Here is a 72,089-nt window from a genome sequence, read left to right as displayed (position 1 = left end):
CAAAACTACAATGAGATGTCACATCACCCTGGTTAGAATGAGCATCATCAGAAAATCTAGAAACAACAAATGCTAGAGAGGGTGTGGAGAAAAGGGAACCCTCTTGCACTATTGGTGGGAATGTAAATTGATAAAGCCACTATGGAGAAAGTAAGGAGTTTTCTTAAAAAACTAAAACTAGAACTACCATATGACCCAGTAATCCCAGTAATGGACATATACCTTGAGAAAACCATAATTCAAAAAGAATCATGTACCTCAATGTTCATTGCAGCACTATTTACAATAACCAGGTCATGGACGCAATCTAAATGCTCATCAACAGATGAATGGATTAAAAAATGTGGTACATAGGGTTTCCCTGGTGGCGCAGTGGTTGAGAGTCCATCTGCCGATGCAGGAGACGTGGGATTGTGTCTCAGTCCAGGAGGATCCCACATGCCATGGAGTGGCTAGGCCTGTGAGCCATGGCCACTGAGCCTGCACATTCAGAGCCTGTGCTTCACAACGGGAGAGGCCACAGCAATGAGAGGCCCGTGTACTGCAAAAAAAAAAAAAAAGAAAGAAAATGTGGTACATATATATAATGGAATATTGATCAGTCATAAAAAGGAACAAAATTTTCTCATATGTAGAGATGTGGATGGACCTAGAGACTGTCATACAGAGTGAAGTAAGTCAGAAAGAGAAAAACAAATATCGTATATTAACACACATATGTGAAATCTAGAAAAATGTTACAGATGAACTGGTTTGCAAGACAGAAATAGAGACACAGATGTAGAAAACAAAAGTTGGACACCAAGGGGGGAAAGCAGGGGTGCAGGGGTGATGGTTGTGGGATGAATTGGGAGATTGGGATTGATGTATATACACTAATATGTATAAAATTGATAACTAATAAGAACCTGCTGTATAAAATAAATAAAATTAAAAAAAAAACAAAGCAAAACAAAGAAAAATTTAGTAGTCTTGGACAATACAATCAATCAAATTGAATTAATTGACATTTATAGGATATCCTTCCCAATAATAGTATGAGGCACACTGTTGTGAAATATACATTGAATAGTCTAAATGGTCTACCCTATTCTGGGCCACAAAAGAAGTTTTAATAAATTTAAGGGCTTCCCTGGTGGCGCAGTGGTTGAGAGTCCGCCTGCCGATGCAGGGGACACGGGTTTGTGCCCTGGCCCGGGAAGATCCCACATGCCGCGGAGTGGCTGGGCCCGTGAGCCATGGCCGCTGAGCCTGCACGTCCGGAGCCTGTGCTCCGCAACGGGAGAGGCCACAGCAGTGAGAAGCCCACGTACCGCAAAAAAAACAAAAACAAAACAAAAAAATAAATTTAAAAAGATTGAAGTTCTACAAAGTGTGTTCTCTGATCATAATTAAACTTAGTGATCCATAATTTAAAGAAATATTGGAATGTTGCAGATATGTGAAAATTAAATATTAATTCTAAATAATCCATGGGTTAAATCAAAAATAATGAAAGAAGTTTAAAAAGTACTTTTAAATGAACAAAAAAACTCCACAATATATCAAAATATAGGAGAAGCAGGTAAAATAATGCTTAGATGAAAATTTATCTTTTTTGTATTCAATCTTAAGGAAGTTCAAAAGAAAAAGCAAACTGAACCCAAAATAAGCAGAAGGGAGTATATAATAAAGAAAAAACAAAAATCAATAAAATGCAAAAGGTACAATAATAAAGAAAACCAATTAAACCAAAAGTTGATATTTTGGAATAATCGAAAAAGTTGAAAGACCTTTAGTTAAGAAAAAGTAGGAGAAACAAATGACTAAAATCAGGAATTAAAATAATAATAATGAGATATTGTCAAAAACTTTATATCAACAAATGAGACAACTTAGATAAAATGGATAGATTTCTACAAATTACTAAAAGTCACTCAAGGAGAATTTAATTTTATGAATATATAATTAACACAGAAAAAAATAAAATAGTAATTAAAAATCCCTCCCCTTCCAAAAAGCTGAGGCCTGAATGGTTTCACTGGCATATCATATCAAATATTTAAAGAAGAAATAACGCCAATCCTTCACAAACTTTTACAGATTATAGAAAATGTAAATAACATTTCCAAATTCATTCTTTGATGCCAGCATTACCCTCATACAAAGAGATCATGAGAAAAAATATTACAGACCAATATCCTTCATAATCATACACACAAAATTCTCTAACAAGATATTAACAAAGAAAAATCAGCAGCATAAGAAAGGTTATATACCATGATCAAATGGAATTTACCTTTGGAATGCAAGGTTAGTTTAACATCTAGAAATCAATCAATATAATATACCACATAAATGGAGTCTGATATAAAACAAAACACATGACTATCTCAATAAGAAAGTCCTTTTGCAGCAACATAATGAAGAAGAAAATATTAAGGGATAAATCTTGCAAAGAGAGAGAGCAAGCTTCCTACATTAAAAATTACAAAACATCATGGAAGAGAAATTTCAAACTGAACAAAATAAAAGGAGAAAACATCTGTGATTATGAATCAGAGGACACAATGTTAATAGAATGGTAGTTCTTCCCAAAAAGAGCTACAGAGTCAATATCTTTAAAAATCCTACTATTTTTTTAAAAAAAATAAATTAAAAGGCTGTTCCTAAAATCTGTATGAACATGCAAAGGACTTAGATATCCAAAACAATTATTAAAAAGAAAAACACAGTTGTAGAACATGTCCTACCCAGTTTCAAATATGTTATAAACCTACAGTAACCAAGACAGTGTTGTCCTGTCGTGAAGATCAGCATATGGATCAATGGAAGAGAATTGAACGTCCAGAAATAAACCCTTGCATTTAAAGTCAATTGATTTTTGACAAAGGTGCCAAAAGAGTCCAAAGAAATAAAGCATAGTTTTTTGGAAAATGGTGTTGGGAAAATTGGATATCTATATCTTTTAAGAAAAGAAATAAACTTATTTTTTGGTAATTTTTATTGGAGTATAGTTGATTTACAATGTTGTATTAGTTTCAGGTGTACAGCAAAGTGAATCAATTGTACATATAAATATATCCACTCTTTTTTAGATTATTTTCCCACATAAACCATTACAGAGTATTTATTAGAGTTCCCTGTGCTATACAGTAGGTCTTTATTAGTTATTTATTTTATATATAGTAGTATGTTTATGTCAATCTCAATCTTTCAATTTATACCTCCCCACTCCTTATCCCCTGGTAACCATAAGTTTAGTTTCTACATTTGTAATTCTATTTCTGTTTTGTAGATAAGTTAATTTGTACCCTTATTTTCTTAGATTCCACATATAAGTGATATCATATGATATTTGCCTTTCTCTGTCTGACTTAGGTACAGGGTCAAGATGGTGGAATAGGAGAACCTGGAGTTCACCTTTCCCCACAGATACATCAAGAATACATCTACAAATGATAGACTTAGTTTTTATCTCACTTCATTAACATAAGTAACTCAAAAAGTATCATAGATCTAAACATATGAACTCAAAATATAAACTTCTAGAAGAAAATATAACCTTGAGTTAGGCAGAAATCTTCTTAGACCAGATATCGAAAGCAAGAAGCATAGAAATGGTTAATTGGGCTTTATTAAAATTAAAAATAAAACTTTTGCAGTTTAAAAGATTCCATTAAAATAATGAAAAATAGGCCATATACTTTATCTTAATCCATTTGGGCTGCTATAACAAAATTCCAGAGACTGGGTGGCTTAAACAACAGATATTTATTTCTCACAGTCCTGCAGGCTGGGAAGTCTAAGATCAAGAGCCCATCAGGTTCTGTATCTGGTGAGAACCCACTGCCCTTGTCACTGTAACTTCACATGGTGGAAGGGGTGAAGGAGCTCTCTGGAGTCTCTTTTATAAAGGAAATAATTCCTTTGAGGACTCCACCCTTGTGAAATACTCACCACCAAAATGTCCCACTTCCTAATACCATCACATTAGGGGTTAGATTTAACATATAAATTTTGAGGGGAAACAAATATTCAGACCATAGAAAACTGGGAGAAAACACTTGAATATTGTGATGGATTGAATTATGTTACCCCAAATTCCTAGGCAATGTATTACTTACTCCAGTGCTTCAGAATGTGACCTTATTTGGAGATAGGATCCTTAGAGGGCTAATCTAGTTAAAGTGAGGTCATTAGAGCAGTCTCTAATCCATTATGACTGATGTTCATATAAAAAGGGGCAATCTGGACATGGACACACAGAGAGAAGACAATGTGAAGAGAAACAGGGAGAAGATGGTCATTTGCAAGCCAAGGAGAGAAGTTGGGAAATGATTCTCCCTTGCAGCCCTCAGATGGAGCCAACCTGGTAGACACTTTGATTTTAGACTTCCAGTCTACAGAACTGGGAGACAATAAATTTGTTGTTTAAGCCACTTGTTTTGTGGTACTGTGTTACAGCAGCCCTGGGAGACTTAATGGGCATATAATATATCAGATAAAAGCCTCATCTTAAGAATATGTAAACAATGCTAACAATTCATGTGAAAGAAGACAAACAACAAAAATAAAAATTGGACCAAAGAATTGGTACGAAAATGTGCTCAACATCAACAGTCATTAGGGAAATTTAAAACCACATAAGTTGCCTCCACACCTATTGGAATGGCTATAAGAAAAAAGTAAAACAATATCAAGTGTTGTTGAAAAGATTGGAAGCCTCAAACATTTCTGGTGGAATGTGAAATGCTTTAGCCACTTTGGAAACAGTTTCCTGAAAATTTGACATGTCACAGCAAGTCTACTTCAAGAATCTACTGAGTGAAGATACATGTCCATAAAAGACTCGTACACAAATACTTACTGCATCATTATTCATAATAACTAAAAAGTGGAAACCATCCAAATTTCCATCAACTGGTGAAAGGATAAACAAAATATGATATAGCCATACAATGGAATACTATTTGGCATTAATGAAATGAAATACTGATACATAGGTATGTCTTGAAACCATGTTAATAGCTCTTATGACATTGCCTTTACTGCTGGTGTGAGGGTCCTGTCAGCCCTCCTGGTTCTGAGTTCTCAACCTGTCTGTGGGACATACTGATGCCCAAGGCTCATTTTGTTGTAGGGAATGGAGGAAAGTCTTTGTTCTGGCAAATAGGGATAATAACATCCTTAATGGGTGATAAGACATTGCTTCAACTTTCCACCTCAGTATCAAATGTCTATCTAATAAATGGGTAACTAGCTTTTTAAATTCACTTCTGACAGTTTTAGTCTTAGTAGAATGTGCCCAGATTTTAATTAAATGTCATAGCGGCTTTACATTACTGTATATCTCAGAGCAGCTGATATTTAAGAGAGATGTTTTCTTCATGAGATTTTACTATAACAATCCCTTTACCATTAAATATGGGAAAGGACAATGTACAATTATTATGAGGTTCTTTCCAAACAACACTATGTCATTAGTAAGATGAAAGTATACTTAAATCAATGGTCCAATAAAATATGCAACTAAAGTTTATATGTTATATCTTTTGCTACCTATTACATCACAATATGATTATACCCTGATTGTAATGTGACTGCAATCTAATTTAGTAATGAGGTTTTCCATTTCATGGTTTTATTTAGAGAAAAAAATATTTGGTCAAATTGATGCCTATATTTATCAAATAAATTAAACAAAGTTTGGAAAAATACTCATTGATATTATTTTCTCTTATTCTATTTACATAATGATCACAAATTTTTCATTACATATTATTTTGATATAAAAATCATTTCCTCTTTATATTAAAAGTAAAATAATTGTAGAAGAGAATGCATTGAAATGCCAACATTCAGTAATAAACCTGTAGGCATCTTTCAGTGCTGTTACTCCTCTGAAAAATAGACCAGGCTGGTTTTCTGCTTAATCTCAATGTGCTATTTGAATTTTCCAAACTTAAATGTTAAAAGAGTCTCCAAGGGGTACTTTCAGTCTGAGCCAAAGCAAACAATGAAAAGTGAAGAAAGTGTTTCCTCTGTAGAAAAATCACCAGCCTTCTCCAGTCAGAGTTTCTCAATGAATATGGCACATCTTCCATGAGGGAGATGAGAGATGTACAATCTCCACCAGGTGATAAGGACCAACATCATCAGTGGTGAGTCATGTTGATAACATGTACCCTGGATGGGATGTGATGAGAAGGGCAGACACTTTACCTCTGTGGTCTTCCTCCCCCAAAATCATAATCTCAGTCTAAGCATAACAAAAATATCAGACAAATCCCAATTCAGGGACATTCTGCAAAATACTTGGCTGGTACACCTCAAAACTGTTAAAGTCATCAAAAACAGGAATATCTGAGAACTTTACACAGTCTAAAGAGCCTAAGGAGACATAACAGCTACCTGTAGTGTGGAATTCTGAAACAGAAAAAGGAGCGTTAGGTAAAAGGAGGGAAACATGTATAAACTCTGGACTTTAGTAAATAACAATATATCAACATTGGCTTACTATTAATTGTGACAAATGCACCATTACTAATGTAAGGCATTAATAATAGGAAAAAATGGGTCTCGGGCATGGGCAAAATCTCTATACTATTTTCATTATTTTCCTAGAAACTTAAAACTTCTATTTTTTTTAAGTTTATTAAAACAAAACAATCCTAGAGTAGGAACAGTTTCTATTATATCACTAGCAGGAGTTTCACTGTGGCTGAGGAGTCTACGATCATTACGTGAACAAAAAAAGTGAGGCTTACTTTGCCTGCAGGGTAAAGACCCTTGGGTCTGGGAGTATGACAAAGAAAGATCTTTTGGAGGTTGAGGAGCTAGTGCTAAGGTCCCATTTATTCTGTAATTTGTGCAGCAGGACAGGGCATTTCAGAAATTCCTTGGCAAAGATAGCATGATATGTTGCTCATCCTCCCTCACTATTGTTTCCTCAGTGTCTGGCAGAAGAACCAGAAAACACAGGTGATTAAAAAAGAAAACAGTGAAGGAATGAATGAACCAAGTCAATATCAATTCAATTCAATGATTAAAACAAAACAAAGAAAAAAACCACTAAGCAAAAAATAATCAACTCAGTGAAAAGATATCAAAGATGTTATTTAACATAAGGTTGAGAAGAACACCCAGTGGATTGATTTTTTCTCTCTTCAATCCCATGTTTGGGAATTTTACAGGAATGGATTGTGTTTCCCTAATGTTCTAACCAGTGTTTCCTTAATGATCTCCAATTCAATGATGCATTTAAACCTATACCACCCATATCCTCATCTTTGCACCACCAGCACAAAGTAAATTTCCTTTCAAAATAGACTGAAGTGAGTCTTTTTCTTTAGAAGAATGTGAAATAAAAATGTAAAAAATGCTGTTTTGAAAGAAAGAGGATGTATGGGGAAGATTAAGTGGCTAGGGATGTTAGCACTATTTTCTGGCAAGTGGACAAAAAGCATTTTTGTTGTGCAATTCTCTCTCTCTATGACATTTTTCTTCTACTTGAAATTGGCTGTCTATTACATGTAAGTAAACGGAAGTGTCTACAATGTGCCAGAGTTATTTCCTGTTGAACACAACAGTTCTCGTTTTTTATAAAAATGTTGGACTTCATTTTATTGCTCCTTAAATTATAGTCTGCTGCAAAATTGCACACCAGGACATTTTTTGTGAAGAAGACCCATCATACATACAAGGCAATGAATACTGATTCTTCAATAACTCCGAAGCTTGCACTGATTTAGAATAAAGATGGGGGACAATAACAGAGAAGCACAACCTCATGCTGGACTGTGTTTAATGCGGCTAATGGTGCATAATCTACTTTTCTGATATGTCATTACATGAACAATCTGCCTTTGTTTATTTGTTTGTTTTAGTTAAAAATGCAGACATTTCTAAGAATGTAGTTAGTAGAATTTTCTTACTGCAAGCCCTGAACCAGGTTCTTTTGACCCATATTCCTGAAGATCTGAGAAGAGTTGCCCTGAAAATATCACACATAGGAAAGAAGGGGAAACCCCAGCGCAGCCCCGGAGGGACGGCCGATGCCACATGAGCGCAAGCAACAGCTTCCCAGCTGGAAGAGCCACTGCCCCACGCACCAGCGGCCCACGCACTGAGAAATGCAGAGCAAAATTGGCTTTCTGCTGTGCCTATAAAATCCTGTCTTCAAAGATCTAAAGAATCTTAGATTCTTTAGAATCTAAGGGCCGCCTTCAAGATGGCAGAGGAGTGAGACATGGAGCTCACCTTCCTCCCCAAAAATACATCTACACGTGGAACTACTCCTACAGAACACCTACTGAATGCTCACAGAAGACCTCAGACCTCCCAAAATGCAAGAAACTCCCCAAGTACCTGGGTAGGGCAAAAGAAAAAAGGAAAAACAGAGACAAAAGAAAAGGGATGGGACCTGTACCTCTGGGAGGGAGCTGTGAAGGAGGAAAAGTTTCCACACACTAGGAAGGCCCTTCACTGGCAGAGACTGGGGGTGGGCGGGGGGGAAGCTTTGGAGCCACGGAGGAGAGCACAGCCACAGGTGTCCGGAGGGCAAAGCGGAGAGATTTCCTCATAGAGGATCAGTGCCTACCAGCACTCACCAGTCTGGGGGCTGGGAGCTGAGGCTTGGGCTTCAAAGGTCAGACCCCAGGGACAGGACAGGGGTTGGCTGTGTGAACACAGCCTGAAGGGGCTAGTGCACCACAGCTAGCCTGGAGGGACTCCGGGAAAAGGTCTAGAACTGCCTAAGAGGCAAGAGACCCTTGTTTCAGGGTGCACGAGGAGAGGTGATTCAGAGCAGCACCTAAACAAGCTCCAGAGAACAGCGCAAGACACAGCTATCAGCGCGGACCCCAGAGATGGGCATGAGATGCTAAGGATACTGTTGCAGCCACCAAGAAGCCTGTGTGCAAGCACAGGTCACTGTCCACACCTCCCCTCCCAGGAGCCTGTGCCACCCGCCACTGCCAGGGTCCCAGGATCCACGGACAACTTCCCCGGGAGAACGCACGGCAGTGCATCAGGCTGGTGCCACAACAAGCTGGCCTTTGCCACCACAGGCTTGCCCCCGATCAGCACCCCTCCCTCCCTCTGGCCTGAGAGAGCCAGAACCCCCTAATCAGCTGTTCCTTTAACCCCGTCCTGTCTGAGCGAAGAACAGATCCCCTCCGGTGACCTACACACAGAAGCAGGGCCAGATCCAAAGCTGAACCCCTAGAGCTGTGCGAACAAAGAAGAGAAAGGGAAATCTCTCCCAGCAGCCTCAGGAGCAGTGGATTGAATCTCCACAATCAAACTGATGTGCCCTACATCTGTGGAATACCTGAATAGACAATGAATCATCCCAAATTGAGGCGGTGGACTTGGGAGCAACTGTAGACTTGGGGTTGGCTTTTTGCATCTAATATGTTTCTGGTTTTATGTTTATCTTAGTTTAGTATTTAGAGCTAATTATCATTGGTAGATTTGTTTATTGATTTGGTTGCTCTCTTCTTTTTAAATTTTATATATATAAATCCATATATATTTTTTTATTCCTTTTTCTCTTTTTGTGAGTGTGTATGTGTAGGCTTCTTTTGTGATTATTGTCTGTATAGCTTTGCTTTCTCCATTTGTCCTAGGGCTGTGACTGTCATTTTGGATTTTTTTTTTACTATAGTTTTCAGTGCTTGTTATCATTTGTGGATTTGTGTTTTTTTTTTTTTTTTTTTTTTTGGTTTGGTTGTTCTTTTCTTCCTTTCTCTCTTTTTTTTTTTTTTTTTTTTTTTTTTTAGCAGTACTTGGGCCTCTCACTGTTGTGGCCTCTCCCATTGTGGAGCACAGGCTCCAGACGCGCAGGCTCAGCGGCCATGGGTCACGGGCCCAGTCACTCCACGGCACGCGGGATCTTCCCGGACCGGGACACGAACCCGTGTCCCCTGCATCGGCAGGCAGACTCTCAACCACTGCGCCACCAGGGAAGCCCTCTCTTTTTTTTTTAATTACTTTTTTATTTTTAATATGTTTTTCTTTTTTAATAACTTTATTTTATTTTTTTTATTTCTTTCTCTCTTTCTTTTTCTCCCTTTTCTTCTGAGCCATGTGGCTAACATGGTCTTTGTGCTCTGGCTGGGTGTCAGGCCTGAATTTCTTAGGCAGGAGAGCTGAGTTCAGGACATTGGTCCAGCAGAGACCTCCCAGCCCCACATAATATCAAACAGAGAAACGTCTCCCAGAGATCTCCATCTCAATGCTAAGACCCAGCTCCACTCAACTACCAGCAAGCTCCAGTGCTGGACACCACATGCCAAACAACTAGCAAGACAGGAACACAAAACCACCCATTAGTAGAGAGGCTACTTAAAATCATAATAAGTTCACAGACACCCCAAAATACACGACTAGACATGGTCCTGCCCACCAGAAAGACAAGATCCAGCCTCATCCACCAGAACACAGGCACCAGTACCCTCCACCAGGAATCCTACACAGTACACTGGACCAACCTCATCCACTGGGAGCAAACAACAAAAACAATGGGAACTACAAATCTGCAGCCTGTCAAATGGAGACCCGAAACACAGTAAATTAAGCAAAATGAGAATACCGAGAAACACAATGTAGATGAAGGAGCAAGGTAAAAACTCACCAGACCAAACAAATTAAGAGGAAATAAGCAGTCTACCTGAAAAGAATTCAGATTAATGATAATAAAGATGATCCAAAATCTTGGAAATAGAATGGCAAAAATACAAAACATGTTTAATAAGGACCTAGAAGAATTAAGAGCAAACAAACAATGATGAACAACACAATAAATGAAATTTAAAATTCTCTAGAAGGAATCAATAGCAGAATAACTGAGGCAGAAGAATCGATAAGTGACCTGGAAGATAAAATAGTGGAAATAACTACCGCAGAGCAGAATAAAGACAAAAGAGTGAAAAGAACTGTGGACAGTCTCAGAGAACTCTGGGACATTAAATGCACCAACATTCAAATTAAGGGGTCCCAAAGGAAGAAGAGAAACAAAAAAGGTCTGAGAAAGTATTTGAAGAGATTATAGTTGAAAATTTCCCTAAGTGGGAAAGGAAATAGTCAATCATGTCCAGGAAGCACAGAGAGCCCTATACAGGATAAATTCAAGGAGAAACATGCCAAGACACATATTAATCAAAGTATCAAAAATTAAATTCAAAGAAAAAATATTAAAAGCAGCAAGGCAAAAGCAACAAATAACATACAAGGGAATCCCCATCCCCATAAGGTTAATAGCTGATCTTTCATCAGAAACTCTGAAAGCCAGAAGGGAGTAGCAGGACATATTAAAAGTGATGAAAGGGAAAAACCTACAACAAAGATTACTCTACCCAGCAAGAATCTCATTCAGATTTGACAGAGAAATTAAAACCTTTACAGACAAGCAAAAGCTAAAAGATTTCAGCACCATCAAAGCAGCTTTACAACAAATGCTAAAGGAACTTCTCTAGGCAGGAAACACAAGAGAAGGAAAAGACCTACAATAACAAACCAAAAACAATTAAGAAAATGGGAATAAGAACATACATATCGATAATTACATTAAATGTAAATGGCTTAAATGCTCCAATTAAAAGACATAGACTGGCTGAATGGATACAAAAACAAGACCTGTATATATGCTGTCTACAAGAGACCCACTTCAGACCTGGGGACACATACAGACTGAAGGTGAGGGGATGGAAAAACATATTCCATGCAAATGGAAATCAAAAGAAAGCTGGAGTAGCAAGTCTCATATCAGACGAAACAGAGTTTAAAATAAAGACTATTACAAGAGACAAAGAAGAACACTACATAATGATCAAGGGAACAATCCAAGAAGAAGATATAAAAATTATAAATATGTATGCACCCAACATAGGAGTACCTCAAAACATAAGGCAAACACTAACAGCCATAAAAGGGGAAATTGACAGTAACACAATCATAGTAGGGGACTTTAACACCCCACTTTCACCAATGGACTGATCATCCAAAAGGAAAATGAATAAGGAAACACAAGCCTTAAGTGATACATTAAGCAAGATGGACTTAATTGATATTTATAGGACATTCCATCCAAAAACAACAGAATACACATTCTTCTCAAGTGCTCATGAAACATTCTCCAGGATAAATCATATCTTGGGTTACAAATCAAGCCTTGGTAAATTTAAGAAAATTGAAATCGTATCAAGTATCTTTTCTGATCACGTCACTAAGAGACTAAATATCAATTACAGGAAAAAATCTGTAAAAATACAAACACATGGAGGCTAAATAATACACTACTAAATAACCAAGAAATCACTGAAGAAATCAAAGAGGAAATCAAAAAAATACCTAGAAACAAATGACAATGAAAACACAATGACCCAATACCTATGGGATGCAGCAAAAGCATCTAAAACATCTAAGAGGGAAGTTTATAGCAATACAATCCTACCTCAAGAAACAAGGAACATCCCAAATAAACAACCTAACCTTACATTTAAAGCAATTAGGGAAAGAAGAACAAAAAACAACCCAAAGTTAGATGAAGGAAAGAAATCCTACAGATCAGATCAGAAATAAGTGAAAAAGAAATGAAGGAAATGATAGCAAAGATCAATAAAAGTAAAAGATGGTTCTTTGAGAAGATAAACAAAATTGATAAACCATTAGCCAGACTCATCAAGAAAAAAAGAGAGAGGACTCAAATCAATGGAATTAGAAATGAAAAAGGAGAAGTAACAACTGACACTGCAGAAATACAAAGGATCATGAGAGATTACTACAAGCAGCTATATGCCAATAAAATGGACAACCTGGAAAAAATGGACAAATTCTTGGAAAGGCACAACCTTCTGAGACTGAACCAGGAAAAAATAGAAAATATAAACAGACCAATCATAAGCGCTGAAATTGAAATTATGGTTAAAAATCTTCCAGCAAACAAAAGCCTAGGACCAGATGGCTTCACAGGTGAATTCTATCAAACATTTAGAGAATAGATAACACCTATCCTTCTCAAATTCTTCCAAAATATAGCAGAGGGAGGAACACTCTCAAACTCATTCTATGAGGCCACCATCACTCTGATACCAAAACCAGACAAATATGTCACAAAAAAAGAAAACTACAGGCCAATATCACTGATGAACATAGATGCAAAAATCCTCAACAAAATACTAGCAAACGGAATTCAACCACACATTAAAAGGATCATACACCATGCTCAAGTGGGTTTTATCCCAGGAATGCAAGGATTCTTTAATATATGCAAATCAATCAATGTGATACACCATATTAACAAAGTGGAGGAGAAAAACCATATGACCATCTCAATAGATGGAGAAAAAGCTTTCTACAATATTCAACACCCATTTATCATAAAACCCTCCAGAAAATAGGCATAGAGGGAACTTGCCTCAACATAATAAAGGCCATGTATGACAAACCCACAGCCAACATCGTTCTCCATGATGAAAAACTGAAACCATTTCCACTAAGATCAGGAACAAGACAAGGTTGCCCACTCTCACTGTTATTATTCCACATAGTTTTGGAAGTTTTAACCACAGCAATCAGAGCAGAAAAAGAAATAAAAGGAATCCAAACTGGAAAAGAGGAAACAAAATTGTCACTGTTTCCAGATGTCATGATACTATACATAGAGAATCCTAAAGATGCTACCAGAATACTACTAGAGCTAATCAATGAATTTGGTAAAATAGCAGGATACAAAATTAATGCACAGAAATCTCTTGCATTCCTATACACTAATGGTGAAAAATTGGAAAGAAAACACTCCCATTTACCACTGCAAGGAAAATCCCTAAGAATAAACTTACCTAAGGAGACAAAAGACCTGTATGCAGAAAACTCTTAAGACACTGATGAAAGAAATTAAAGATGATACAAACAGATGGAGAGATATAACATACTCTTGGATTGGAAGAAACAAAATTTTTAAAATGACTATACTACCCAAAGTAATCTACAGATTCAATGCTATCCCTATCAGACTACCAATGGAATTTTTCACAGAATTAGAACAAAAGAAAAATGGAGCTAGAGGAATCAGCCTCCCAGGCTTCAGACTCAACTACAAAGCTACAGGTACTGGCACAAAATCAGAAATATAGATCAATGGAACAGGATAGAAAGCCCAGAGATAAACCCATGCACATATGGCTACCTTATATTTGATAAAGGATGGAAGAATATACAATGGAGAAAAGACAGCCTCTTCAATAACTGGTGCTGGGAAAACTGGACAGCTACATGTAAAAGAATAAAATTAGAACACTCCCTAACACCATACACAAAAGTAAACTCAAAATGGATTAAAGACCTAAATGTAAGGCCAGACCTATAAAACTCTTAGAGGAAAACATAGGCAGAACACTACATGACATAAATCACAGCAAGATCCTTTTTGACCCACCTCCTAGAGAAATGGAAATAAAAACAAAAGTAAACAAATGGGACCTAATGAAACTTCAAAACTTATGCACAGCAAAGGAAACCATAACCATACAACAAGACAACCCTCAGAATGGGAGAAAATATTTGCAAATGAAACAACTGGCAAAGGATTAATCTCCAAAATATACAAGCAGCTTTTGCAGCTCAATGTCAAAAAAAAAAAAACAACCCAATCCAAAAATGGGTAGAGGACCTAAATAGACATTTCTCCACAGAAGATATACAGATTGCTAACAAACACATGAAAGGATGGTCAACATCACTAATTATTAGAGAAATGCAAATCAAAACTCTAATGAGGTATCACCTCACACCGGTCAGAATGGCCATCATCAAAAATATCTACAAACAATAAATGCTGGAGAGGGTGTGAAGAAAAGGGAACCCTCTTGCACTGTTGTTGAGAATGTAAATTGATACAGCCACTATGGAGAACAGTATGGAGGTTCCTCAAAAAACTAAAAATAAAACTACCATATGACCCAGCAATCCCACTACTGGGCATATACCCTGAGAAAACCATAATTCAAAAAGAGTCATGTACCACAATGTTCATTGCAGCTCTATTTACAATAGCCCAGACATGGAAGCAACCTAAGTGTCCATTGACAGATGAATGGATAAAGAAGATATGGCATGTATATACAATGGAATGTTACTCAGCCATAAAAGGAAACAAAATTGAGTTATTTGTACTGAGGTGGATGGACCTAGAGTCTTTCATACAGAGTGAAGTAAGTCAGAAAGAGAAAAACAAATACTGTATGCTAACACACACACACGCACACATACACATATATGGAATCTAAAAAACAAATGGTTCTGAAGAACATAGGGACAGGGCAGGAATAAAGACGCAGAAGTAGAGAATGGACTTGAGGACATGGGGAGGGATAAGTGTAAGATGGGATGAAGTGAGAGAGTGGCATGGACATATATACACTACCAAATGTAAAATAGATAGCTAGTGGGAAGCAGCCAGTAGTACAGGGAGATCAGCTCGGTGCTTTGTGTTCCCCTAGAGGGGTGGGATAGGGAGAGTGGGAGGGAGACACATAAAAAAGGAAATATGGAGATATACATAAATGTATAGCTGATTCACTTTGTTATACAGAAGAAACTAACACATCATTGTAACGCATTTATACTCCAATAAAGATGTTTTAAAAAAAAGAAAGAAAGGAAAGAAGAAAGTCATGCATTTTCTATTCTGTGCTCACATCCCATTCACACTGTGTGCAGGAAAGGGGATTCTCAGTGCCTTGAGAAGACTAATTCATTCTACTGAGCATTGTAACTGTCATCCAACAAACACTTTTCCCAGGGGAGTTTAGGCCTAATTATCTTTTTTTAGTGTATTTTTATAAATTGTCAAAGTAAACACATTCTAAGCATGCACATATACACACAATGAAGAATAGACAGCTTCCAGTCTCAGAGGAAAACTATATAGCAAGTGTTATGTTTCTAGAAATTTTCTATGTTTATATTAAAAATACATAAATGTTGACAAATCTAGGTATGTATTCATTTTCTATAGCTTCCATACATTAATTACCACAGCAGAATGACTTAAAATAAGATATATTTATTCTCTCCCAGCTCTGGAGGCCAGAAGTCTGTAATCAAGATTTCAGCAGGGCCGCGTTCTCTCTGGAGGCTGGAGAGGAGGCTGCTTCCTCGCCTCTTCCAGGTTCCGGTGGTTCCAGGTGTGTCTTGGCTTATGGCCACACCCTAGTCTCTGTTCTTTACGTGGCCATCTCCCCGTCTCTGTGTGGCTCAGATCTCTCTCTGCTTTTCTGTTATAAGGGCACCAGTCATTGGATTTAGGGTGCATCCTAAACTTGGAGGAGCTGATCTCCTGATACTTAATTTAATAACATCTGCAAAGACTGCTTTCCAAATAAGATCACATTCACAGGTTCTGAGGTTTAGGACATGAACAATATCTTTTGGGGGGACACAATGCACCGCACTATAAAGGATAGGTGTGTGTACATAAACCCATATAGAGAGTTAAATACATAGTTGCAGTCAGATTCTCAGCAGGAAACAAATGGAACCCTTAAACTAGGGTCCTCCAAGGAGGATTTAATACAGGGTCTGTCTGCAAAGGTCTGGGTGGGATATAAGAAAACCAGACAGGCTGGGACAGTCCCCAAGGCTCAAGGGGCAGAGGGCAGGAACACAGAGAGGAACAGCATTGTTTGTCAGGGAAGCTGGAGAAGCAAACACCCTGACCTCCCCGTTCCCACCCTGTCATCCTTCCCATCTCTTGCAGGACATCCCCTTTGGCCAAATACAACTGGCAGCCAGAGGGCAGGGTCCCCATCCACCCAGGTCATCCTCCCAGGCCAAAGCTCAGAGTGGAGGAGGGGCCAGAGAGAATCTGGAAATATGAGCAGAGCATTTTCACTCATATGAAGCTACTGGGCATGAAACAATATACAGAGAGATTCATGGATTATATATTTTTTGCACAAATGAGATTATTCTACAAATCTTGTTGCCTAAATATTTTTTCATGTAGGACTATGTGCTGGGTATAGTTCTTCAAAAACACATAGGTCCACCTAGTTCATTTTCACTAAATCTCCTGAATAGATACAGTATAATTTATTGCAGTTGTATTTTGCTAAAGGATATTTAGTTTTTTTCCCATTCTTTTTCAATTACAATAAATCTGCAATAAACATTTTTGGACATGTCTCATTGAGAATGCAAGTGAGTAAATCCCCAAGATAAGTTCTAAGAGTTCAACTTCTAGGTAAGAAGGGTGAGTAAATGTGACAGTTAATAACTTTGTCCAAAGGGAATTTTGCAGATGTTGTAATAGTCTCTACACCTGCCTTTAGTACACGAAAGTGCTTCTTCCCCGACAAATTAATAAACACCAAGAATCAGAAAGCTTTACAAATTTCAAGGATCTGAGAACTAATCTCTAATTCATCTGATTCTTTCCTTTGCAAGCATCTCTCTTTCCTTCCTACAGGTTGTGCTATAGTCTGAGAACAGTGTCTTAGAGGGAAAAAGGAGATTCCTTAGGATCTCAGGACTTTGGTTCAGGTCCCAGCTGTAACTTTTACTTGCTGTGTGACCATGGCAAGTCACTTTACCTCTCTGAACTTTCATTACCTACACACGAAATAGGAAATATAAAAATCTACCTCAACCTATGCCATAGGACTATGAAAAACATGAAATTATGTGTATGAAAACATTTAAAAAATATTCCCCATAATCATACAAAATGCTTTTCATTCTCATGGTCTCTAAAATATGGTTAAGACCTACTCTTTGAAAAGAGTATTTGCCATCAGGGAGGTTTTCGTTTACTTTTCCCTAATGATTACTGAATTCACTGTATTTCTTTGTATTAGATTCTTGGTTTAACAATTAGATCAAATCCTAAGAATACTCATAAAATTGATACCCCCCAAGTGGTAAATGATGAATATATAAGTAGGAAGTATTCTGTTCCGAAAATATTAAATGCATTTTCCCCAAGGTACATATTTTTAATTAAAATATGTAAGGCTCAACAAAAGGATATTTAAATTTGTACTTGAAGTAGAAAATTTGGCCAATATTTCTCATTTATCGGGAACCAGATTTTCCTCTTTTACTGAATGATGTACCTAGAGAGCACTTTCGGGGACCTCATCTGCCAAATGGGCTAATAATAATTACCCTCCTACCCCGAGTCACAATCCCAAAATATCTGAGGGTCACAGTACCAGTTTGTTGTCAGGACTAAATAAGAAACCTACAGAGTCTACCTTTGGAACTTTTTTCTTTTCCTGCCCTATACAGACCAAGAAGGGGAGTAGAGCACCTCAGAGATCAGACAGAAATACCGTAGGCAGACAGATAGAAATTTTACCAGGATATTCCAAGGGACTATGCAGAACCACACTTCTAGATCACTTGCCTGCTGTACATGCCTGGGTTCCTATCTTCTCCACCTTTCAGAAGAGATCAGAACATACAAGATACAAGTTAGCAAGGTGAGGAGGATAATTATTTCCCTAGAGGGCCCAGGAATGAGAGGTCAGAAAAGGCAAGGTTTAGAACCCTTTGTTATTAAAGTTATTTGGAGCCACTGTAGGCATTTAGATATACTTTAAATGACCAAATATTTCTGAATCACTCAGAATTTTTTTTTTGAGTTGGACATTTTTCCCTGGATTTGGAATGTAGATTTCATGTTTACTCTTCCCTAAAATTAATTGTGGAGACAGCATTTTGTTATGTAAACAATGACTGAGGATATTATTATGATCTATTCCAAATCACAGAATAGAAATTAAATACATCATCACAATGGAAATCAGGTCTCATAAATATGTTGGTTAAGAAAAATGGCAGATGTATTATCTGGCTATAGTCTGTTCTGGCTTGAGTTTTGCTAGTAAAAGACAATGATTTATGTTGCTTTACATGTTTGGTTAAATTGCTATATATTATAGTTTGTCTATTCTGTCACCAACATAACGCATGTAAAACAGATGTCATTCTGTAGTGGAGTGCCAAAATTGGGTCTCCTTCATGTAATACATTATATTTTTTTCCTATACCGAAAACACTTAATGTTTTGTCTCAAGCCCGTAAATTTGTATTTATTTATCTTATTTGCCCTAAAATTTATGTGAGTCTTTCCCATGAATAAAGAGATCAAGTTTCACTGAGTCATATTGTCCATCTGTTTTCTAAGAATTAGAAGGTAATCAAATACACTCAACACTAAAATCTTAATGAATTAATTGAATTTCTCTTTGCCGATTCCTGTGTCCAAAATATCTGAGGGTCAACATTTGTTTTGACGTGACAGCGTATATTAATGAACAGTCTTTGAAAAAGGAAATTTCTGGTAGTAGAAAGTTGAGTGTGCTTACTCCTCTACCGTGTTTCACATCTGGAGCAAGAGCTTTCTTAGCATCTCGGAAGAGAACAGCTCAGAAAGCAGGAGACGTATCTTCAGCAGCAGCCCCTCTTCTGCCCTTCCATTACCACTTGTGCATTTCCCACAACATTTGTTACAGGATGCTAGATTACCAACTTTGACTGCGGCACTAGGATAGAAAACACCAAAAGGAGTTGTGAGATGGGCCATCTGTAGAACTTTTAAAGGAAGATAGCTGAGAACATTCCCCTAAAACATCCAGAGAGTGTTCGAAGAGTTCAGGAGTGGAATGTTTCCTTGATGAGAACTTCTGGAATACTTGAATCTTACATCCAAGGGGGAAGGGCAGGAGCTGCTGGTTCTCACCTTACACGCTAGGAGATACATTTTGACAACCCCACCATGAGAGATGAATAAATAACATAAGGCTAAAAATCTCCCAGAGAGTTTGTGTCTGGTGTGTGTGTGTGTGTGTGTGTGTGTGTGTGGTATGTGTGATGTGTGTATGGTGTATGTGGTGTGTGTCGTGTGTGTGTGTGTGGTGTGTGTAGACATCACATTAGTTTGTCATGAGGGCCCAGTCCCAAGAATGTTTTCCTCTGTGATTCTGCGTTTGCCTCCAGGCCATAGAGAGGAGGCCCCTGCTTGTTTTCTTAGTGAGTGTGGCCAAGAAAGTAAGAAAGGAGCTTCATCTTTAAAGCCAGGCTGAGGGAAGAGCAGAAAGTCAACATCAGCCACAGGGTTTCGCACAGGGGAAAAGGAAGAGTTCCTTTGGGTTTTCTTCCCAAGTCCAAGGGCAAGAAGCACAGAGCAAAAATAATTCATGTGGAACAAACGTATGGACACCAAGCGGGGAAAGTGGCAGGGGGGCGGTGGTGGGATGAATTGGGAGACTGGGATTGACATGTATACACTAATATGTATAAAATGCATAACTAATAAGAACCTGCTGTATAAAAAAAAATTCAATAATTCAAAAAAAAATTCATGTGCTGAAAAAATGAGGAGAGAAACTCAGGACTATGGCTCTAAAGAAGCGTGGGCTTGATGAGCAAAGCAGGGTTCTCCTGGAAACTCCAGCGGTTGTCACAGCGGGTCACCAGTCTCAGCCATCCTGTAGGAAGACAGAGCCAGACCGCATGCCATCGGTTCATTGGCCTTGTGGAGACCAGGACCAGCTGGGCTTCACCTCTGCCGGGCAGCACTGTGCGAACCACTAAGAAGCCTGCCTCTGTGGGAGAATTCAGCGGGCAGTGGCTAGTGGGGTCATCCAAGGGCCTCACAGTGTGACTTTGCCCCCAGGCACAGCCTCAACTTTTAAGAATTCTTGCCATTTTCAGGATAAGAATTTCTGCTAAGTGGGCCTTTGTTGGTTCTAAGTGACATTGGTTCTAAGGTCAGTAGTCTTCTAAAGACAGCGGGTGTCCTTTCTGAATACCTGAGCGAGGGCTAGAACCAGGACAAAGATTCACCCGCCACTTATGTGGGTCAAACATGCAGCTTATATTAACATCTACTGAGCATCACAGTACCCATCATGGTGTGGCTGTGTAAGGTGAGGTATGGCTGGACCCTCAGTTCAGTCCAAAATCAACCTGTTCTACGTTAATTTTTGTGCTTCTAAATATAAGACTTCACTGGAAAAGATCTCTTCTTCAGCTCACACACATGCACACACACATATACTCTCTCATACAGACAGTCATGGCTTGCATGCTACTGTTTAACGGCGTCTAAATTGTTTGGGATGCTTTATTGTGTTAAGGATAGGAAAACACGTCTTAGGATGAGAAGCTGTCCTACTGGCTTATAAGTCCCTGCAGAGTTTGACACTGGACCACAGGGAAAACATCCTGTTTTAAATCTCAGCCACATCTGTCCTCAGCTCTTATGAGTGAGCTTTCACAAGCACTGCATGAACTAACTTCATTTTGAGTACAGCTCTGGTCTTCTTAAACTCGGTGTACATTGGGTTGAGGTAGATGACCATCTATCTCACCATCTCAGGGTGCTGCTGGGTCATGGTTTCAAGGATAAGCGGGGGATAATTGCTTCTCCTTTTTGCTTTGGATTTCAGACAGAGCCAAGTGAGATATCAGAGAGTGAGCTTGGGTGATGTTTTAAATGTCCTTGATCCATTGAAATTCTTACTCTCATTTTTCTTCATAATCCTTTGAATAGTTAGTGGTACTCTTGGTTAGATAGCCAGGAACTACTCAAAAAATTGATAAACTTTCCAGGCTCCTTATGGACAAGGCCTCTTTTAGAATAATTCATATCCGTTACTGAACTTGTAAATTATTCATCTTTTGATTAATATGCTAATTAAGAATTTGTTGTTAAAAGTATAAATATCTTCCATTGCCTAAAGTAATTAAAATGAGTAATTACTTAAACATTATGATTTTGATGTTAAATAATGACTGTAAGAGAAAAAAGAAAGAAGATACAAAAATATGCTTGATAAAAGTTTAACTGTTGAACCTAGTAACAATATTTTATGTTGTTTATATAAATATATACATATGTTTTGGAAGACTTAATACTTGCTTCTTTTTATTAAAGTCATTTCAATTTTCATTTTACTGACAATCTAGAATAGTAATTTTGCTCTCCTCAAGTATCTTTTTTAAAAAGAAAATATAAACTATTTCAAATATTTATCATGTAACTATACCTATTTTATTTTAACATTTATTTGATAATTAATTTTTAAACAGCCATTCTTACTAGGTGTGATGCTCAATGCTAGGAATGCTGACTTGAATAAGGCTTTAGGGTGACCTGAGCCATTTGCAAATTATTCTGGATCATTATGGAATATTCTGGATCAGTATGGAATACTGCCCATCTCTTTAGGCAATTATCTCCAAACTTCATCTAACTTTATTGGTTAAAAAAAAAAAATCTTTGGTTCACACCATGCAATTTACGTACAGTTATTTATTTTTTATTTATTTTTTAATTTTTTCGGTACGCAGGCCTCTCACTGTTGTGGCCTCTCCCACTGCAGAACACAGGCTCTGGACGCGCAGGCTCAGCGGCCATGGCTCACGGGCCCAGCCGCTCCGCAGCATGTGGGATCTTCCTGGACCGGGGCATGAACTCGTGTCCCCTGCATCGGCAGGCGGACTCTCAACCACTGCGCCACCAGGGAAGCCCCATACATTTATTTTTAAAATAAATACATGTACTATCATTATGACCTAGTATTCTTAAATTGATTTTTCTATAACAGTCTATTTGGTTTCTTGACCTGAATCATTTAACGTTTAATCTCAGTTTACTTAGATTGTAAAGAAAAAACATAAATTCTAGATTTTAACTATTCATTCATCCATCCACCAATACATTTTACGCATACATACTTACATGTTAACTATACAAGCTCACAATATCCATTTAGGTTGAAGCATAAAATGAATAATGGGGGCTATAAATCTATAATAAAAAAGTCTTACTGGTCAGTTGGGGTTTTAGGCTGTCATTGTCTACAGTGGGACCCTAACAGAACCTGAACAAAGAGTGGAAGAAATCTGGGTTCTGCCATGCTCTTACTGAGGACATGGTAATATTGTTACATTTCTCTGTTAATTAACAGAGAATAATCTAATGTGTAAATCTTATTAACTAGGTGCTCTGTGCTGTATACATGTAGGACAGATGAGCCAGTGGAAGTAAGGTTTCCTTCCGTCCCACTGGGTCCTGGAAACCCATCCTTCCCCAGGGATGACTCAAGTGTCAAATACGACATTTGGTTCTGGGTGAAAGTACCAGTCTCAATAGTAAATCCAATATTAATAAAAAGAGGTTTTTCTTTGTTTTAAATAAAAATTAAGAGAATTGTAAAGTTAATATTTTCTTCCTGTAACATAGTAGTTCACCCTGCACATGTCAGAAGTGGGTGCATATGAATTTAAGGACACAACATTCAAGTACAGCACATGTGCTACTTTCTTCCATTAAGATGCTCATGATATTTTCACCCTGAATCATTTCTTCTAAGGCCTCATGGCCTTTTATGTTATCTCATTTGTGACATTGTTTACTTTTATGTAATAGTAGCTAATATGTGATACCTGCTAATCATGGGTAATCATTTCATATCCTCCTCTGATCTGGTGGCTACTAAGATCAGAAATTTTCTCCTATTTATGTTTGTATCACCATGGCACTCAACTGAAAATCATATACCAGGAAAGTCTTTAGCAAATGCCAATAAAAGAGTGATCTGAATCTTCCAGTGAGTATTATAGCAGGATAGGACAGCAGGTTCGAGACCCTATGTTGAAGGATGCAACTAAGGAAAAAAAGGAGTATTACGTTTTTTTGCGCTGAGGGAAACCCTGAGCTAGGATTCATGATTTTTATGCAGAAACTCTGATTAACAGTTACTTGATGTAGATAGTTCATTATCATGCATCTTTTTGACTAACAGAGGCATCTTCAAATTCAAATGGAAAAGATTATGAACCGTATTTGGAGGCAGGGGAGGTAATTTTTCTGGATCAAGTTAGAAAACTATGACTGAGTGCCTTGAATACTATTTATCTCACTGTACATTTACCTGTACGGTAGCACTCAGTGGAGTCTTTGAAACTTCACATGCCCAGATTGAATCCCTGAACCATCCTCTCTGGCTGTGTGAAATTGGTAAGTTACTCTTCCAGTGTCTGCCTTGGTTTCCTCCTCTGTGAAATGGGACCAGACATGCCAACTACAGGTTGTGCTTGTAAGCTTTGTGATGAGTGTTAAGGATCTGGTACAACATAGGTGCTTGTAAATGCTGATTTTCCTCTGATCTTCACGTCTATGAACTCACAGTGAATCACACAAAAGATCTTTGAACTAGATCTTTGAGAAAGAACCAATCTACTGCCAAAACTATTCCATTAAGAAAAAAAAGTTCATTTTTAAGCAGCATTGACAAGTTAGTCTAAGAGAACGATTCAAGAGATCTGTGCATATAGTTTTTCTATCATGGAAGAAATTCATACATTATAGAGGGGGAGTATCCCTTGGTAATTGTTAGAGAAGGGTACGAAAGTAGGGTCAACAAGAGACACACATTTGAAAAGGTGCTTCCTTGGGATTTGCTATCTCCCATAATAGAGTTGGCAAAATATTATGGTAAAACCCTTGTGAGTGTCTCCATTTCTCAAAGCAAAGCCTGTTAGGTGGCTCATGAGCTGAAATATAGAGATCAGAAGGCAAATAATCAGGAAAAATCTTAGTACCTAAAAGGGGTTCAGGCAAAGCCCATACACAGAGTTTACACACTAAGTTCTAAATGCAACAGTGGTCATTATAAAGTCATATTGAGTATATCTGGGTTTTTACAGATTTTTTTCCTGTTTCTCATTTACCTCATTCACCCAAGAATAGATATAGCCTAATGAAGAGATGCCCTACAAAAGCTTGAACTCCACAAGGGAAAACAATGCTTGTAAAAGTTTACATGAAAAATTTAGGTGGAGAAAATTTGTTGCTATGGTACATTTTTACTGATGAGAAAGGGGATTTGGGGGACATGGAATGGGCATTGCTCATTTAGTTTGGTCTCATTTTCTATATATTTCATTCTCAAGGTGTGGTCCCTGGACACATTTGAAATATGAGTTATCACAATCACTTTCCCACAACACAGCTCTAGGATTGGGAGTAGCCAGCAAAGACTCAACCTGTGATGGTTTCTATATCACCCTCTCCTATCACCTGTCTTTTTTTGTTGAGTTTCAGTATGTATTGCTAGATAGATAGATAGATAGGCATAGATGTGGACACAGATGTTAGATATAGAGAGACATAGATCTGGATCTCAGCTTCACATCAGTTATTTATCTTAGAAAACAGAGCCCTGCTTGAGCTGCCCAAATGGAAGTGGACTTGGCCCCAGTGGAGTAAGATTCTATAAAGGTTGCATTCTCTCTTCTCCTCTGTCCCTTGCTCTCCTTGGTCCTCTATCTTTCCCCCACCCCTCGAAGCTGGTGGTGGTTGTGTCAGTGTATGTGAGACAAAGACGCAGATTGAAGAGTCCCTTACGTGAAGGGATGCATCTAACCTTCACCAACCCATTTGTTTAACAGATGAGAAATCCAAAACTCAGAGAGATGTTCTTCTTATTCTTTGTTTACATGCTGTTCACACAGGGAACTCCAAGAAAAGAACAGCTGTTATTACATCTTGCTCTGTATTCAGACTTCTTGACGAGAGTGGACAGCAAATCTAAGTTAACAGAGATGAGAATTTAATTCTGTTCTCAGGCTCTGGGATGTTTAATTTTCATAACGACTGAAATGCTTTCTATATCTTCAAGGGAATAAACTCGATTAGAACCTCTTTCTAAAAACAAACAAAAATATTTACACTATTATTTAGAAGAGTAATTATATTAAAAATATTAGTCAATCTACACTATGAAAAACTTGCCTATGAAAAATCTGTGATGCTTTCTCAAAATTTTTTTTTAACAATGGAAATATTTTTCTTCACCAAACTTAATGAATAGAATAAGAAAGCTTAATTCATTTCTTTGGCTCCAGAGATTTGCCTCATATGTGGTATATAATAGATGCTCACATAATTTTTTAATTGGATGATTGAATAAATGAATACAGAACAAAGTAGCCATCTTTTATGAGTTGAGTCTAAATGTCTAAGCATTCATCTATGTAAGGCTACTTATCATGTCACCACCTGAGAGAAAAGGTGTTATTTGATTCAACAAGTTACTACTGGGTGTCTAATATATATTCCACATAGACTTCTAAAAAAATAAATGTCAAAATATGGTGATAAATGTGTCAAAGTTCGTATTTACAAGGCAATGAAACAACACAGGTGGTGTGATTTATTTTTTCCAGAAAGTCAAAAAAATTCTTCCACCTGCAAATGAAATTGAAGCTTGGTTTTAAAGGGTGAATGTGAGTTGAGAAGGGCAGCGGGCAGAAGGCATTCCAGGGGCAGGAAGGCTTGCACGGAGTTTCGGAGGAATGCCCCAGCAGGCACCCTGCATCCATCCTGCCATGCGCCTTGAATGGACAGCAGTGGAATGATTTCTGGAATCAAATGTAATAGGTGCATTTCTTCTTATACATCCTAAGGAGAGTGCCACATGGACCCAATATGGTACTTGTCCCAAACTAACTTCTGAATATTTCCTTGGATGCTGTGTTGCCCTCCAAGAAACCTGTGTGAACTTATCAAGTCCTTCTGGGTGCACAGTGCACACACAGCTCTTTAAGCAAACTGGGTTACCTTGTTTTTAATAATAAACTGCCTGATGTTCTCTTTTCTCCTGGCACTGTTGTAGCCTTTTCTGTAACTTTATTAAACACAGGAGTTCTAGGAACACCTTCCGCCATAGTTGCTATTGCTAAAGAAGTGAGCTTCTCACTTCTGTACCCAGACCTGCAAGATTTTATCTCAAAATCAATGTTGAATTATTAGATTGTAATGATAGCCACTTTGGTGAGGAAATAAGCAGACGTAAGCCAGACTGCAGAGATACAAATCAGCAAAGCCTGAAGATTGGAAACTCACCCCGTGAGGTCATTTGACAGGTATCGAGCTGTGTGGTGTCACCTGAAGAACTGCCTGGTGTCATCGTGACAAAATATACTCATAGAAACGTCTGGTCTCATGACCAGCCTGTACTCAGACCAGGAAACAAGGGAACATTTGCATGTTCGTTGACAGAGTAGACTTGCAGAGGTTTGATCACATTTAGAATTTTCGGAGTTATTTTACAATGTTCATTACAAATATTATACAACACAGATGCCTTTCTTGTGAAGATCTGCACTAAAACCAGTTGCCACACCACATTCCTCATTCGGTAGCTTGGTTCACCTGTGGATTAGACGGCATCCCTATGATGATAACGACTTGAAGCAAGTGACTAATCCTTATTATCTATTAAGTACTATCTTTGCCCCAATGTACCAAGTAGATACTTTGCACCTCATTTACAGAACACCCTATGAGGTAAATAATACTTCCTCTATCTTAATGGAGAGCCTAGAAAACACAGGTTGTTTAACTTTTTGAAATCCCAGTTAGTAAGTGAAAGAGCCGTGATTCAAACTCAGCTGATGTTCGAGCTTTCCTCTTCTCATTCTTGCGTTCAGAGGGTACTCTGTGCACTGGCCAGAAGCACATCTGTGTGTCTTCACCTCTGCATCCGTCCCCTTTCTTCTTGTCACTTATCTTGGGTCCCGTGTCACCTAACCATTCTGACCTGCAGTTTCCTCGTTTTAATAAAAGGGCTGATAATTCTCATTGCACAGGGCTGTTCAAGTTAAATGTATAATGTCTGCAGAGAGCCCAGGACATGAAATTGTAATTTCTTCCCTTTCATATGATGTGCCTGTTACCAAAATCCACTCAGAGGGCTGTGTGTCTTGTGTTTCTCATCGCTGCTTTTAATTCATTTGTACTACTGTTTATGATTATCAAGGAACCACTACCTTCTGGGTAACATGCTGAGTTCTGGCTATAGGAAGATAAACGGGGAGCAGCCTGTGACTTTGGGGTTTTCATGACGCTGTTGAATGATCCACATCAGGTCCTCTGCATGTGGAGTCTGTGGGGTCACAAAGAGGGCAATTCATTTGCAGGCACGTCTTAGGAAGAGTGTGGTCTTGACTGTATATGCCTCTCTTTCCTCTCTTTATTGCCTTATGCTATATTCATTTAATGCACAGCCCTGATAGAGGTTAGAAAGACTTAACCATCAGGACTTTACAGTTCATGGGAAGATTCTCCCCTGACTCATTTTTTTTTAATATATTGTTGGTTTATAAAGTACACAAAGATAGACACAGTTGGATCTCCTGTTTTAAGTAAGCAAAAAGTAATACCTCTTTATCCATTCCTTGCCGGCTATGTTAGCTGTTACATACTTGTAAACATGATTGTTAGGACTTCTAAAGAATGAGTCTGGGCTGCACAGAATTGCTGACACTTGCTGAATAAAAGGATGTCTCTCTCAAATGCACCTTTTCCATTATCGTTCCCAATAATTCCCGGAATTATTGCAATCCCATTTTCTGTGTGTCATCCAAGTTGGTGCTTTCATTTGTAACACTGGAAACGTAGCACAGGGTTCTCCAGGGCAAACACCCAAAGCTAACAAAGACCAGCGCTGCAGCCATCAGGACCTCTCACAGCCCAGTGCCCTCCAGATGTTAATCATCCGGCCCTGAGCTGGTTTGTAGCAGCTCCTTTATCTCCCCTTGAGAGAGAGATCGCAGGCAGCAAGATAAAAGAGTTGATTTTCCTAGAATAGAAGCTCTCAAATGTAAACATTCCGAAAGCGTTGTATATATAGGTCTATTTTCCTTTCACCTAAGATTGCAAACAGGCAAACATTTCTTGGGGAGTCTTGATAGCACAAGGGTGGTTTGCAGAGTAGAAAGGATTTTTCATGTTACCATGCGGACACCTGAGTATGGAAAAATATAACCTTTCCCTCCCCTTAGCTTTTAAGTGCAGAGCTAAAGCCTTTTATTTGTGGCCATTTATTTATTTTTATAAGAAAAACACAAGCTGCTTCATTTTCTTTCTTTACGATTTTTAGGAAAGGCAGGGGTTTTGCGGAGGCAGGGGTGCAAGCTTTCACTGGTAATGGCTTAGATGGACCCAGCTGGGCTTCAGCCCTGCCCCTTACCCACTTCAGTCCCCAGATTGGGTGCCCCCCTCGTAAGGCAGAGCAGCGAGTGAGGGTGGCTTTACCAGGTGTGAGCGTCTGGGTAGAGATATCTGTGTGCAAATCTGACACCCTTGCGTCTCAGAAGGGTCGCTGCAACTCTGCCTTCCTTGCAACCGAGAAAATGTTTGTGGAGAGCCTGACACAACCAGGTGTGTCAATGAAAGTGAGTTATAAACGAAATGACTTTTGACTCAGTATAGACCTCAGCAGATGACACAGTCACCCTGGATTCTGAGTCAAAAGAATCTGACCGTTTATAAGATTTTCTCACCTGCAAAGAAGAAAATACTGCCCTTCGCTCCCACCTCCACCTTCACTCCCAGGAACGGGAACAGAGAGGGCAGTTCATAACTGGCAACCTCTTAGAAGGTGGGCTTGAGAATATTTCTGTGTCCTGGTGAAATCCAGGCATCTCCAGGTCTTCTGAGGGAGCGTAGAACACCTTAGGAAAGTCAGCAATTCTCTCAGGAAACAGCCTGTTTCAGCACAGAATTGGTCTTGATGTTCAGATGTGTTTAATAAAAAAGAATCTGAATTTATGAATGAGGAATGAGGGACCTGATGTCTGAAAATTTTCCTTCAAAAAACATCTAGGGAGGATCTGGCTGTAGAAAACAACCAGAAAACATGGCTCATGCCCACAGAGTAAGAAAAATCTAATCCAAGACAGAATACAACCGTAGTCCACTGCAGAGCTGACAAGCCTCACCACGGACAGATGGGATGCAGGACTGCGTTTGCCTTCAGCAAAGCCTAGCAAGCCAGGGGAACTGATACATGAAAGCAGCCAACACATCCTCAGGGTCCTGAGTTGCCTAGTGCGGGCCGAGGTCACAGCGCAGAGAACTTGGGACCCCAGACCCAGGGCGGGCTTCACTCAGGTTCACACCCTGGTGGTGCAGGCGTGCAGGTGCTGATTGGCTGCTGCTGAGAAGGGGACTTGGATCCGACGCCTTTCAGAAGCCACTAGGCTCCTTCGCGGCTGGGGAGGGGCAGGAAGACCTCCAGGCCCGGAGACTGGAAACGCCTTTGCTGCTTCTGGGGAAGGTCAGATGCAAAGCTGTCTGTCTCTGAGGAGGCGAGATGGACCTTGTCCTGGTGGTACAATGGGTTTTGTTTCTGCCAAAGGAGGGTGGACACTGCCCAGTCCAAGACGTCCCCAGATGCGAGCCAGCACCAAAGAAGAGGCAAAACCTGCCTTTCCCGGGGGGGGGGGCAAGGTCAGGAAGGGGGGCCCCCTCTGGGTCCAGGCATGGGGGGCAGCTAGAGCAGAGACAGAGCTGCCGCCCTGGGAAGGAGAGCCTGGATTCTCCCATAGCACCCCCAATGGTGGGTGCTTTTCTCTGACCTCATTGACTTTTTTTTTTCCTTTTTAAGAGCATTTCACTCCCGTCTCCTTTACTATGGAAGTCCCCCTGAACCCCGTGGGTCTTGACCCACTGCTCCCACTGGATGTGCTTTCTCTCAGGGCACATCTCCTTACCGTCCAGTCTCAGGGCAGTAAGGATGGAAAACGCCTATTTTCTCTAATTGGTTTTCACGTGCAGAATTGAATTAATTATACTTCTAGGTTCATTGCATTCCTGTCGGCCTATGGATAGACAGATGATAGATGATAAATAGATGAATATAGATATAGTAGTATCTACCACATCCTTAAGGATATAGTATTAGACACACGCACACTTACTATTCTTATATCATTCCAGTAATTTTAACACTGCATCATTTAGGAAGTATATTTCATAATGATAATTATTTTCCATAAAGGGTACTTTGCCTGATATTCAAATTTATATACCAACTTTGTCTCGGTGGAAAATTGCTAAGATGTTTTTTTTCCTTATTTTTTAGAGGTTTCTCGTTAAAATCATTTAGTGGTTTCTTAAAATTTAGTCAGATTCTATTTGCCTTTTCCCTGCTGTGTTTACTCCATTACTTTCAATTTAATGCTTTGGAGTTCCATCTACCATCTTCTCTGGTACCATCCCTCACACCTGTCCTGTGTTTCTTTTTCTCTTCTCTCATTTTGTTTTTGGATTGACTATTTTTATCATTCTTTTCTTTTCTTCTTCGACGTTGGGAGCTCTACATTCCCTTTCTCTTCTTTTAGCACTTAACCTGGAATTTACACCCCGTGTTCCTAATTTGTCAGAGCATAAAATTTATGGGTATATTTATCCTCCTTCCAAAGCAGAAAGACACTAGAATATTTTAGTCCCTTTTATTCCTTTTCTGATTATATGTAATTGTTCTTTTGTTTTTTTGTTTTTTTTCGGTACACGGGCCTCTCACTGTTGTGGCCTCTCCCGCTGCGGAGCACAGGCTCCGGATGTGCAGGCTTAGCGGCCATGGCTCATGGGCCCAGCCGCTCTGCAGCATGTGGGATCTTCCCGGACCGGGGAACGAACCCATGTCCCCTGCATCGGCAGGCAGACTCGCAACAAGTGCGCCAGCAGGGAAGCCCCCAATTCTTTATTCTTTATCTCTTGTAATATCTCTGAACTTTCATCTGGGATTACTGTCTTTCTACCTGAAATAGAACCTTTAAAATTTCTTTTAGGGCAGATCTGCTGGTGGTAAATTCTCCCATTTTTTCTTTGCCTTGGAATGATTTTTTTTGTCCATAGGTTGAGAGTTGCTTTTTCTTAGTAATCTGTTTCATCGTTGATACTAAAAATTGTGTCAGTGTAACTGTTCCTCCTTTTCCAGATATGTCTTTTATGTCTAGCTTCTTTCAAGATGCTCTCTTTGCCTTTGTTTTTCTGCATTTTAACAAATTGTGTCTAAGTGTGAAAATTAGCTTTCCATTTGGTCACAGTGCAGAGTGGAGATGCAGAGGAAGTTTACTTTTGATATGTCCTCACAAAGAGTCCCAGCTTTATGGGAGATGCTCTTATGTGTGACACCCGAAATGGGCTCTGTCTTCTGCCCCTCACACATTAGGAAAATAACTCAGGCTCACTGGGTCTCCAGACGAACTTAGGCATACTTCAGATTCCCTCGGAGCTCCCTCTTTTCTTGAACTACATCCTCTCCTTCATTCTCAGTATTTGAGTATTCAGTTGATTGCTCAGAGCTGTAAGTTACATTTCATTAATGACTCTCAGATCATTTCCTGTGCTACCCGGGTTTGGCCCTTATTACCTTTCTTCTCTTACCTTTCTCTGTATTACTGTGAAACTGACCTGAGAATCTGCCTCTCCTTGCTTTCAGAAGCAGATCTCAGCATCATATACGCTGCTGCCTGTGGTCTTATGGGTCTTCAGTGCTTTCCCACTGCCTATAGGGTAAACTCTCAGCTTCCTGGTTAAAGCCACACTCCCCCTGTTTTCCTCTCCTCCTTCCTGCACAGACCCCACAACCCAGCCACACACAAAGACTGCTGCTCCAGCTCTGCCTGCATGCTGCCCTATGCCTTTGCACGTGCTGCACCCACTACCTGGAACCCCCACCTCTCTCTCTCTCTCTCTCTCTGTTTTGTAAATCCACTCATTTTTATAGGAATTAACTCAAAAATCTGTTCTTCCACAGAAGGCTATCCTAGTCTCAGCTCTGCTCCCAGACTCCAGACTAGACCTAACCCGTCCTGCCTTGGATTCCCTCTGCTCCTACCTTTCGTTTGCACTGACATCAGGGCACTTGACTTTGTTTTCCTGTCTGGAATTGTCTTCCATAGGATATATGCCTTCAGTAAGAGCCTTCTCCACAATGCTATAAAAGGGCACCTCTCTGACCAGATGTTATTTGCCATTCCTACCCTCCTTTATTTTTCTTAGTTTGTAGTTTGTGGTACCTATACAATTCACAGCCCCACACTGTAGCTGTAATCGCATATGGGAACAGCTGAGGGACTGAAATGAATTTAATCCTGTAGCACTTTGATTGCCCTGACTTTAAGTGGCTCTCTAAATTAGAACAAATGGCTTGTTATGCCCTAATCGGAATTACAAAATCCTTATAAGCACCCCCCCTTCAAAAGGTATAGACTCATTTTGAAATCTTGCAAGACACAGAAAAGCACAGAAAGGGACAAAAGTAATTATCCATAACTCAGTACTCAAAGGCAAATATTTCTTTCTTGTATTTCTATAACATTGATTTATGATCCTTTCAGTGCTTAGACAGTTATCAATTTGTCTAAAGATTTGTGTTTCCTGCACTTTTCCATACATATACCATATACATTTTCTCTGCAACTGTAAACTCTTTATAAACATGATTTTAAAATTTCTCCACATTACTCCACTAACTGGAAACATCAAAACATACTTAGTCACTCTCATGCAGTTGGAACCATAGGCTGTTTCCAATATTTTATTAGTCTACATGAAGGTGAGATGTACATTTTTTGCATAATTTTTTCCTATATTTGTATTTGTTCTTTAGGAGAGTCACATGAAGTATCATTATGAAAATAAGGGCCATAAATGGTTCAAGGTTCTTTGTATAGTACCAGTTTATTAAAAAAATAATCTTTTAAATGGAGAAAGCTCAAATAGCTATGGACTACATTACTGATTCCATTTTCCTTTTGCGATAACAGTGAGTTGTTTTATTTGTATTTATGCGGGTGAAACTGTTAATAATGTTCATCTGTTCACACAAGAGAAAGGATCAAAGAGAAAGGATCAAAAGAGATTCTGATATTACTGACTTGTCTCCTGAACTCTTCAGAATGGTGAAGGTTAGGGCAGTTAATGACCAAAATTCTACCATAACTGACAATATAGTTACAGATTCTCTCTCTACCTTTTCTTACCTTAACCTTGTTGATCTTGATTTCTCAAGTACTTGAGGTACTGCAGAGCTAGATTAAAAAAATGTTTATAGCATATTCTATGAATTTTATATATTCTATATAATCTCTCCATATACAACCTATATAATCTATAATATACAGTTAGTATTTTTATAAATAGGTATCTATGACCTATTGAGTTTACAAAAAGGGGTTTGTTTTTCCAGCTGTACTAATTTCTAGGACATGACCTGCATAGAGAGAGTGCAAGCTTTTCTGAGATGTGTTCTGTTATATATGGTGATCACAGTTGAGTGGGCATTAGTTAATGGCTTTTATTATCAAAACCACAATACATCATAAACAAGCATAATTAGCTAAGGTTAGCTGGTGCTTTCCCAGTAGTTCTCGAGAGTCATCTGTTTGATTTTCTTTACATTAGCTAAATACAGTGGTAGCAGACCTGAATCTGAATCATCGCTAACTGCATGTCCCAAGGCAAACTGGGCTGACTTATAATCAATAGAAAATAAAGAATAAAAGCTATGGAAGTCATAAAAAGAACACATTTCTATAAATTACACCAGAGAAAAAGTCAAAGTGCATGTTAGTTCCATTTTGGATAATGCACAGCCAAAACTTGTTATGAATAGCCAAACATGATTTAATCCTCACTTGATTTATATGGTTAATGGTGGTTTTGCCTTCATGGGGTAATTTATGGGTAGTTTTATGAATCTCTTTTATTAGATAAAATATAAAATTAGAAAGTTAAATAGAAACTCTAAAGAAATACTTGACAATTTATTTTTTAATCTTTAAGGGAGGCTTTTAAGGCGGTTTAAAAAGCCTTGCTTTGAGGTTACAAAATGAATATCCTATTGCACAATCTACATAAAAAATATTATATTTTTAATCATATTTTTCTAGCTCTGTGTTTTCAACCTCAATTTCAAAAATGAAGCATAATTTATGTGTTTAAAACCTGAAAAACACTCTTTCCAGTGTTGTAAAATATATTGAAATGAGAAGTTGAAAGTAGCATACAATGTTTTAAGCAAGGGATTATGAATTTTTACTTTTACTAAAGAATATGTGTGCATTAAAAGAAGAGGGAATTCTTTCTTCTTTGCCATTAATTGTTGTTTTTAATGTCATCAGCCATCTCACCATTTTTTTCCTGCTGTTGTAAACATCAAGGTCATTTTCAGGTTCTGTCAAAATGAAGATTATTATCTGCAGAGCAGTGTTAAAACATAGTGGCTGAGCCCTGCGACTGTCAGGAGCCGTGAGAAATGAGCGCTCAGTTGATGCTGTTTTTCTATATATAAAGGCAGGCTGCTGCTTAGGAAACATTCTTACAAAGTCAGATGAACTGACAGTAACTACTACTGAAATGTCTTCCCTCTCACGCAGATAATGTGCCCAATGCTGCTTTCCCCAGGCTGCAGGAAAAGAACAATGGTGGAGGGGTGTGTCACTGGGGTCCTCCAAGAAACAGTGGCCAGCAAATCAAGGTCCAGCATGACGGCCTGAGGAAATACACTGACCCACTCTCTTGTAAAACTGACAATAAATGCTCTAAAAGCAACCATCCAAAGGGTCTGGAAATGGTCCTAAGGAAAAACAGCAAGTGAGGAAATACATATTCAAAATAATCTACAAAATTTGGGAAGACAGCAAGAGTCTGTGATATCTGAACCAAGATTTCTCCATCGTTGCCTGTCCCAGCACAGTGAGGCAAAGACTCCACTCCAGACTGCAATAGCCAAGCACACAGGGCTTTTGACTCTCTCTCTCAGCTCCTAGTTGGAAGGCTTTATTCCTTTCAGGAGCAGGATGTGAGAGTTTCTCAACATGCCCCCAGCTGACTTTTGCTGGAGAAGAGTCCTGGGCAAGTGCAGTCAAGAGGTAGGGGGCTGCCTTTCCTCACCCGGCACCCTTGGGTCTGACAAGACTATTTCTGGAGCTTAAGAGTCCTTTCCCTCACTTGTGAGGTGGGAAGGTCCATGCTGGGAGAGGAATTTAAAAGGACAAGGCTACTGTTTCTCCTCTTTCCATCAGACTCTCAGCATTTAGAGCAGAATATCACTATAGAGAGCTTTTTCACTCTCACTACTCCCACCTCAGAGTCCTGGCTCAGGGATTTTGCCTGGGAGGGGGTTGACTAGACCAAAGACTATATAGCTGTTAATTTCTTCTTGAAGGAACAGAGCTTGGAGAAGTTCAAGGTGAAGGTTGTCCTCAAGAACAGGGTGGATGTGGTAGAACATAATTGTGAGGAGACTCACGGATCTAATGAAGATGCAGCTTATGAATGTGCATTGACAAATTAGATAACTTAGAAAAAACATGGACATATCTCTAGAAAGACACAAACTACCAAAACTGACTCAAGAAGAAACGGAAAATCTGAATAGACCTATAACAAGTAAAGAGATTGAATCAGCAATCTCTAACCACAAAATAATACATTTCACACAAAGAAAAGCCTAGATTCAGATGGATTCACTGCCAAATTCTACCAAATATTTTAAGGAGAAATAATACTGACTCTTCACAAACTTTTAAAAAGAAGAAGAAGGAACATTTCCCAATATATATTTGCAAATCATATATGTACAAAGGACTTGTAACCAGAATATATAAAGAACTCTTACAACTCAATAATAAAAAGACATATAACCCAATTTTAAAAAATGAACAAAGGATCTAAATAGACATTTTTTTCAAGTATGCATACGGCTTACCAACAAGCACATGAAAAGTTGTTCAGCATCAATAGTCATCAGATAAATGCAAATCAAAACTTCAGTGAGATACAACTTCGTACTCACTAGGATGGCTAGAATAAAAGAGCCACACAATAACAAGCATTGGCAAGAATGTGGAGAACTCAGAATCTTGTGCACTGCTGGTAGGCATGTAGATAGTGCAGCCACTTTGAAAAACAATCTGTCAGTTTCTCAAATGATTAAACACAGAGTTACCTGTCAATGTCACTCCTAGGCATGTACCCAAGTGAAATGAAAACATTTGTCACATACAAAAACTTGTACATGAATGTTCATAGCAGCATTAGTCGTAATAGCCGAAAGGTAAAAACAACTTGTCTATAAACTGACAAATGGAAAGTAAAATGTGATATGTCCATATAATGGAAAATTATTCAGCCATAAAAAGGAATAAAGTACTGATTCATGCTGTAACATGAATGAACCTTGAAAACATTATGCTAAGTTAAAAAGTCTGTCTAAGTATGATTCCATTTATATGAAATGTCCAAAAGAGGCAAAACCATAAGGACAGAAATTAGATTAGTGATTACCTAGGTCTGGGGGTGAGATGAGAGACACAAAGATAGGGGAGTGACAGCTAAAGAACACAGGGTTTCTCTTTGAGGTGATGGAAATGTAAAATTGATGGTGTTTGATGGTTGTACATATTTTCAAATGTACTAATAAGTGATGATTTGTACACATTAGATGGGTGACTTGTAAGTTTTGTGATTTGTATCTCAACAAAGTTGTTTAGAAAGGAGAGTTACATGTTTTAAGACAACTTCCAAAAACAGGAAAACAAGTCTTTACCTCCTTTAGCCTTTCTCACTCTTGTACTGTCTTTTGGCAAAACCTAATTGAAAGCTAGCTGGTAAAGCAGAAAAAATGGTTTGCAGAGTCCTGATCCAGCATCCCAAATCAAACTAGAATACTTGGAGCTATGAGATTATAGCTCAATCACTAACACAAGTAGTCTATAAAAAGTAGAATTGATAAATCTCAGTTATTTTTATATCATCATGACCAGTGGAAAATCTAGAAGTGGAAGACCTCTAGAGTCAGCAGCCATAAAGAAAACTCTTTCAATTTGGGGGTTTTAGTAGTTTGAGAGATTTTTGCTTTTTCATATGCCATGCATTCATACCAGACTTGGCAAATAGCTAATGTTCCTTTTCAGTATTTTATATTAAGAAGACTAGCAAAAACGTGTACTAGCTGTGCCCAGTCAATATGGCAGCATTTTTAGAGTGTTACAAAAGCTTTGCTAGGAGGAAATATTTCTAATCCATGTGACAGGAGTAAGTGTTACACAATTTGCTAAATAAAAACAAATTCATGGTCATGTCATTTATGCTAATTTGGGATTTAGGAAATATGTTCAGTACAGTCATAACACTGGGTTTACTATATTTTCCAGCAGTCCTGGTATTTCCACTACAATGAAGATTTCAGGATCCAAACCATGATTCACTTCAACATCCTTTGTAGCAGACATGAAGGTATCATGCTCAGAATTCCCCTCACAGAAGAACTTGCTGATTATCTGCAAGAAGTGAAGGTAGCTGATAGCCTCCAGCAGCTACACCTTAGGGTCCCCCACAGCATTTGAATTGAGGTCCCATTCTTCCCAGGAAGCTCCCAGCCAATGATTAGGTGAGACATCAGTATGAGTGTAATGGAGCAATTTTCCCGGGGAAGACCCCGCCATGTCCTCTGCCTGCCTCTCGTCTGTGGAAAAACTTTAGCCAAAGAATAAGTTTAATCAGATAAATGAGTAAATGCAGAAACAAAGGAAAACAGTCAAAGGAGACCAAATAATAATAGTTTAGCCATTAAACAAAGTCAAGGACCTTTAGTTCTTCCTCAAGAGCTATAGATGATATTCTGAGCCATATTCTTTGAGCTGTTTTGCAGATACTGAAACTCCCAACAGGTGGAAGAAGTTAACTGTGTGATGAACAGACTGTAGCCATGACAGAAGCTGCTCCATCTTGCACAATTCCAAGAACTGGCCTCAAGGAAACAGGAACAAATTCACCCTGGAACTGAAGATTAACTGCACTTAAAACAACAAGATAACACTGATCAGATCACAGCATGACCAATTTCAAGATGACTGTCAGAGCTGACTGTGCTGTTCTACATGTTGTGCCCGCCACCCCTGCCTGTGAACCCCTGAAATTCCCCTTTAAAATCTCTTGCCCCCTGATTGAAAATGGGGGGTTGGTTCTTTGGGACATGAATCCACCTTCTCCCCAAGATTACCAGCTTCCTCAATAAAGCTATCTTTCCTTTTACCAACACTTTTCTCTCAGTATTGGAGTCTTGAGTGACAAGCAGCAGAACCTGAGCTCAGTAATATGAGGACCCCTTCTACCTAACTTATGTACAGGCAGCTTTGTACCTAGTTCCTCGTTGGACTGGGTGAGACTTCCCCGGAACTGCATGCACCCTGAGGGTCTTGTCACCCAGTCCTTCACTCTCTCCTTCCATCGCTCTCTCCTTTCCCAGGGCTCAGGTCTTCACCAGGCTCTGAACTCCTGCTCCCTTTCCCTTTATTCTTCATGAGCATATGACCCCTGAGGATTTTTTCCCCTCTAACACCATTTTTTTTTTTTTTTTTTTTTGGCTATGTCATGTGGGATCTTATTTTTCTGGCCAAGGATTGAAACCATGTGCCCCCTGCAGTGGAAGTGAGGAATCTTAACTACTGGACCTTCAGGGAAGTCCCTGACACCATCTTGACAGCTTTTAATATTTTTTCTTTCAATGTCCGTAAGTCCAACATGCTCTTTTTTTTAACAACTTTATTGGGCTTCCCAGGTGGCGCAGTGGTTGAGAGTCCTCCTGCCGATGCAGGGGACGCGGGTTTGTGCCCCGGTCCGGGAAGATCCCACATGCCACGGAGCGGCTGGGCCCGTGAGCCATGGTCGCTGAGCCTGAGCGTCCGGAGCCTGTGCTCTGCAATGGGACAGGCCACAGCAGTGAGAGGCCCGCGTACCGCAAAAAAAAAAAAAAAAAAAAAAAAATTAAAATGTACATATCATATAATTCACATATGCAAAACATACAAGGTAATGGGCTTTAGTATATTTACAGATACATGCAACCATCACCACCATCAATTCTAGAACACTTTCACCCCCTTCCTCTCCAGCTCCAACCCTAGGCTACCACTAATATGCTGTTTGTGTCTATAAATATCAGTATTCTTGATATTTCATATAAAAAAATCATATGACATGTAGGCTTTTGTGACTGGCTTTTTCATTTAGCATAACGTCTTCATGGTTATCCACATATTAGCATGAATGTATCAGTATTCCACTCCTTCTTAGGTCCAGATACCATTTCATTATATGGATATATCATTTTCTGCTTATCCATTCATCTGTTGATGAACATGTAGGCAGTTTCCACCTTTTGGAAAATTATGAATAATCTTTCTAATAAACATTCATGTATAAGTTTTTGTTTTGTCATAAGTTTTCATCTTCCTTGTGTATATACCCAGGAGTGGAATTGTTAACTCATATGGAAACTCAATGTTGAATCATTATAGAAACTGACAGACTGCTTCTCAAAGTGGCTGTACTATTTTACATCTTCCCTATCAGGGCACAATTGTTCCAACTTCCTCACATCCTTACCGACACTTGTTATCTGAATTTTTTATTCTAGTCATTTTAATGGGTGTGAAGAGCTATTTAAGTGTGCTTTTGATTTGCATTTCCCTGAAGACCAATGATGCCAAGCATCTTTTCATGTACTTGTTGGCCATTTGAAGATCTTCAGAGATTGTGACTCTGTGGATGAATTCCTTTCTGAGGTCCATGTTTCATGTTAGTTCTGACCCCAGGAGGACCCTTCCAGCTGTTTTATCCCCAGTTCTCTCTGCAGACTAACTGGCTATAGCTGGGGCTGCATCATCATTGGGCTTACTAACTGCTTCCAGCTACCTGCACCACAACTCCACTATCCTTGCGAGCGCCCCAAGGCTTGACTCTCTCCATTCTTAGTTGCCTTTGAAGGCAGTTCCTTTGGGATGAGATCAGGAGATAACTTTTTTAAGGCCTGTTTCTTCCGCTAGGCACCTTCTGGGCCAGGGCTCTTGGGGTGCGTTGAGGACCGTGGCTAGCTTCTCTCTGAGGGCACCGCACTCCAGCAGCTTAGTGGTTGGTGGGGCCTGGGGAGTAGTCACATGTGGTCCTCCTAGCTTGTATTTCAGCATGGAGTCAACACCTAGGGAGGGGGCAGGGACTATGGGAACCCAGCATCCTCAGCCTGCCACTCTCAGGGTAGAGCATGTCATCCAGCCCATGAGGGGTTGCTGTCCTAGACTCAGCCCCTGCAAAAGGTCAATGAAGGCAGTGGTATCCTGCTCCTCCAGGAAAGAAAGTCTTCCTGCAGGGAACTGGGGAGAAAGGCCCAAGGCCAGGGGACACTGTGTTCCTGGCTGCAGTGTCTGGAGCCTCCAACTGCCTCACTGAGCTGGGATGGGGAGGAAGGTGCAGTCTGGGTTCAACTGTCACAGACTCTTGTCTTTCTTACTGAATTATTGTAATGCTCTTGAACAGATGTTTCTTCATTTGCTATTTGAACGTAGTACCATTTCCAGAGACCTTAAATATTTTTTTTAACAGTTTTCACGGTGAGAAGTGGGTTAGTGGAGCTCCTCCCGCCATCATGCTGGGATAACTTTTTTAATTGAAAAAATATATTATATGCAAACAAGACCAGTTTGGAAACCAACCAACAAGCAGACATTGGATGACATAATGCCTACCACTGAGAATTCTAATTGACCTTGTGTCATGGAGATGAAGTGATTACCAAAATGCCTCATGCATAGTACTTACTCATGGATACCTCACAAGATAATAGAGTGAAGAATGATGAATTATTCTTCTAGTAACAGCCAAAGAAATGGGGAGAAAAGGCTCCCTCAAAAAGCTTGTAATGGCGCAGGTACAGAGGAAATAAGATCTCTGATTTGCCTAAATCACTCCACTAGTCATGTTTGGAGACAACCACAACATGAGATGTGGTCCCCATCCTCTAGGAAATTGGAGATTTGTCTAGGACACAAGATGCTGACTCTCAAAATACTTGAGCTGTATGGTCACCTAGGGATCATCGAGTACAACTTTTATTTTATAAGTGAGGAAACAAAAGCTCGGAGATTAACTTTTCTAAGATTGCTTTGGTAGAAGTGATCTAATCTAAAATAGAAACCTCCTGATTTGACCTGGTGCTTTTTCCATGAATAGCTATATTGTGAAGATGTCTGTGATCAGTGTTCATAGGAAGTGATTGCTCTGGGGATTCAGAAGCAGGGGCCATTTCTCTTGGTGGTGCAATCAGGGAATGCTGCATGGGAGAGGTGACATTTCAACTGAGCTGTAAAGCAATAATTCTCAACCTGGCTACACAATAGAATTGACTATGTGGCTATTAAAAATCCCAATGCCCAAGCCGTGGCGGCAGTAGTTTGTAATGTTCCCCATGTTAAGAAACACCATTGTAGTAGAAAGATAGGAGTGATCAACAAAACTTGGAGGAAGGGATTTTAAACACAGAAGATTGATTACCTAATAAAAAGAAGTGGAGAGGTGAATATGTTTTGAAAAGACTGTACACATAGACATTTATGAAGGTATTTATTGTTGTAAGAGTCAGGACTACCTGTGTATTTATGTGGATTTATTTCACAGAGGATTGAAAGCCACTAATGTTTGCAGAGGGAGTGATAGGGCTAATGCTGTGTGTTAGAAGACTAAGTAGGGGAAACCATTGTGAAGCTCCTCCTCAGGTGAGTGCCCACATGTCCTACACTTCCTGCAGTGGTACTTCCTGCAATGACAGTCCTACAGTTTAGTTCTTCCAGCTGGGGGTATGTTAGCCATTCTTGGAAGGATTAGCTCTGCTCTCAGGCTTTGTCATTAGTCTTGTCCATTTTGGGATGGGGACAATCATGGCAATAGGATGAGAACTAAGATACATAGCTGACCTGCCATGTGCATGTGTTTCTCATAACTTATCTCTTTTGGTTTTATAAGTTAGGGATATGTAAGGAGGTAGCAGGTATGGCGTCAGCATTTGGCCAACCTAACTATTGGTCCCCTGGTGTCATGTGCTGAGACCCTAAGTCCAGGGACATCATCTCCCAAGGAAGGTTTCCTTCACTCTAGGGCTGACCTTCCCTTCCTTGATTTTCTCAGAATACCCTGGTTATTTCGTATCCCTTATCATTGTGTGCTTACGTGAAAATTTTCTACTAAACTGAGACCATGCCTTTTTTGTATTTCTTTTACCTGGCACATGATGGGTATATGGAGAATATCTGTTATTCCTACTTTATAAATAGGAACTCTGGAGTTCAAGGAAATAGCTTGCCCAGGATGACAAAGTAACACGTAGCAGAGCTGGGGCTGGCATCCTGGCTGTTTGACTACAGATACATGCTCTCACAAGCTACATCCTCTACTATCTGGTTTGGACCTCAGGCTGGTTTGGACTGTGCCTGTCATGCCTGTCCTGTTTTTTCCTAAAGCCTGGCACACCTGGAAGGTAATAAATACCAAATAAATATGTATGTGTTCAGTGAATAGGATCTGCCAGCCTTGCTTTCTCCTCCAGAACTGTGAGGGAAGCGTGGTCAGCCTGCCTCAGAGATGTTGGCTTTAGGAAGAAACTCTCCACGTTTATGTGATGACGTGATCCAAGGAAGCGTGGGAAGATTGCAGCAGTGGGTAGAATCAGGAACATGAGTTACAGTGAAGCAGATGTTTATTCATTTCAAAACCTGATTTTTTTTGTGACGGGACCTATGCAAACTGACGCGAACTTCATAATGAGGAAAGAGATTGCATATCATGAGAGGCTTTTCAAAGGTGGGGAACTACTTTCTTGTCTGGCACGTTGTTGAAGGAATTCATGAATCAGATAAGGGGGGAGTTTTGGGCACGGATTCTGTAGGGTGATCAGTGCAGGGGATTTGCTGATACCTGGGCTCTGCTTCAAAAGCAATGAAACTGGTCCCATGGAGTCAGCCATCCGTGGAGTTCAGAGTTTATCTGGTGATTCTAATAAGAACCAGGATTGAGAACCACGGAATTAGGGGCTGAGACTGGAGGGAGGAATCCCCAGTTAACAATGTAATATTGTTACATCATCATATTAAAAAATACATCAAAATATTTAAGAATATATTCTTAGGTCACCCCCTGAAATACACTAGTTCAGACATCTTTGGGTGGGAGTTTAATGAAGGAGGAAGAAGGGCTTCTCTGGTGGCGCAGTGGTTGGGAGTCCGCCTACCGATGCAGGGGACGCAGGTTCGTGCCCCGGTCCGGGAAGATCCCACATGCCGCGGAGCGGCTGGGACCATGAGCCATGGCCGCTGAGCCTGCGCGTCCGGAGCCTGTGTTCCGCAATGGGAGAGGCCACAACAGTGAGAGGCCCACGTACCGCAAAAAAAAAAAAAAAAAAGGAGGAGGAAGAAATGCCTAATTTTAAAAAGCTTCCCGTGTGATTCAGAAGAGCGCTCTAAGCCCTCAGAGATGCACTAGCATCCAGAACCTACAACGGGGCCCTGCCCAGGGCTCAGGCCCTGCCCAGGAGCTGCACCATGTCACCAACGCCGTGCAGGCCTAGCTCATCTCACTGTCTTCTCTCTTCAGCTTCAGAACGAGCCTCAACCCAGTTCTGCTCATGTTGGCTTTCTTGAGTTCTCTCAACATTGTCCAACCTGGTGAGGTCCCAGAGGGGCCTATTCTCCAAGGAGCCAAGGTGCTGACCTGAGGGAGGCACCTTTTCCTGGTTTCTGCTTTGACAGGAAAAACTCCTTACTTCTTCTGGGTTTAATTTTAATTTGCTTTGTAATATCAGTGTTCTCTGGATGACTGTCAGGTATGCATGATGAAAGGAGATTTGGAAAAGATTAAGCTATTCTATGCCAGGCCTTTGTGAACTATGGTACAAAGTAGATGGAGAACAACTTTTATAACCTCTTTCTCCAGGAGGCGAAGGCCTGAAACTGGCCATTCTTTTCAATAACGAGTGCTTCCACGTGACAGGAGGAAGAGTCTTCCCTTTAAGTCACTTGGGGTCAGCCGTCAACTGCAAGGCACACAGACAGAAGTGCATGGGCCCATCACCAGGTAGCGCTTGAGCACATCTGCAGCCAGTCTCCTGGGACTTCTACTTCATCTCAGGTAAATACGGGTGAGCCATCTGTCAGAGCTCTAGCCATTGTCATCTTTTTTGAAATGTGCCATTTTTTAGTCCCAGTAAAACTTCTTACAACATATATGAGAAAAGTTAAGCATGTGGATAAACTAGTTTGCAGGTATGGGTGAATGTTATAGATGTGCATCAGTATAGTCAATATACACAAACCAACAGACACCCCAAAATGATGAACTGACAAGTGTTTGCTAATCACTGTATATTGTGCAATTACCTGAGATCAAAGAATTTTGGCTGAGTGTAAAATAAACTCACTTACATTTGTCATTTTCTTTTGTTCTCTCTCTCAGTGTCCCTGCCACACAGAAGTTCAAAATCATTAAAGGCAAAGAGTCATTATTTCTGGAATGCAGTCACCAAAACCGGGATCCCACCCTACCCCCTCCAGATGCTGCTTACAGATGCTGAATTCCAAGAATATTCACATTAATTCAGACCTCGTGGTTAGTTCACAGGGTCCAATTTAAATGCTGATAATGCTTTTGCATTGGCTTTTAAAGAAAGAGATTCTTTACTGGAAACTCTACTGCTTTCCAGCAGGACTGATTTAGATATACTCAAATCTATCATTAACCAACCATAGAGTTTTTCTTTTTCAATAATGGTAAAGTTAAATATTGTTATGTTTACAAAGTGAACCATGAAGGTATAAGATTGGGTGTCATTTAATCTGTATCTATAGCTGGATACTGACTTGACCTTTTTTGCAGCTTTTGAATTGGTTTCTGGGGATCACTCTGTGATTGGTGGCTGCTCAGTGCAACCTAATGGCCCAATTAGAATCAGGCCACTTGGTGGCTAATATAACCAGATCTACTGGGCTGCTCATCTTTGTCAGGGCTTTGTTTTCATTCTTGGAAATATGACTTAAATTTTGGATCTGATTGCCACACTTTACACAGGTAAGCATCGTCACCAGGATAAAATATTATGAAACACAATCATATTTGTGTGTGTAGTAAATAACTACTATGCATTTATATCGTCTATGGCACTTGCCAGTTTTAGAAACCCATTCAGGTACTAGGCTTCAATATACAAGTTTCATTGTCAGTTCTGTACAAGGACTTTCCAAATCCAATACCTGAAAGAAATAGACAAGAAAAGAAATTCAGGGCTAGGACCTGTTTTAAGACAACTCATTTTACCCGAGACCAAGTTTTGTAAAAGCTGAGCATGTTTTGATTGACCTAAACCTGTCTCTTTGGAAAAGAAACTAGGGATTAATTTTCGAACCAGCGTCTGTGTCTCCAACTTTAAAATCAGATTTATTTTACTTTCCATTTGAGAGAGATGTTCGTTTTCAAGCCCATCTCTATTTAAGCAGCCTTTGGCCGAGGTTTAAATTGGAGTGAAGTATGATCTGCACCACGAAAGCATTACTCTGTCTAATATCATGACCCTTTCATTTCTGAGCATATGCTTCAACAAGGGAGAGTGAATCATGCAAAAAATGTGAGCCTGGCAAAAGGTTAACTTCAGATTATTTTCAGCATCACAAGAGAGATTCCCTATCAATTTCCCTTACATCTTGATCTTCTTACCATTTCTTGATTGGAGGAAGTAAAGAGAGAGCATGCTTCTCCACTGCCTTGACGCAGTCAGTGCCTGCTTCCTCAGGTCTCTTATTAAGAAGGAGGCTTTTAGGGCTTCCCTGGTAGTGCAGTGGTTGAGAGTCCGCCTGCCGATGCAGGGGACGCGGGTTCGTGCCCCGCTGCGGGAAGATCCCACATGACGCGGAGCGGCTAGACCCGTGAGCTATGGCCACTGAGCCCGTGCATCCGGAGCCTGTGCTCCGCAACAAGAGAGGCCACAGCAGTAAGAGCCCCGTGTACCGCAAAAAAAAAAAAAAAAAAAGAAGCAGGCTTTCAGAGAGCACGTCAATGATATGCCTGTCATTTGACATGGGGAACGGAGGATGCAGAATCAAATATATCACTAATGTGTCTTTAGACATTTTAATAGAAGAGATCATGTAGCTAACTGGATAGACATGATTTTGCATGTTGACATGATTTAAGCTACTTACTGATATAACACAGTGCATGCAAGTAAGAACACCCATGGCTAATGGATATTTTTAGAACATATATAATTCCTTTATCTAAAATGCAGGCAAGTACTAGAAAATAATAGTGGAAAGCTCATCCACTCTATTACATTTCAAGATTTTTTAACGTTTTCCCTCTGGTATATCATATTAATTAATATGTTGTTATTTATTACTTTGTATTTTTTTTAACCTGAATTAAATTGTGCAAGTTGTGGCCTGCTGAATAGTAACCTTTTAGTCACCAAAATATACCTATATAGGTAGAAAATAATATGCAATACATGCACAGATTAATACAGTCATGTATATAGAGGCAGCCATGGTCAAGGGTAAAAGAAAACTTGACTTAGCATCGTAAAACTTGGACTTAAATTCTATATCTGTCCCCTATGCTACTCACCCTCCGAGCCTCTGTGTGTTTAGGGTGTTTATCCATCAAATACAAATAACATTTCTATGATAACAAGTATCTACATATGTGTTCCTAAAATAGCAAATAGAAGCCTAGACCTCTTCTCCTTTCTCATCTTGAGCTTAAACTCCACCCTCACCATCAGCTGACTTATTAATCTCTCACAGTTAAAAAGCACCTCTAATGGAAAACTGCCAAAAAGAAGACAAAAGCAAACATTAAATAAAAGCAATCTCTCTCAATTGATGTCTCTCAAATTTGTATTTTAGCTCAAACTTATTAAATGCTTATTTGGTGTCATGAGCTCCTTTAAGCACTTTGAAATGAACTCCTTTAGTTCTAGGACAACCTAAGACAGAACCACTAAGGAGAAAACCAACAACCAACGCACAGAGAGCTCAAGTGATCGGTCCAAATTACAGACACTTGCTGAAGAGCTTTTGTTTCATTTCTCTTTCATTGATGTTGTTTTGAACTAAGGTGATTTGGTTTATGTAAGCACAGTCTGACGAATGAGCTAAAACACCCTTCATACAGCCACGTAGAATGTTCACTCTCCAATGCGCTAAAACATGTGGGAAGATGAAGTGCCATCTGAGAAATGCTTACTGCCAGTGATTTTTGTAAACATCCTCACAGTGGGAGAAATAAGGAGAAATCAATTTGGTTTTGTGTTTTTACCTGAAATAACATTAAAATTTGGTAACTAAACAATGGAAAGATATGTTCTAAGGGATAAAAATGATTATAGATAAAATTAAATGGTAGATATTGAAATCCGGAAGAGACTCTTTTTTTTGTTGTTGTTTTTACATTTCTATTGAAATTTTGGGTATCTGCTAAGAGTTACCATTGCCCAAGCCTGTGCTATTGTTTTTCTACAAAATATTTCTAGATTCTTTCTCCAGGAAAACCTATAAATAGCTGTTTGAGAACTGTAATTCAGAATGGGTAGAAAAATGGACAATACTCAACTTTTGGAATTCCCAGGCACATTTTTTGTTTCCAGAGTTATTCAGTGATGAATGCATTCTTATCCCAGTTTTAAAATGAGTTAAATTATTTGACTAAACACATATTTATAAGGAGTAAAAATTTTTAAACTTTAGTAGATTTTTCTAACTCTAAACTTATTTCTTTTTGTACTGGCTTCTTTAAAAAGCAGACTAAATGTTTTTTAAAAATTCTGAATTACTATTAAATTTGTGGAAACACATTACAATTAACTTTCTGGCATGTAAGATAACTTATTAATGCAAGTTTAGATATAAATACTCTTAGATATATTTTACTGAATCTAATTTGTGTCTTCCGATGTGGGTCTTTGAAAATATCCACATTAACTAAAATAGTTATTGGTTTCAATAGCTTAAATTTGGCTCTTAAAATATGATGTTCATGTTAACATTTCTGGAAAATAAGCTTTTATTCTATTATGTTTTTCTTTTTCTAAAATTTTTATTTTTTAATTATTTTTATTGGAATATATTTACTTTATAATGTTGTGTTAGTTTTTGTTGTACAGCAAAGTGAATCAGTTATACATATACATACACAAGGGCCTGAGAAAATAATTTTTTAAAGCAGCAGTCTTTTGCATCTATTGCATGATTACCCTGTGCTAGGCATAATCTGCTAACCCTCATGACCACTCCGTGAGATGAGGATTATAATCCCCAAGTTCATTTTAGGAAGTGGGATGAGAATGAGTAATTAAGACTTCTCCAGGACTTATAATAAACTCAGTGGTGATTCCAGGTTTTATATTCAGCTTTCACTGATTCCAAGCATAGGGTGGTTCTACCACCAATTACATATGGCTGAGTCCATGAGCCCATGTGAGTTTCATTAGTGTCACTACTGGCCTCAGTGGCCCCCGGTGCTCGAGAAAAGGTGGGATGACTCTTCCAGGCCACAGAGGACTCTGAACCATCACATCTGCCTTTGCGGCCTCTCCTCCCTTGGTTGTTTTCCCATGTCAGCCCATTGCATTCATGAGAGACCAGGCATCACCTGCCACAGGGATCAATGGCCAGCAGCATTTGTTCAAAGGTGCACAGAGAGCTTCTTTCCCTCTGCCAGCTTCAGGGTCCGATGCCCACAGTCAGCGTGAATTTGAGAAAGAGAGGTCAAGGGCAGCTGGTGTGGTGGAGAATTCCAATACACCATTTACCTTAATAAACATTTACTTAGTGGCCCCATGTTTAGAATTCTGCTAAGTCTCCTTCCTTCTGGAGATGGTCAAGTGCTATCCATTTTCTACGAAAAGGAGCTTTTCACCGTAGATGGATGAAGAATAAGATATTCAGAGGAGAGAGTGGCTAGAGATACGTGTGCAAATTAGGGCCTGTATGCTTTTTTTTTAGGAGTTTAAACTTTATACTGTGAGCAGCGAGGAATCAAGAAGTTCTTAGGTAGAAGAGATATGTATGTTCAATTTAATATTTTTAACAGCAACTCCTGTGCAAAAAAAAAAAAAAAAAAAAAGGAAACTGCGAATGTTGCTGACTGGCCGTTGATGACATGAGGCAAAAAGTACAGAAGCACAGAACTAATAAGTAAGTGAGGTTAAATAGTAGAATAATACTCATGGATTATTTTGGTGGGAGGCTACAATGAAATTATCAACATGTGAGAGAAGGGAGGGCCTTTAGGAACACATTAGGAAGAGTGAGACTTCTGATTTGAGTGACAGCATGGGTGGTGGAGCCACTATCTAATTGGAAAAGGAGGTATTTTGACAGGTTGTTACAAGTTACTGTTTGGAATTGTGATTTAACGGTATCTAAATGAAGATGCTATTAGAAATAAATGTCTATCTATAGTTAAGAGAGGTAGAGGCTGGCACTTGAGAATCTGCCTATTGGGTAATAAAGAAGGATTTTCAAAAAATAACGGATTGGGCGATCTTTTTACCTAGCACACAGCTGGTCGTCTTTCCAGCAACATCACATCTTTTTAACGGGATGATTCATTTAGCTGATATGTTTAGCGTATATTGATATCCATTAACAAGGAGATGGCAGTGAAAGGCAATCCAAGAAGTAGGATGGTGCTGCTGGGTGCAGACTCTCAGCAAGATAAAGGAAAAAGACAACTGCTTCCAAATACTACACGTAGACTCAGTGGGTGCTGGCTCTGAAAATGGGCGGCTAGAGGGTGGGGAAGCTCAGAATCTCATAGACAGAAATGGAGTAAAAGGGGACCAGCGTCCCTGTGCATAAAAGCAAGAGGTGGTCTAAGGAAGCAGAATTGAAAATAGAGCATAAATTCCCTTTCCTGGGAGCAGTGTTCTTCCCGATGAGATGAGCAAATGGCATAAATCATCTATAATTTTAAAGAATATCGTACATTTCAAAGTAAACACTGCTATCAAATATTTTCTAAGATTAGGGCAACTTAAAGTGTCCTTTTAACATCTTGATTATTAGGAACAGTTCCCAAGTAGATAGAAGAAAAGAGTGCAAAATACATCATCATTTCTGTGCCAAACATTTCAGGGCTGCTGGGGCCTTTGGTGTAATTTGTGCTGTTCTGAAAGGCTCTGACAGACCTTCAGTTAAATAGATAAATGCTGCCCTCTCAGCATACGAGCCATGTGAGTCTGTGTGTGTATATATACACACATATGTACACTATGCATATGTATACACACACACTATATGTATACGCTACATATACTCTATAAATAACATGTATATATGATATATAGTGTATATATTTATAAGGTAAAATATTTTTTTTTCCTTTCCTCTGTTTTTTAAATCTTTAAAAATGTATTTATAATACCTGTGTCTGCTCAATACTCTGTAATAACCTAATTAGGACAAAAATTTGAAAAAGAATTGATACATGCGTATGTATAACTAAATCACTTTGCTGTATACCTGAAGCTAACAACATTGTTAATCAACTATACTCTAATATAAAATAAAAATTTTTAAATAATAAAATTTTAAAAACATATATTATAAAAATACCTGTTTCCTAAGAATATACCTAGGATCAAAATAAACAAGTTCTATAAAGAACATTAATGATCCCTTTGTGTTAACTTGCTGACTTTCAGTTTGCGACTGTGCTTAAAGGGCATGCACGATGGCTATCTACTCCCTACAGACACTTCAGAGACTCCACTGTCCACACGGAGAAACTGTTTAGCCACTGACCTGTCCTTTTAATTTCCATACTCCCTGCTTAATGCAAAGGCTGTTTGTTTTCCCCAAGATGTCTCAGTTTGGGAGATGAGCCCTTGTCTTCTAGTCAGAGTTCCATCAGGAACATGTCTTGATATCCATGAAGAAATCTGACCCCCTATCAGCAGCTTCCTGGCTTCAGTCACGCCTGCACACCTACACCATCTAGTCACAGGAAGTATCTTCCTCCAGAACCTCCAGGGTCAAGAGAAAGAACCTCTCTGAATAGCCCTTTACTGTACACAGGATGCGTATTATTGAATAAGCAAAATTATTTCTCTCTTGTGTTTTGAGAACAAGAAAGCTGACTTAGACAGCTGTGAGAACTATTCCTTTTATTGAATCAGAGAACAGCAGTGATGTCAGCCTAAACTACCTAATTGCAGAAACTGACACTGACATGAGATGAAGTTTGGGGCCCTGAGAAACTGCCTGCCCAGGAAATACTGCGGAGTTGATTCAGAACCCAGTCAAGGTTCAAATCTGGCCCTTGTGAGAAGCAGCACTTGAGTGAATAGACAGGGATGGCTCTGCAGAGGCTCAAGTGAGGCAAGAGTGCAGGTATACAGGAGGGTTCAATTTGGCAGGAAAGAAGAGAGGCAAAGAGAGTTATCTCAGGGAGGTCAGTTGCATCCAGGAAAGTCAAGCTACACAAGATGCAACACTTATATCCTCAGGATAGTGTCTTGATGCGTTCTGCACAGACTTAAGTAGGATTCCCTAAATTAAAGCAGGAATGAGAGATGTTTGTGGTGATGGTGGTAGCGTGAATCCTCACTGAAGTCCAAGCACTGCATCCTCAATGAAGCCTCTCAGGTCTGCCATCTTGCATATGCACCTACTTCCATTAGATCAATTATTTTAGCTACTTTTCACCCAAATTCTTACTCATTTTCTATTATACTGTAAATTCTCAAAGCACAGAAATTATGTGTACCTTGATTGAATTTGCATCCATAGCATTTAACAAAGCAATTGGTACACAAGAGTACACGGGAAATGTGTGTTGCATATAAGAACACAATGGTGACACAGCTCTGTTTACCATATGGCTGTGAACTACGTCAATTTGTAAGGCTGGAGAACGTGGGTTCACCACAGGTGCAGCATTGCCATGTCTTGTGGGTCCTATTCCATTCCATTCCATTCCTATTCCATGTATGAATATTGAGATCACTCTTGTTTCTGATCCCAAGGTGCATCAAGCACTAATTATTTCATATACAAAGTTTTCTCTTGTATAATCAGTACAAATTCTTAATGTAAACAATACACAGTTAGTTGGCATAGATTTTTTTATGGGAAGATCTGTAGTCTAAACAAGGTAGCTTATAAAGGAGGAAAATTTTTTTCTATCTCATTTCCTTATAAAATAGTGGCTGTAAGGCAAATTGTAGGTAATCAATATAATATTAATAAGCTATTTAAAATAAAATATTCAGAAGCTGCCACTAATTTCCATATTAAACAAAGTGAGATTAGAAAACCTCAGTTTGACTATTTAATCCGGGTTATAAAATATACAGACTACAGATAAACATTATAGAAAGAAACCCACATTCCTTTGTATTTACATGAATCCTTTATGCCTGATGAGGTAATGTATATAAAAGCATCCAGCACATAGTCTAATTCATAGATGTTCAGTATTAGTCAGTTTCCATCCCTTTATTTCTAACTTCAAATTGATCATCCAAAATGTGCCTCATAGAAGTGTTCTTAGATTTCTCTTTAACTAACAGATTAAAAATTAAATCAATGAAGAAAATTATTTGCCATATTCAATGGTTTAATTTGCTTTTTTTTTTTAAAAAAAACAGACTTTCAGTATAATAATCTCCAGGTATCATAGTAAATGAAGTAAGTCAGACAGAGGAAGACAAATATCACTTATATGCGGAATATGAAAAAATGATCCAAATTAACTTATTTACAAGCAGAAACAGACTCATAGACTTAGAGAAAGAACTTATGGTTACCACGGGGGGAAGGGTACGGGGGGAGGTATAGATTGGGAGTTTGGGATTGACATGTACATACTGGTATATTTAAGATAAAATGCCTTTCCAAGAAAAAAAATTGAAAAAAATTGAATAAATAAATAAAAGCAGCTTTTTGGGAGGCAACTAAGTTTATAACATGCAATCGGGCTATTATGTGAATTACACATTGGTGATTTTTGCATTAGAGAAAGTATGCACATGCATTTCCATCTCTGCAGTTTTCTCCTCCACTTTAAAAAGAAAGAATTTTATATTGTAATCAATCATTTTTAACCTACACCTTCATTTTTGAGAGGAAGTTTAAGTCAGATGAACTCTGTGGCTCCTTCTAACTCTGTGGCATTCTAATTTATTTTGTAAAGGCTTCTGAAATAAGGGCAAAACATTTAAAACCAACCCCTGGGAATAGTCTAAGAGATATATAAACAGTTGCATTCAATGATCTCTTTCAAACATAACCTCTAGTGTGTTTATGAAAAGAATGTGTAAGTGAATACGATAGAAATGCAGAAAATGTTTGGCCTTTGCATTTATCATTCTCTGGACACAAATCCCTCCTGATCTGTGTGTCAACAACAAAAACACCACCAACAAAAACCACATTAATCACAGGGCACAAACTGCCCCTCCTTTATCTGCCTAATTCTCCCTCACAGACTATCTGTAACTCTTACTAAAATCAACAAGGAACATTTTTGTGGAGTATTTTCTTTCCTGCTAGATCATTTTTAAGTTGTGGACTGATGATGTTCAAGGCGCTCTGACTGTCTTAGAAGATAAGCTAGACTCAAGGGCTGATTAGCTCATCCAGCTGGTCATCCTGTATTAGATAAGAACACCCACTCAAAGACTCAGGCCACCAATTGATATTCTTGGCTTCCGTGTGGCTTAACCAGATAAGTCCTGTCCAGCTGTGGCTCGCCTGGAGTCCTCAGCATTCTAGCCAATTGTACATAGCTTGGGGTTTCCATTTTCTCCTACCTAGAGACGGTTAAGCTTCAGAGGGCAGGAAGAGGTCTCCTTAAAGCTGACTGAAATGAACAAGGGAATAGGGTGGTTGGTACTTCTGTGTCAGGGCAGAATAAGGTCAGAGTCTTAATCTACAATCTAAAAATTAAATTCTACTTACAATAACCGATCCTCCACTAGGTGCTTGTGGATGTTCACAAGAAGAAAAAAAACAGCCCTTTTTCTTGAAGAATTGACAGAATTCTAAAGAGATCAGTGTGGAAACACACAAAAATCACTAAAATACAGTGTCTGCATTCATTAGGCGACAGATATAAAGAGTGATGATGAGTTGAGAGAAGAGAGAGACAAGAACAGTCTGAGCTTGTTTTGGAAGATGAGTAGGAAATACCAAGTAGACGAGGAGGGAGAGGATTTCAGGCAGAGGCGGGGTGGGGGGGAGAGCCTGTGCATCGCCATGATGGTAGGAACGTTCCAGAAAAGGTTTGAGTACAGTGAATATAAGTGTGGAGAGGAAAAGTTGTGCCAGGATCAACCTCACAATGTGGGAGATGAGACAGAGCATTCTGAGGATGGTTATCCAAAGCTCGAAAAATTTACCCGCATAGCATATATTTATCAAGGGATTTCTGCCCCTCATCCTCACAGAACTATTTTGTTTTAATCCATAAAGTCACCTACAGGTCTGAGTACAGGTACAGTTCAGCTGGCTCTCAGTGGACTGAGTAATTTCAAGTCAAACCTTGGCCAACAATATATGACTCAAATTTTCTCTTTCCTCTATGGTTCTTAATCTGCTTGTTTTCCCCCCAAAAGTGCTATACCCGTTCACCTGCCGCTAAACTATGATCCGTGAATGAGTCACAGTTACCACGACAAAACCCATCACTTCCCTCAAGTGTAAATATTGCATAATCAATAAAACTGACCATTTAAACACATTTTATACATAATGTATTCCAAAATGAGAAGAAACAGCTAAAAGGAGCATTATATATTCATTTAATGAACCACTTAAAAGATTTATCATTCTTTTCTTATAAGAGGAATATACTAATGGTTGAGGTTTTTTTTGTTTTTTTTGGTTTTTTTTTTTGATATTAAAGGATAGATAATGGAAAAACGGTATGGAAAACTTATTCTTAATTCAAAGATAATGAACAAGGCTATATTTTAAAAGAATTTTAATGCTCAAAAAGCCAATCATGAAACAGATAATTATGTCACAAAATATCATTTTGCAATGCATATACAGCAAGTGAAAGTGCAGAATGAAGGTAATTTTTAAAATAATTTTTCATCTCTGTAACCTATCCGCTTACATCTTGTTCAGAGAAAATAAGAGTCAAGGAATTTTGTTTGTATCGCTCAGATAATAACTAAAGTAGGAGAGAGGTAATTTGTTATGACAAAGCCTACACATGAGACACTTATTCAGTGTGTGCTATGAAGCATCACGGCAGAGTGGAAGGAGGTGGTCTTGGGAGCAGGTGGTCAAGTGTTCAAGACTTGGCTTTACCCCTTTCTGCTTATAATGCTACTAATAATAAATGTATTTAACCTCTTAGGTCTTAGTTTCCTTGTATTTAAAATTAATTTCACCTTACCATGCTCTTAATATGGACTCCTGAGCTGATTCTCATGAATGGATAAATGGATAAATATTAATCAGCTTCTTCAATCTTTTGTTCTTACAACCTCAATTTATGTGTTCATTAAATGTTTGGAACAGTACGTTTAGTAAATAAAAGACTTTAGAAGCAAATACTTCTTAATCATGTGTGCATGTGTTTGTGTGTGTTCCTCTGAGTAACAGACTATTCTCCATTTATTTGAGATCAAGGTCCTGATAAGGAAAAATTAGCAGAAGTAAACTGCCCACCAACAAGAGTTATGAAATAACAACTATGAGATGAGAAAGAATGGAGGCTAGTCTTTCTTAAGTTTGGAGCTTGTGTACAAATCCTACCTATGTTCCAATCCAAGGTTGTACAGATCCCACATATGTCCAAATTTCTACTCAAGTACACCTCCAAGTTTGGAGCTTATGTATCAATCCCAGAACCTTCCACTCCACTGAATGTGAGCATTGCATCCTTTGTAGATGCCATAAGGATCTTAGCTTTCCCTATAGCTGGTAGAGGTAAGTCTGTATAATATTTTTATTCAGGAGATGTTAGTAAAATTATAGAAGTTTACCTTATGTCAAAGCCTATAGAGGTCAACATTCACTCACCATCAATTCACAGGCAGGTAAAGTTTACTTCCCCTTTTCCTTTCTTGGATCTACTGCTCCCTTCAGATAACAGCTGTGTGACTACCTTCTCCTCTTTCCTTTTTCCTCTCCATCTTCTCCCTGGGGTCTGCAGTGGAGAAGTAAGATATGTTAGTGTGATACAAGATAATATGTCAAGAATTTAGATCTCAATCAAGTCCCTCATTTCAGGATGCAGCGAGCTGAAGCCCCAGGGAAGGAGTAGCTTTCTCCTGCCATGGAGCCACGTGCCTTCGGTGTCCTCGGCACCTCGTGCCAGTGACTCCACACGGCCCTTACCGTGGCATCTGCCCTTTACCTGTACGTTCCTCAACATCTCCCATCAGGTCCCCCACCAGGCAGACTGTGGAATTTCTGTTTTAATTTCCCTGCTCTCCATCAAAATATCTCAGGCTTGATTCAGACAAAGCCACTATCTAGGCAATCAGCTAATCGAAAAAATATTTCTTAACTAGATTTAGCAATGGTTAATTTTTCAAGTTCAACTAGATCCAGCAGTGTGGAACAATAGAAATAACTCTGGTGAAGCAGTTAGCAGACCTTGTCCCGCTTGGCAGCCTCTTCACTGTGTGATCTTGGTAAAATTATTTACTCTAAGTGGTTATTATTTTTGTGATTGGTGAAAAAGTATTTAAATAATCTCCAAAATTCCTCCCACAGCAAAATTTTTATTTTCAAATTCATAGTTGATAAGTACATATTTTTCTTGCCAAAAATTATTTCTGAAATATTTCAAAATACGGAGAAAAAATACTCTCTTCTATTTGGGGTCAATTTCTTTCTTGATAAAATATATTCTTTAGTAGTTCTTTTTATATGCAAAAATATTCCAATAAACTTTTTTAAAATTTATTTTATTTATTTATTTATTTTTGGCTGTGTTGGGTCTTCGTTGCTATGCACGGGCTTTCTCTAGTTGCGGTGAGCGGGGACTACTCTGCGTTGCGGTGCGCGGGCTTCTCATTGCGGTGGCTTCTCTTGTTGCATGGACTCTAGGTGTGCAGGCTTCAGTAGTCATAACACGCGGGCTCAGTAGTTGTGGCTCGTGGACTCTAGAGCACAGGCTCAGTAGATGTGGCGCACGGGCTTAGTTGCTCCACAGCATGTGGGATCTTCCCAGACCAGGGCTCGAACCGTGTCCCCTGCATTAGCAGGTGGATTCCTAATCACTGTGCCACCAGGGAAGCCCCCTAAACTTTTAATTTTGAGATATCTGTAATCTCACATGTGGCTGTAAGAAATAATATAGAGAGATCCCTTCTACCTTCTCCACAGATTTCTCCAAGGGTAACATCTTGGAAACTCTTACACAGAATCACAGCCAGGATGTTGCCATGGACATGGTCAAGATAGGGAACATTTCCATCCCCATGAAGATTCCTCTAGTTGCCCTTTTATAGCCACACCCACTTCCTTCCCACTCCTGCCCCCCTCTTTCATCTTGGCAATGGACTTCCACAGTTTTGTCATTTCAAATATATATATAAATAAAAACTTACTTATAATCCTTTTAGGATTGGTTTTATCCACTCAGCACAATTCCCAGGAGATGCATCCAGGTTGTCACAGACATCAATAGTCTGCTATTTTTACTGCTGAGTGGTATCCAGGGTGTAGCTGCACTGCAGTTTGTTTAGCCATTCACCTGTTTAAGGACACGTGGGCTGTTTCCTTTCTTGGCTGTTATGACTAAACTGTTATGAACATTTGTGTATGGGTTTTTGTATGGCCATACCTTTTCGGTTCTCTGGCATAAATGCCCAAGTATGCAATTACTGGGTCCTATGGTAATAGCATGTATAGTCAAACAACAATAAGAGAAACTGCCAAGCTGTTTTCCAGAGTGGATGTGCCATTTTATACTCCCACCAGCAATGTGTTAGCATCTTCACTGTGCAGTATTTGGTGTAGTTACTATTTCATTAGCCATCTTCATAGGTGTATAATAATATATCATTGGAGATCTTTCCCCAGCTTTCTGAGGTATGATTGATAAATAAAAATTGTATATGTTTCAAGTGTACAACATGATGTTTTGAGATATCTATCTATCAATATATATATTTTTTGAAATAATAACCAAAATCAAGCAAATTAACATATCCATCACATCACATAGTTACTATTTGTGTGTGTGTGTGTTTTGTTGAAAACATTTGAGAACTACTTTCTTAAAATATTCATTGTGATTTTAGTTTGTTTTGCCCTGATGACTATTGTGGGCTGAATCATATTCCTCCCAAATTCATATGTTGAAGCCCTAACTTCCCATGTTTAAGAGTGTGACTATATTTGGAGACAAGGTCTTTAAATAGGTGATAAAGTTAAAATGAAGTTGTTAGGGGAGCCTTAATCCAATCTGACTGGTGTTTTTATAAAGAGATGAGGACACAGAAATGTACCAGGAATGGGCAGACAGGGAGAAGATCACATGTTCACTATTAATGTATCGTAATGTGCCTGATCTTGTGTGTTGATTTTGTATCCTGAAAACTTGCAAAACTCACTTATTAGTACCAGAAGTAATTTTAGTTTTTCGTTCCTTGAGATTTTCTACATAGACTATCATACCTTCTGCAAATAAGAACAGCTTTATTATTTTTTTCTTTTCAGCCTGTATGCCTTTTATTTTTTTTCTGTGTCAAGGTTACTGAAGGGAGTGTGCCCTCATATATGTGTAAGGGAAAGAGACTACATGCTAAGGTGCTACATGCAGCATTAGAAGTACAATTAGAGCATTTGTGTATTAGAAAGCTAAGGCACTCTTCACAATAGGCAGAGAGAGAAAGAGAAGGAGGGAGAGAGAGCGAAGAGAGAGAGAACTCAGAACACATATCTCTAAGACTCTATAGCTATGACATCAATTAATTATGAAAATACAGTACCAGAGCGTTTGGGATGTGTTAGCATCCTCCTTTTTTTTTTTTTTTTTTTTTTTTGCGGTACGGGGGCCTCTCACTGTTGTGGCCTCTCCCGTTGCGGAGCACAGGCTCCGGACGCGCAGGCTCAGCGGCCATGGCTCACGGGCCCAGCCGCTCCGCAGCATGTCGGATCTTCCCATACCAGGGCACGAACCCGTGTCCCCTGCATCAGCAGGTGGACTCTCAACCACTGTGCCACCAGGGAAGCCCCAGCATCCTCTTCTTTCATAGGAATAAGGCAGCCAGAAGAGTGGAGTTTTGAATTTCAAGAAACTGCCTAGAATAAAATAAACTCTTCAGGATATACTTAACTATGGAAACCAGTAACTTGTGTTCAAGTCCAAATCCCCAGTAAGAAATCAGGACATAGCTTCTACACCAAGTCCAAGGTGCAGAAGAACTGTGAACTAGAGACAAATCACAGTTGCTTTGTCTTGGTTCAAAAGAGGGATGTGTAACAAAAGTGTGTTAGTCAGGACTCTTGTTGTAAATGACATTAAACAACTCAACTGGGCTTAAACAAAACAAGAAATGTGTTAAACCAAGAAACTGAGATGTCTGAGGTAGAAGTTCAATGGCTCTGGGCACTCAGCTATCGTCATTACTCTCCTTGCAGGTTAGATTCTTCTCCTGCAGACCTTATCCGAGCATAGCATCCATGTCTGTCAGCAATTCTGGGCTTACATTCTCTAAAGTGAGTGAGCCTCAGCACAAGGAGAATGGTCATTTCCCAATATTTTCAGCAGAAGTCAGTGGGAGGACTTCCTGGCCTGGCTTTGCTCACACGACCCTCATTGAACCAGTTCCTATGGTTGCTGAATGCAATCCTATCGTTTGACTAACATTCAGTTAAAATGTGCTTATGAAGAGCTGACAGTCTTCATCATTCTATGCAATGTTTTGGGTGTAGGGGTTGGTGCAGGAAAACTAAGAAATGAGCTTTCACATTTATGTAGAGACAATTCAAGTCCCCTACCTCCTTTCACCCAGTCAAGTCTCACACCAAGACAGTGCCAGGCTGTTAAACACCTCCTTGGCTTCTCTGTGAGTCTCCACAATACGCTGAGTGTGAGCTCAACAGCAAGTGAGATAAGACGTCAGCCTGTCTGCCAGTGAACTCAGGGCCCTCCATCTGAGTTTCAATGTGCGGATTGCATTGGACGCAAAGACATCTCTATAAATGAGAGCACCAGAGCTTCAAAAGCAAAACACACAGCATCACATTTTATGGATTTGCAGCAGCAAAGTTAAAATCTATGGGAATTCTTTTCAGGAAAGGCATGCTGCAAATTTTAAGCTGCCCTTCATTACTTGAAAGAATTCATATTCAGCACACCAGAGGAAGTACTTTCAGGAGGAAATCTACATTTGAAAATGATCACGGTGAACAAAAGTTATCTTGCGAAAGGGATACAGCACCTGAGATCATTGAGGGCACTGGGAAAGAGCAAACTGCCTCCAAATTGCCAACATCAGCTAAATGCACTCACACCCTCCCTGTGGTTTCCATCACACGTCCTTCAGTGAAGCGTAGCTGGGAAAGGTGCATGTGAGCCCAGCTCTATGATGCCTCCCAGCAGAGACCATACACTCGGAGGCAGGGTTGAATTTTCCCCATGAAAATTGAGCACAAGACACACAGGCTGTTGTAAAACTTCAGTGGCATCACGTACTGTGATCTACACAGCACAGCAGGTATAACGTTGCTGTTTTAAGCATAAATAGTTCTATGGCCTGAACAGGGAAAATGTTGTCTCTGCCTTTGAAGGGCCCATATTTGAAAGAAAGAGATGGCAAAAGTGACCGCTCAGACCGGGAGGGACAGGGAAGATGCTCATACAGGAGGAGGGAAGGATTCAGGGATTCCTCCTTCCAGGAGGTAAGTAGAGCTGAGACTTAGCAAAGAAGAGATAGGAAGAGAGTCCTAGGAAGATGGATGGGACTACAGGAAAAGAAGATGTGCTTAAGGTAAACTGCAGTATACGGATACGAGAAAGTGCAGTGCATGACCACAGCTGCCAGGGACTTTGAATGTTCAAGGTCCAGAAAGGCAACTGCATTTTCCAGTGAGTGACTACACACGGGCACTGAGTTTCCATGCTTCAATCTGCAGGAAATTGGATAAGGAGATGTGTATGCTCCATTTTGCTCCTGCTTCCTTTTCCATTTCTTTACCCAAGTATTTGTGTCTTAAGAGGAGAGCCTTGGAGGCCTGAAAGCTTCATTGCAAACCCCTTGAAAGTCAGCAAGAGGGAAACGGATTCAGGGCTCAGTGACACCCCTTCCACTACATGTCCTCATCTTGTCTGCAGGGAGCCATGGTGCTTCTCTTGTCAAATGAGAAGTCCAAAATGATTCAGCAGTGTAACACCCTGAAGAGTTTGTCAGGAACGCCTAGGAAGCAATATCAATCTCCCACCCACCAACCATTTTTACCTGTCATATGTATATATATAATGTACATATATATTATATATATGCATCTATATCTATCTATCTACCTATCTATCCATAATTAATCCCAAGATGTTTTGTTTTTAATGAAACACAAGAAAAACATACTGATGGGTACCTTTGTTAATGTCAATGGTCTTCTGGAGAATTCACTATCACTAACCCAGGCCCAGTCCTGGATTCCTGGTACCCTTTCCCACTTCACGGACTGTCTTCTCTGATGTTTGCTCACATGAGAAATCACTTCAGGTTTTCCTGTCCACACTGTTATTTCAGTTCCTCCTTAATAGATAGCCTGGCTCTAATTCCAGGAAGGAATTATATCTATATATCTCTCTGTATAACTATATATTACATATATATGTATATATATGAGAATAAAATTCCAGAGAGAAATATATATCTGTATATTTATACCCATTTATATAGAGTGGAATAAAATTCACTTACTTTTATTATTCAGACCCTTCCATAGCTATGATATAGTATTGTCCTTGAATCTGTCAAACTCAAAAGCTGGACTTTGAAGAGCAGTAACAGCTAAAAACCATACATGAGAGCCCAGGAGCTTCATGAATTGCTTACATCTTCCTTCTAAACTGTACACTTGGGTACTTTTTAAAGAGAGCTGAAGGAAATAGTTGAAACATTTCCTTTCTCAACTCTTTGCTGTTCTCTTCCATGCACATGGGGTGGGCAGAGGCGAGCGTGGTCACAGCCCACTGAATCAATCACAGAGAGGCTGTACACCTGCTCAGCACTTAAAATTATGTTTATGTGAAAGCCACAAGTAAAGTTAATGAACCATAAAGTTAGGAACAGGCCAGGAAGGTCCTATCATAATACTTTTGCTGCTCTGCTGTATGTTTTTAAAATTTGTATTTAATTATGTTGCTGTCGTAATTATGGGGAGCTTTAAAATGACTGGGATGTTTGTAAAGACCTTTATTTATTACACCTAATTGCATTCTGAGCAGAAATGTCTTACATTCATCAAGTGGAATAAGAAGAGAACAGATGAAGCACAGCAGTACTTGGTGATTCAGCTCATGCTGGTGGAACAGGTAGAGCTGCCAGCGTCTTTCTTTTTAAATATCCATCCTTAATATGTAACAGACTTGGAGATAAGTAGCTGAGAGAGAAGATAGTCATATCTCTTTTTCCTGAGTGGCATGGTCTCGACTGACCTCAGGACGCTAGTCCTTTTAGAGTACTAATTCATTTTACCTCTATTCACGAGACATGAATGGAATTCACTGGTATTTTGGCTCAAATTAGACATGAGAGGTTCTTTGCTGATAATGAAAACTTCTATGTATTCTCTCTACTAAAATCCAGAGAATGGCTGTGGAAGTCTACCTGAGCTGCTTATGATTCTCTTTTTTTAAAATTAATTTTTATTGGTGTCTAGTTGCTTTACAGTGTTGTGTTAATTGCTGTTGTTCAGCAAAGTGACTCAGTTACACGTATATATAGATGCACTCTTTTTTAGATTATTTTCCCATATCGTATGATCCTCTTAATGGGACTTGAATTTGAGCATTCTGACTTCTCTCAGACAGGCTAGGCATATGTATACATATATATAATAAATGTATATGTCAGACAACAACAAACAGCCTCGCACTAGATCACTTAGACCCCAAAGATCTGAAGCAGTGGTCCTCAACCCTAGTGGTATTTTAGAATCACCTGGGAGCTTATTATACACTTGGTCCACACCCTAGAGGACTTAGCTCAGAATTTCTGGAGGTGGCCCCAGGTGTCAGTATTTTTGAAGTGTCCTACCTGCTTCCAAGTGCACTCAAAACTGAACTATTACTGCATGAAAGGAATTTGGAGTGCATTTTGTTCTACTTAAGATAGAACTACTACCTTAATTAACAAATTTCAGTGCATCTTAAAGTGGTGTGGTAAATCTACTAGAATAATGAAGATCGTGATGATGGTGGGGGTTAGTAGTTATTTAGTGATAACTATTTCTGTTTTCCAAACCCCTGATAAGCTCTTTATGTTTATTCTATCACTGGCTTCCCATAGTATCTAACAAGATAGGAATTTTTATTGTCTTCATTTCATAGATGAGAGAACTTGGATTCAGCAAGTGTAGCTAATTTTACAAGACTGCATACTTATTTATGAGTAAAGCTGGGTTAGGATTTAATTCCAGATCTAACTCTAAAATCATAGAACTTGACCACTGAGGTTCTGCTTATTTAAAAACCTGCAAAGGGAGATCCCAGAGAGAGGACTGGGGTTGGCTGCGTGAACACACCCTGAAGGGGGCTAGTGCACCTCAGCTGGCAGGGAGAGAGTCTGGGAAAGTGTCTGGACTTGCCTAAGAGGCAAGAGACCATTGTTTCAGGGTGCTCGAGGAGAGGAGATTCAGAACACCACCTAAATGAGCTCCAGAGACGGGCACGAGCCACGGCTAAAAGGGCGGACCCCAGAGACGGGCATGAGACGCTAAGGCTGCTGCTGCCGCCACCAAGATGCCTGTGTGCGAGCACAGGTCACTATCCACACCCTCCTTCCGGGGAGCCTGTGCAGCCTGCCACTGCCAGGGTCCCGGGATCCAAGGACAACTTCCCCGGGAGAACGCACGGCGCGCCTCAGTCTGGTGCAATGTCACACTGGCCTCTGCTGCGGCAGGCTCGCCCCGTATCCTCACCCCTCCCTTCTCCCGGCCTGAGTGAGCAAGAGCCCCCGAATCAGCAGCTCCTTTAACCCCGTACTTTCTTAGCGAAGAACAGACGCCCTCAGGCGACCTACACGCAGAGGCGGGGCCACATCCAAAGCTGAACCCTGGGAGCTGTGTGAGCAAAGAAGAGAAAGGGAAATCTCTCCCAGCAGCCTCAGGAGCAGCAGGTTAATCTTCCACGATCAACATGATGTACCCTGCATCTGTGGAATACCTCAATAGAATCATCCCAAATTGAGGAGGTGGACTTTGGGGGCAACTGTAGCCTTGGGGTTTGCTGTATGCGACTGACTAGTATCTGATGTTTATGTTTGTCTTAGTATAGTTTTTAGCACTTGTTATCATTGGTAGATTTGTTTACTGGTTCCGTTGCTCTCTTCTTTTCTTACTTTTTAAAATTTATAATTTAATATATTTTTATTTAATTAACTTTATTTTATTTATTCCTTCCTTCCTTCCATCCTTCCTTTCTTTCTTTCTTTCTCTCTCTCTCTCTCTCTCTCTCTCTCTCGCTCTCTCTATGTCTCTCTCTCTCTCTCTATCTCTCTTTCTCTCTTTCTTTCTTTTTTTTCCCTTTTCTCCTGAGCCGTGTGGCTGACAGCGTCTTGGTGTTCCGGCAAGGTGTCAGGCCTGAGCCTCTGAGGTGGGAGAGCCAAGTTCAGGACATTAGACCACAAGAAACCACCCAGCCCCATGTAATATCAAACAGCGAAAGCTCTCCCAGAGATCTCCGTCTCAATGCTAAGACCCAGCTCCACTCATTGACCAGCAAGCTGCATTGCTGGATGCCCCATGCCAAGTTACAAGCAAGACAGGAACACAACCCCACCCATTAGCAGAGAGGCTGCCTAAAATCATGATAAGTTCACAGACACACCAAAACACATCACCAGACGTGGTCCTGCTGACCAGAAAGACAGAATCCAGCCTCATCCACCAAAACACAGGCACCAGTCACCTCCACCAGGAAGCCTACACAACCCACTGAACTAACTTTACCCACTGGGGGCAGACACCAAAAACAACAGAAACTACGAATGTGCAGCCTGTGTAAGGGAGACCCCAAACACAGTAAGATAAGCAAAATGAGAAGACAGGGAAACAGACAACAGATGAAGGGGCAGGGCAAAACCCACCAGACCAAACAAATGAAGAGAAAATAGGCAGTCTAACTGAAAATGAATTCAGAGTAATGATAGTAAAGATGATCCAAAATCTTGGAAATAAAATGGAGAAAATACAAAAAACGTTTAACAAGGACCTAGAAGAGCTAAAGAGCAAGCAAACAATGATGAACAGCACAATAAATGAAATTAAAAATTTCCCAGAGGGAATCAATAGCAGAATAACTGAGGCAGAAGAATGGATAAGTGACCTGGAAGATAAAACAGTGGAATAACTACCACAGAGCAGAATAAAGAAAAAAGGAGTGAAAAGACTTGATGCCAGTCTCAGAGAGCTCTGAAACAATATTAAATGCACCAACATTCAAATTATATGGGTCCCAGAAGAAGAAAAGAAAAAAAAAGGGACTAAGAAAATATTTGAAGATATTATAGTTGAAAACTTCCCTAATATGAAAAAGGAAATAGTCAATCAAGCCCAGGAAGTGCAGAGAGTTCCACATGGGATACATCCAAAGAGAAACACATCAAGACAAATATTAAGCAAAATATCAAAAATTAAATACAAAGAAAAATATTAAAAGCAGCAAGGCAAAAACAACAAATAGCATACAAGGGAATCCCCATAAGGTTAACAGCTGATCTTTCAGCAGAAACTTTGAAAGCCAGAAGGGAGTGGCAGGATATATTTAAAGTGATGAAAGGGAAAAAACCTACAACCAAGATTACACTACCCAGCAAGTATCTCATTCAGATATGACAGAGAAATTAAAACCTTTACAGACAAGCAAAAGCTAAAAGATTTCAGCACCACCAAACCAGCCTTACAACAAATGCTAAAGGAACTTCTCTAGGCAGGAAATACAAGAGAAGGAAAAGATCTACAAAAACAAATCTAAAGCAATTCAGAAAATGGTAATAAGAACATACATATCAATAATTACCTTAAATGTAAATGGATTAAATCCTCCAAACAAAAGACAGAGACTGGCTGAATGGATACAAATACTAGACCTGTATATATGCTGTCTATAAGAGACCCACTTCAGATCTAGGGACACATACAGACTGAAAGTGAGGGGGTGGAAAGATTTTAAAATAAAGACTATTACAAGGGATAAAGAAGGACACTACATAAAGATCAAGGTATCAACCAAAGAAGAAGATATAACAGTTGTAAATATTTATGCACCCAACATAGGAGTACCTCAATATATAAGGCAAATGCTAACAGCCATAAACAGGGAAATGAACACTAACACATTAATAGTAGGGGACTTTAACAACCCACTTTCACCAATGGACTGATCATCCAAAATGAAAATAAATAAGGAGACACAAGCTTTAAATGATAATTAAACAAGATGGACTTAATTGACATTTATAGGATATTCCATCCAAAATCAACAGAATACACTTTCTTCTCAAGTGCTCATGGAACATTCTCCAGGATAGATCATATCTTGGGTCACATATCAAGCCTTCGTAAATTTAAGAAAATTGAAATCATATCAAGTATCTTTTTCGACCACAGCACTATGAGATTAGATATCAATTACAGGAAAAAGACTGCAAAAAATATAAAGACATAGAGACTAAGCAAGACACTACTAAATAACAAAGACATCACTGAAGCAATCAAAGAGGAAATCAAAAAATTCCTATAAACCAATGACACTGAAAATACGATGGCCCAAATCCTATGGGATGCAGCAAAAGCAATTCTAAGAGGGAAGTTTCTAGCAATACAATCCTACCTCAAGAAAAAAGAAAAATCTCTAATAAAAAACCTAGCTTTACACAGAAAGCAATTAAAGAAAGAACAAAAAAAAACCCCCAAAGTTAACAAAAGGAAAGAAATCATAAAGATCAGATCAGAAATAAATGAAAAAAGAAATGAAGGAAATGATTGCAAAGATCAATAAAACTAGAAGCTGGTTCTTTGAGAAGATAAACAAAATTGATAAACAATTAGCCAGAGTCATCAAGAAAAAAAAGGAGAAGAATCAAATCAACAGAATTAGATAAGTAAACGGAGAAATAACAACTGACACTGCAGAAATACAAGGGATCATGAGAGATTACTACAAGCAACTATATGTCAGTAAATGGACAACCTGGATGAAATGGACAAATTCTTAGAAATGCGCAAGCTTCTGAGACTGAACCAGGAAGAAATAGAAAATATAAACAGACCAATAACAAGCACTGAAAATGAAACTGGTTAAAAATCTTCCAACAAACAAATTCCCAAGAACAGATGGCTTTACATGTGAATTCTATCAAACATTTAGAGAAAAGCTAACACTTATCCTTCTCAAACTCTTCCAAAATATAGCAGAGGGAGGAACACTCCCAAACTCATTCTACAAGGCCACCATCACCCTGATACCGAAACCAGACAAAGATGTCACAAATAAAGAAAATTACAGGCCAACAACACTGATAAACACTGATGCAAAAATCCTCAACAAAATACTAGCAAACGGAATCCAACAACAACATTAAAAGGATCATACACCATGATCAAGTGGGGTTTAACCAGGAATGCAAGGATACTTCAACATACGCAAATCAACCAATGTGATAAACCATATTAACAAACTGAAATATCAAAAACATATGGTCATCTTAATAGGTGCAGAAAAAACTTTTGACAAAATTCAGCACCCATTTATAATAAAAACCCAACAGAAAGTAGGCATAGAGGGAACTTACCTCAACATAATAAAGGCCATATATGACAAACCCACATCCAACATCATTCTCAATGCTGACAAACTGAAACCATTTCCACTAAGATCAGGAAAAAAAAGGTTGCCCACTCTCACCACTATTACTCAACATAGTTTCGGAATTTTAAGCCACAGCAATCAAAGAAGAAAAAGAAATAAAAGCAATCCAAATTGGAAAAGAAGAAATGAAATTATCACTGTTTGCAGATGACATGATACTATACATAGAATCCTAAAGATGCTACCAGAAAAGTACTAGATCTAATCAATGAATTTGGTAAAGCAGCAGAATACAAAATTAACACACAGAAGTCTCATACATTCCTATACACTAACAACGAAAGTTCAGAAAGGGAAATTAAGGAAACACTCCCATTTACCGCTGCAACAGAAAAAATAAAATACCTAGGAATAAACCTACCTAAGGAGACAAAACACATGTATGCAGAAAACTATAAGGCACTGATGAAAGAAATTAAACATGATACAAACAGTTGAAGAGATATACCATGTCTTGGATTGGAAAAATCAACATTGTAAAAATGACTCTACTGCCCAAAGCAATCTACAGATTCAATGCAATCCCTATCAAACTACCAATGGCATTTTTCACAGAATTAGAACAAAAATTTTCACAATTTGTATGTAAACACAAAAGACCTCAAATAGCCAAATCAATCTTGAGAAAGAAAAATGGAGTTGGAGAAATCAGGCTCTGGGACTTTAGACTATACCACAAAGTTACAGGAATGAAGACAGTATGGTACTGGCACAAAAACAGAAATATAGATCAATGGATCAGGATAGAAAGCCCAGACATAAACCCATGTACATATGGTCACCTTATCTTTGATAAAGGACGTAAAAATATACAATGGAGCAAAGACAGCCTCTTCAGTAAGTGGTGCTGGGAAAACTGGACAGCTCCATATAAAAGAGTGAAATTAGAACACTCCCTAACACCATACACAAAAATAAGCTCAAAACGGATTAAAGACCTAAATGTAAGGTCAGGCACTATAAAACTCTTAGAGGAAAACATAGGCAGAACACTCCATGACATAAATCACAGCAAGATCCTTTTTGACTCAGCCCCTAGAGAAATGGAAATAAAAACAGAAATAAACAAATGGGACCTAATGAAACTTAAAAGCTTTTGCACAGCAAAGGAAACCATAAACAAGACCAAAAGACAACCCTCAGAATGGGAGAAAATATTTTCAAAGGAAGCAACTGACAAAGGATTAATCTCTAAAATTTAAGAGCAGCTCATGCAGCTCAATATCAAAAAACAAATAATGCAATCCAAAAATAGGCTGAAGACCTAAATAGACATTTCTCCAAAGAAGATATACAGATTGCTAACAAACACATGAAAGGATGTTCAACATCACTAATCATTAGAGAAATGAAAATCAAAACTACAATGAGGTATCACCTCACACCAGTCAGAATGGCCATCATCAAAAAATCTACAAATAATAAATGCTGGAGAGGGTGTGGAAAAGGGAACACTCTTGCACCATCAGTGGGAATGTAAATTGATACAGCCACTATGGAGAACAATATGGAGGTTCCTTAAAAAACTAAAATAGAGCTAGTATATGACACAGCATTCCCACTACTGGGCACATACCCTGAGAAAACCATAATTCAAAAAGAGTCATGTACCAGAATGTTCATTGCAGCACTATTTGCAATAGCCAGGACATGGAAGCAATCTAAGTGTCCATCGACAGATGAATGGATAAAGAAGATGTGGCACATATATACAATGGAATATTACTCAGCCATAAAAAGAAATGAATTTGAGTTATTTGTAGTGAAGTGGATGGACCTCGGGTCTGTCATACAGAGTGAAGTAAGTCAGAAAGAGAAAAACAAATACCGTATGCTAACACATATATATGGAATATTAAAAAAAATGGTTCTGAAGAACCTAGGGGCAGGACAGGAATAAAGACACAGATGTAGAGAATGGACTTGAGAACACGGGGAAGGGGAAGTGTAAACTTGGATGAAGTGAGGGAGTGACATTGACATATATACGCTACCAAATGTAAAATAAATAGCTAGTGGGAAGCAGCCGCATAGCTCAGGGAGATCAGCTCGGTGCTTTTTGACCACCTAGAGGGCTGGGATAGGGAGGGTGGTAGAGAGACGCAAGAGGGAGCAGATATAGGGATATATGTATACTTATAGCTGATTCACTTCGTTATGCAGCAGAAACTAACACAATATTGTAAAGCAATTATACTCCAATAAAGATGTTAGAAAAAAAAAAAGACAAAAAAAAAAAAATAACAAAACCAACCCTGCAAAGGTGCCATCCCATCTTTACTCTATTTGGGTGCATTTATTTTACCTAATGCAGCATTGCTTTCCTCATTACTCATTATGGAAGTGTACCCAGTGACTCCAAATATTCCATAGTAACTTTTATCCCCCAATTTTTCCGATATCCGCACAGACATCATATATTCCAGAAATAGACACTACTCTCCCAATATATAACTGTTTCATTCTTTCCTTAACACACACACACACATACGCACACACAGGATTTATGATTAAATTTAGAACACGTGCTCTGTGCCCAATATTTTGCTATATATAGACACTAAACCTGACCTCACTTAGTTCCTTAATTGAGGTACATTGTCATTAAAATATACCATTACAAAATATTATACATACAATAAGAGCAAAAATAGAAATGTTTCAGAGGATGGTATGATTAATATGGCTGAGGGACGTTGGAACCATGGAAAGGTTATATAATTAAAAAAAAAAAAAAACAGAAAGAAAAAAATCTCTAAAAGTAGAAAAAATGGAGATAAATGTACCTAAAAGTATACCAAGTAGGAGGCAGAGAGACTTATATAAGTATTAAGTGATTTTATAACCCAGTATATCCAAAATAAACACAAAGAAATCTTACATTGTGTTTTTAGTCTATAACAATTTTCTGTCATTTTGCTCTGTAAATAATATCAATATTGCTATTTTACTATTTAGAAACTATTTCATATATGTACACTAGTTAAAATAGGATAAAGAAAATACACACTATGTCAATATTATTAGGAACTAATATTTTCATAAGAGAAAATAAATATAAAAATAAAATCAGAGAATTTTAATAAACATCAAATCATATAATCTTCACAAGTTGTAAAATGTTTTATGAATTCGTTATTTTTTTCCGTTCTGAAAAGTATACATTGAAGTAATGACAAGCCAGTATCATTTAACACACCTACTACCTATGGCTTCTAAATACCATTTCCCACTAAAAGGAACCAGGGCTCCTTGGAGAAAATAGCTGACTCCAGAATGGAGAATAAAATATACTTATTTGGGCTGTATGAAATTGCCTCTGTGTAGGTTCAAAACGGTT

This window comes from Phocoena sinus, chromosome 13, assembly GCF_008692025.1.
Source record: "Phocoena sinus isolate mPhoSin1 chromosome 13, mPhoSin1.pri, whole genome shotgun sequence".
NCBI classification, from domain to species: domain Eukaryota; kingdom Metazoa; phylum Chordata; class Mammalia; order Artiodactyla; family Phocoenidae; genus Phocoena; species Phocoena sinus.
Note: the sequence above shows the minus strand (reverse complement) of the source record.